The sequence below is a fragment of the Bubalus kerabau genome, chromosome 6 (genome assembly GCF_029407905.1).
Source record: "Bubalus kerabau isolate K-KA32 ecotype Philippines breed swamp buffalo chromosome 6, PCC_UOA_SB_1v2, whole genome shotgun sequence".
NCBI lineage: Eukaryota > Metazoa > Chordata > Mammalia > Artiodactyla > Bovidae > Bubalus > Bubalus kerabau.
In genome coordinates this window covers 56,385,883-56,457,971 of record NC_073629.1, presented here as the reverse complement: position 1 = coordinate 56,457,971, position 72,089 = coordinate 56,385,883, and the positions used below count along the sequence as shown (strand labels likewise).

Below are 72,089 nucleotides of genomic sequence, written 5' to 3'. Positions count from 1 at the left end.
GTCTAGCTGTGTGTTCCAAGAAACAGGGTTGGGCAGTCAAGCAGCAGTCTCTGAGGTATCAAGGAATCTGACTGAGCCAAGTGGAATCCAACAGCTGTAGCTCAAGGAGTGATCAGCTCCAGAATAAATCAACAAACTTACATCTATTAACTCCTTGGGAGACTTCTCCCAGCATTCCCATTCTATCCTCATAACATCTCTGCAAGAAAAGTATTAAAGTTTCCAAAAGGACAATACAGGTCTGAAAGTCTTTAAAAGTGTATTTAAGTCAGATAGCTATTAATAGGAAATGGGAGAGTCAAACTCAGATCTAATTCCACAGAAGATTGCTTTTGCTTTGTTTTTGTTTCTTTATTTTTTGTTTATACCTCTATGGGTAGAGTAAGCCCTCAAAGGTTTTAGCTGCTCCATCTAGCTCTACAATAACTTATATATATAGTCCATCATCAATTGTATAGTCACTTACTTCAACATTTAGTAAGTCATTACTATTTGCTTGATTCTGAACTAGCCCAGTTAACATGTATGACCTCTCAATTCCTTCAACCACCCACCTTGAGGAAGACATTTTTATTTTCCACTGTGAATAAACTTGGCAATAGTCACACAGTGAGTGGGCAGCTGATCCAGATTGCAAAGCTTAGACTCCTCACATTAACACCATTCAGATCCACATGTGCATACACATACTTCCCCAGTGAGACTTCACAGAGGCCAACTTTGTACACAGCACTGTGAGATTCTTTGAGACATGGCTCAATAAAAATCTACTCTCTGCTCTCAATAACTTTACAGATTAGTTGGAGGAGATAAAACACTCATACTTACATGACACTCACTACACATGCTGACATGATGCAAAAATTACCTATAGTTTGTATCTGACTGGAGGACAAAATGAACATTTATTAGAGATGGAAGGGAAACCTTCTTGGACTCAAGAGGACCAGAATGGGTGGACTGAGAGAGACATGGAGGTAGGGAAGAGGAAACAAGACAGAGACCTTCTAAGGTGGGAGAACAGAGGAGCTTAGCAAGGGAAGCTGATAATAGCCAGAGCTGGTCCCACGCATACAAGTCCCGTGGATCACTATCTGATCAATAATGTTGGTTAAAACAAACAAGCAAATACACCAAAAGCTTTTCAAATACAGGTTAACGAGGTCTTGGCTCCATTATTTTTCCTTCCAGGGTGTATGATCTGAATCCTAATTCAAAGTCTCCTCTAAAGGGCTCCAGTTCTTGGTTTGAAATACCTCCCCCTCTCCCCTTTTAATGAATGTGCAAATGTTATAATGCAAAGGTGAACTGAAAAGCTCTTTGTCTTCAGAGACCAAAATATATTGCCCTAATATTAGTTGGTGATATTGCTCTTGCAACAGCTCAACAGCTGTTTTCCTATTAATATATGTGCAGTTTACTTTGTTTAGCCAGGCTTATACCAAGAGATATTATTGGAAGGGAGAGTAGAGACCTCAGGGAGAAAGGAAGAAGAGAGTTCCATAGCTCCAAAAATCTTATTTTAATGTGTGGTCAATTTGCCTTCTGTCCCAGAAATGACATAAACACATTTTTTCAGAGAAAGCTTTACCAATCTTTTGGTGGAAGTACATGGGGGGGTACATTTTATTTACCAAAAAAAAACAAACAAAAATGATCCTAAACACCCACCTTGACTGAGAAGAGCTTAATTGTAGGAAGAAATGTATCACGAGGTATGTAGACAGTTTTAAACCGTAAGGTAGCCTATTTTAAATCAAGTGTTTAAAATAAAATCCTTACCAGGCAAGGTACTATTGTAAGTCCTCACTGCCCACCTCACCTTTGGTTCCAAAGATCCCAGCTAAGAATTGGAAGAGATCCTTTCTCACTGGCAAGATAAAACTTCTATTCTTTCCCAGGCACTTACTCATATTTAATAGATATATTTCTTCAACCATGAGCCAGACACTTTTCTAGGTATAAGTAATATTGCAGTGATCCAAAAGATGTAATAAACATTCTAGGATATGTTACATTCTTCGAGGCACAATAACTCAAAAGAAGGGGGTAGAGTCACGGGAAAGGTGCTCTTTAGAATGGACGGGACAGGGGAATGTTCTATGACAATGTGAAATTTGAGGAAAAGTGGCCTGAATGAAATACATGGGCAAGTCCTCTGGACATTTGAGGGGATGACATCTTAGGCAGAGCTACAGTAAGTTCAAATGGCCTGAGGGAGAAACATACTTGGAGTGTTAGAAGAACAAGGAAAGCAATGTAGCTGGGAAACAGCAAACAGGGAAAAAAGCAGGAAGTGAATCATAGAAAATGGGCCACTGGGTCAATGTAGGTTATTTTTACTTTGAGTGATGTTGAAAATCTTAATGTTTTGAGCAGAGATGTGATAGTATCTAACTTATTTTTTTTAAAGATAGTTCTAGTTGCTGTTTGAGACCAGATGGTGGAAGGGCAAGGATTGTAGCAGGGAAACCACTTAGGAGACTGCGATATAATCCAGGAGAGAAAAGGTGATGGCTTGGACCCAGGGGAAAGGAAATATGAGTGGGATAGAAGTGGCAAAAGAGGTCATTTAATGCATCTATTTGAATTTAGAACTAATAGAATTTTTTTTGGTGGGCTGGATTTAGGGTATGAGAGAAAAAATACAAGTTAAGGATGAATAAGGATTTGGGAACCTGAGTAACTGAAAAATAGACTTATGATTTAATGAGCTGAGGAAGGCAGTGGGATGGGTGGGTAATGTTAACACAAGAACTCTGTTTTCTTGTGTTAAATTTAAGATGGTGATTAGATATATAAGTGGATATGAGAAATGAATGGTTGGATACAGGAACTTGGAGTTCAGGTGACAAGTCAGGGCCTAGATGTAAATATGAGAGTTGCAAGTGTGTAGTATACATTATAAATGCCTGGCAACTAGACAGTGAGTGCAGAATAAAGAAAGAAAGAATTCCAAGAAATGAGCTCTAAGGAATTCCATTACTTAGAGGTTGGGCATATAAAAAATCATCATGCAAAGGAGGTTGAGAAATTGCAGTCAGTAATAACAGGAGGAAAACCAAGACAGAAAGTGTCTTGCAGGCCAAGTGTATATATTATTTCTGGGAGGAAGAAAGATTCAGAGCAGACAAATAGCAGCTATGGCTCCAAGAACCACCATGAAGAGGCAACTTCCCAGATTCAAAAGCCATGATCCAGTGACTTGCTGTGGGGTCTGATTGCCTAACAGAGTTTAGGCTGAAAGTTACTTGATGTTGGGGGTGCACCTCCAGCTTTCTGTCTCTGAATGTTTCAGTTCTTGCTGCTGTCTCAAGGTTGACACCTTCTACTTTCTAATTATTTCCAACTTGAGAAGTTGGAATTTAAAAAGAGATGATTATACATTTTCACTCAATTGAGGCTTCTTCCTACATCATCATCATTATTTAGTCATTGTTGACGTTTTCATTGTCTAATCATTTTTGTAGGATCTATACATTCCCCTGAATTAAGATCTTTGCCTTTATTTCATGTTAACCCTGACAACAATCAGAGAGTTAGAAGGCTTTGTGTCTATTTTAATATATTGGAAAACTGAGACAGGTGGATACAGTGCATACTTGAAAATAATAGAGCTAAGACCTCAGGGTGTCTAAATCCAGGATCCATGCTTTTAATCACTCCTCTACTTCTGATTTAATGACTCTCATGTGCCTGGCTTCAGTTCAGCTCAGTCTCTCAGTCATGTCTGACTCTTTGCGACCCCATGGACTCCAGCATGCCAGGCCCCCTATCCATTACCAACTCCCAGAGTTTACTCAAACTCATGTCCATTGAGTTGGTGATACCATCCAACCATCTCATCATCTGTTGTCCTCTTCTCCTACCTTCAATCTTTCCCAGCATTAGGTTCTTCTCATCAGGTGGCCAAAGTATTGGAGTTTCAGCTTCAGCATCAGTCCTTCCAATGAATATTCAGTACTGATTTCCTTTAGGATGAACTGATTGGATCTCCTCGCAGTCCAAAGGACTTTCAAGAGTCTTCTCCAATACCACAGTTCAGAAGCATCAATTCTTCGGTGCTCAGCTTTCTTTATAGTCCACCTCTCACATCCATACATGACTACTGGAAAAACCATAGGCTTGACTAGATGGACCTTTGGTGGCAAAGTAATGTCTCGGCTTTTTAATATGCTGTCTAGGTTGATCATAGCTTTTCTTCCAAGGAAAAAGTGTCTTTTAATTTCATGGCTATAGTCATGATCTGCAGTGATTTTGGAGCCCAAGAAAATAAAGTCTGTCACTGCTTCCATTGTTTTCCCATCTATTTGCCATGAAGTGATGGGACCGGATGCCATGATCTTCTTTTTTGGAATGTTGAGTTTTAAGCCAGGTTTTTCATGTGCCTGGCTTACTTTCGGTAAAATAAATTTAGTTCACATAAAGAAAAATATGTACCAAGAACTTACCAAAATTCAGAGGGAAAGTATTTGAAAATCTTTCACAAACCCTTACCCCATCCATCTTTCTGAAAAATATTTTGTCAGATTTCAAAATTTGAAAACTCTCTCTTTAGATGTTAGCATACCATGGCTCCACTCCCATTTCCACCACCACTCCCACTCCCAGGAATTTCTCTCCTTAAGGCAGGAGGTTGCTGTGTTATTTTTCTGTTTTGTTTTTGTTGTTGGTTTTTGGTGGAGGACAGGGATGTGAGATAAGCACAACTATGGTTTTCACTATACAAGTTAACATGCATCACCTCGTTTATATCACTTCTCTAAAGTAAGGCTTTCAATTAATTTTTTCTATGAACTTGGTTTTAAGTGAAAATACATTCATTTTGCAAATATGTGAGAGAAGTTGATTTCTGCTACAATTGATAGCTTTGAATGTCTAAAGATTTTAGAGTCTATCATTTCTACTCTTGTTAAATCTTTATCATTTATAGAATATGCATATTGCATTTTATCTGGACTTCACTGATCATTTTTCTCCTACATCACATTAATAGGGCGAATAGTCATACTAGAGTTTTCATCTCAAGATTGAAAATTTAGATAGTTCACCATTTTTGATGGCAGGAATTGAAAAAGTGAGATTTGTGCTTCTTCTCAGCCAATGTAACTGGGCTAAACTCCATTTACCTCTTTATGAGATATCTAGTTCATTTCTCAGCTTAACAAAAACCAGAATAATATTTTAGTAGCCATGGAAATTATATCCCACTATTATTTTTGGTTAATGTGTGTTTTTTGTTCTAGTTGTAGGATTTTTATCTCATAATAAAACTTTCATTAATATTCCAATGACTTTTTCAGAGTCTGTCCCTCAAAAACCAACAAGAGTATGTTAATAATAAGCTCCACCAAGCTTCTCATCATTTCCAACAGCTCAACAAACACATATTCAGAGCTGTCCTCTTAGAATTTCCTTTTCATTATGGCAAATATTTCTGGAAGCTAAATTTTCATTTTAAATTTCACAATAACATAACAGCAGATTTCCAGCACTAGATACAAACTAAAAGCAAGAGTCCAGAGCGGAGACAAGTTCTATTATCTAATCTATGGACACCTCTTTAGCCTCATTTCTCATTCTTCTATCTTCTTTAAATACATCATTTTAATTTTTTCACATCAAAATGATTGATAATCTGACTCTCCAGTCATATTCACCTTCTTTCAATATCTTTCTCACCACTTAGCTCCTCTTCACCTTTCATGTTGGCACCATAAAGTCCCTCTGTCTGCAGTGCCTGCCCTGATGCACATAGTAAGCTCAATCCTTGTCAAGAGATTTTCTAGCACTTTGTAATTCCCCTATCAGAACATTTGTTAAGCTTTTTATTGACTTATATTGTTATATTAGTCTCAGGTGTACAACATGGTGATTCAATATATGTATTTGTTGTTTAGTTGCTCAGTCGTGTCTGACACTTTGCAAGCCCATGGACTGCAACCCACCAGTCTCCTCTGTCCATGGGATTTCTCAGGCAAGAATAATGGAGTGGGTTGCCATTTCCTTTGGCTGTGTAGATAACAACAAACTGTGGAAAATTCTTGAAGAGATGAGACTATCAGACCACCTTACCTATCTTCTGAGAAACCTGTATGCGTGTAAAGGAGCAACAATTAGAACTGGACATGGAACAACTGCTGCTGCTGCTAAGTCACTTCAGTCGTGTCTGACTCTGTGCGACCCCAGAGATGGCAGCCCACTAGGCTCCTCTGTCCCTGGGATTCTCCAGGCAAGAACACTGGAGTGGGTTGCCATTTCCTTCTCCAATGCATGAAAGTGAAAAGTGAAAGTGAAGTCACTCAGTCGTGTCTGACTCCTAGCGACCCCATGGACTGGAGCCTACCAGGCTCCTTCATCCATGGGATTTTCCAGGCAAGAGTACTGGAGTGGGGTGCCATTGCCTTCTCCGAAAACATCATCTATTGACCTATTAAAGCAGTAAATGAAGATTTTAGGTCTTTTACACACATAAGTATACATACAGCTGTTGTTCAGTCACTAAGTCATGTTCAACTTTTTCTGACCCCATGAATTATAGCATACCAGGCTCCTCTGTCCTTCACTATCTCTTGGGGTTTGCTCAATTTCATGTCCATTAAGTCAGTGATGATATCTAACTATCTCATCTACTGCCACCCCCTTCTCCTTTTGCCCTCAATCTTTCAAAATAGCAAAAAAAATGCATAAAGCAGAAATAAAAGCATTGATCCTCTCAGTTCAGTTCAATTCAGTTTCTCAGTCATGTCTGACTCTTTGTGACCCCATGGAGTGCAGCACACCAGGCTTCCCTGTCCATCACCAACTTCCAGAGCTTGCTCAAACTCATGTCCATCAAGTCAGTGATGTCATCCAACCATCTCATCCTTTGTTGTCCCCTTCTTCTCCTGCTTTCAATCTTTCCCAGCATCAGGGTCTTTCCCAATGAGTCAGTTTTTCCCATCAAAGGAGGGCAAAGCCTTAACATTTCATTCAACAGATTGTCTACTAAGTTTTATGTACTTTATCAGTATGTATGGAAAAAATGAAGTGCAACATTAGAGGAGGTGGATAAAGAAAACTTTATAGTGATTGTGTAGTGTGGTTTATAGGAGTTCAGCCTTGGATCTTCCCTGGTAGTCCAGTGGTTAAGACTCTGTGCTTCCACTCAGGGGGCATGGGTTCAGTCAATGGCCAAGGAACTAAGATCCCACCTGCCACCTGGCACAGCCAAAAATAAAAGAGTTCAGTCTTCCTTCCACTGAGTGCTGCATTCAAATCTCAGCTTGGGCACCACCAAGCTGACCTTGGATTAATTGCTTAATTCACTGACCTTGGATTAATTGCCTAATATTATTTGAATTTCAGATCCTTCAGTAAGAAAATGGAGATAAAAATAGACAACTCAAAAAAAAAAAAACAAAATAGACAACTCCTCAGAGAGAGTGTATATACAGTTGCATAGTTCATATGGCACTGTATCTGATACATAAAAGTATTAAATATATATACACAATTCTTATTATTTTACTAAACAATACTGTTACTAAATGATAAAATATGTTTACAGATCTGGCTGTGGATTGCATTTGTAACACTGGTTTTGAGTTTCAGTGGTAAATCCAAAAACAACTAATGGAAAACTTTATGTGGTAAAGACAATAATTGTACGGTAATTTGTTGAATTTACAACCCCAGACAATTAATGAAGGTTAAAATGTGGTATCACATTGGCCAAGCTGCTAAATTCTCTGTTAGGCACCAAGGACAATGAATGTTATCTCTTTATGCTTATCTTTGAGAATTAAAGAAATGCAGATTGAATTATGTATGTTGTAAACTAAAAGGCAACCATTAGTAGAATTAAAAATAAAATGTCTATCTTCCAAATAAGTGTAAAAGTTAAAAAATTAAAATAAAGTCTGTAACAGTGAAACACAGAAAACCAAGGAAGGGGCAGATCAGATAAAGTAAACCCATACAAACAATAAAATAAAAGAATATTCCTAAAACATGGCAAATGCAAGGCTAAATTTATGTTATAAAATATATATAAATATATTGTGCGACCTATTAAAAAAGTAAGGCCTCTCAGATTGATATTTTAAAATTCAATATAATCCTCTAAGAATAAAACAACTTTATAAAATTTGAAATGCAAGATTTATCAAGGACAATCAGAAATTCAGTCTTTTATAATTTCAAGTTTTCTAACAAGTAGGTATTACCTCCTTAATTAGGGAGGAAATGGAGTAGATGAATACATGTTAACACCTCAAAAGAGTGCTTGGCACAAAGTAAGCTCTAAAGTATTGGTTCATGGTACCAGTCATTACTATGGCTATGCCATTTAAGTAATACATCAAAGCCAGAACACTGCAATACAGTCACCTCAATCATGCAGCCTCCCTAGCTTTAGGGTGTAATTGCTCACATTTGTGCAAAGTCCCCAGGGTGAAATTCCTTGTGATTTCAGCTCTTTGTGGTACAGCTCATTCATCATCACCATATCCCTTATTTGTAGACTAATGAGTAGCACATAATGGATATTTACTTACATTATCTTCATTAAAACTGCAATAATGCTATTTAAACTGCTCTGCAGTTTACAACATGGCTTTGTCTCTATTTCCTAATAGAAAAATTAAGCAAATTTCATTAAAAGTCTTTTCTCTTCCTCAACATGTAAAATTAGCTCTTATTTTCTTTTATTTCATTCATTAATTCATTTGTTAATTCCTTACCAGGCATTGTGCCTATATAAAGGTGAGTAAGAGCATGTGTGGAACTTGTCCTCATAAAGCTTATTATCTATGAGGAGACAACAATTAATTTCATGTCTCATCCACAGAACAAAATACAGTTCCATGAGAGCAAATAAGCATATGACCAAGAAGTCTTCCCTTGTTGACAGGGGCAGGTGGGCCAGGGTTTTCACAGAACTATTATAGCCAAGGGTTATTATTAGCATATCTTCTCTGTCATGTCCATAGTTCAATTCATCTTTGTAACTTCCAGAATGCTGATTCACCAGAATAAGTACATTTATATTCCATGGATACTTTGTTCCAATCTCTCAAATTAGCTCTATAATATATTAGTTTATACCTTTTTTTTATTAAACCCTATATGTCTTCTGAAAAACATGCTTTGCATTCATTAGTAAGAACCACATGTAACAGCCACAGCAGGAAAAGAATAGACACACTTAGATGAGCTATTATATATCTAGAGTGTTTTCAAATAGGTTTATGTTTGGGCAGGAGACCCAGCAGTCTTTGCCCCACACACTCTGCTACAGTAATGAATGGATGGTTTTGCATAAAGTCAATTGCCTTGTCAAGTCCCTAGAAATGTTCCCAAGTTTGAAGGGTGTTATCTGGGCATAAAGAAAAAAAACAGTGTAATAGACATTGCTATGCATTTCCCTTTGACTTTTTTCCAATAGCCATAGCAAGTTAAAAAAAAAAAAAAGTTTAGTTAGTTAATATTAGAATGCAGTTCCCTAATAAAAAGGAAGACATTGGAAATAAGATTAAAGTCTCTTTTGAAAACAAGCCCTGTATCATATACCATTAACAGAAGTAATCATTGTCATTGATTTGATGTGTTTCTTCCAGGACAGTTTTCTCTGAATTTACACATACATATGGGGTAATAATTTTTCTGGTTTGGGTTTCTTTTATACACAAGTAATATGTATATATTTTTTGAAATTTTTTTCAATAAAGACTATCTTGTAACTTTTACATGAGGATACAAATAGATCTACCTCATTCATTTTATTGTTGCACAGTATATGAAAGTGAGGGCATATCACAATTTATTAAATCTCCTACTCATGGGCCTTTGTGTGCTAAGACGCATCAGTCGTGTTTGATTCTTTGCAATCCTGTGGACTGTATCCTGCCAGGTTCCTCTGTCCATGGGATTCCCCGGGCAAGAATACTGGAGGGGGTTGCCATGCTCTCCTCCAGGGGATCTTCCCTATCCAAGGATTGAACCTGTGTCTCTCATGTCTCCTGCATTGGCAGGTGGCTTCTTTACCACAGGTGCCACCTTTAGTTTCCCATTTTTTCCCATTACAAACAATGCTGCAGTGAATATTGTTGTGAATATGCTAATAACTTTTCTAGGCTATTGTTACAGATTTTATATTCTTGGGCTCTAAAATCACTGTGGACTGTGACTATAGCCATGAAATTAAAAGATGCTTGCGCCTTAAAAGGAAAGCTATGACAAACCTAGACAGTGTATTAAAAAGCAGACATCACTTTACCAAACAAGGACCGTAGCGTCAAAGTGATGGTTTACCCAGTAGTCATGTATGGATGTATGAGTTGGACCACAAAGAAACCTGGTGAAGTGAACTGTTAGTTACTCAGTGGTGTCTGATTCTTTGCAACCCCATGAACTGAGACTTGCCATATTCTTCTGTCCATGGGATTCTGTCCCTGTCCAAAGAAAGCTGTGCATGGAAGAATTTATGCTTTTGAATTGTGGTGCTGGAGAAGACTCTTTAGAGTCTCTTGGACTGCAAGGAGATAAAACCAGTCAATCCTAAAAGAAATCAACTCTGAATATCATTGGAAGTACTGATGCTAAAGCTGAAGCACCAATACTTTGGCCACCTGATGCAAAGAGCTGACTCATTAGAAAAGATCCTGATGATGGGAAAGATTGAAGGCAAAAGGAGAAGGGGGCAAAAGAGAATTAGATGGTGAGATAACATCACTGACTCAGTGGACATGAAATTGAGCAAACTTTGGAAGATAGTTAAGGACAGGGAAGCCTAGCGTGCCACAGTCCATGGTGTTGCAGAGTCCAACATGACTTAGCGACTGAACAACAACAACATATAGAAGTGAGCTTGTGGAAACTTTGAAAGTGCTGTCTGTCACTTTATAATTATATATGCCACCATAAATGACATTGACAATTTTAAAAATCAAAATGTCATAGGCATCGACCAATTAGAAAAGATATACAAAAGAGGCAGGCAGACACCAGCCAGAAGCATTCAATGTGCCAAACATTTTCCTTCTGCCCAGATGCCTGCTCTGGGATTTAAGCACTGGCATTTAAGAAACATTTTTACCCTCTTAAACATATTTTCTCGTGATCATATTTGGCTATTCGTGCTAGCAATGGTGCTCATTCATGGCCAAAAAATACAAGCCAAAGACTCTGTTTATGTGTGTGTAATGTGCATGCCATGGTTCATTATAGCTGATATAAAAATACATTATAGTTTTAATAAATGTTATAAATCCATTAAAATATCTAAATAAAGAAAATGATAAGTAGTAAAGCACATAACTTTTAAAGAAATATTTTTAAATAATATGACACACACAAATGATTTGGTATCTTTCTCAGTAAATCCTAACTATTTTTTATCCATATCAGTCTTAATATCACCTACAGAATCTGATCAGGTACTTCTTTCTTAATCATTTGGATTTTTAGCTTGGGCCTTTTCTCGAATTTTATATGCTTCTAGTGCTTCAGGTCAGTTTCCCTCAAAAGCTTCTCTAGCTTTGTAAATTGTAACTATGCATTCTTAAGGAACTAATCCTGTGACTACTCAGCTTTCATATTTGCTTAAAAAATGTCAAAAGTTTTAGTAGTCTTCTTCTTAAGGCATTTCTTTCATCCTTTCCATGACATAGAATCACACAAAAAAGGAAAAGAAACACATGGGGTATTTCCTTTGCTGAGATTTCAAAAACTCCTTGTGATTACTTCAAAAGAATCCGAAAGAAGTTCTTTTCTATTTAATTATTAAACAACAATGAAGAATATTTCTTCCATAGTTTTTCTTTTAGAATAACAGGAAGTGGGAATAGCATGGCATGTTGTAGTCAGTGAAGCATATTTCTATGCACCAAATGGAATTCCCTAGCAAAGTAAAACAATACATCTCAAAACACCATTTCCTTTAGCAATACCCTAACAATGATCCCTACCCTTACATGTGATCCCTACCCTTATTCATGGGTATTGTCTTGCCAAAATTTTCATACTGTTAGAAAAAAATTAATTAATTAATCCAATTAGAATTTTCAAAATCGGTTATCTGATGGTAGCCCCCAGAGAGAGGAGTATGGGTCAATCCTATTTTCTATGCCCATTTCCCTCAATCACTCAGAAATATAATTGTTTTGTACCTTCATGATCCAAAAGCAAATCAAAGTTGTATTTCATTCAAAGTGCTCATGGCAGAGGGATCTTGGGAAGTAATTTCCAATCCATGATTTTAGAATCTATTAAACCTCTTGTTCTTATAATTATGTTCACATTTTTTCCATTACTTTACATTGATAGCAGAATAAAGCTGCAATTCTGATTACAAGAATGTTTCAATCTCATTACTTCTTCATATCCACTTTTTTCTCTTTAATTTCTAATTTGAAATATATTAAAATAGTAAAAAAATATTTCAATGATTCTAACACTAATTATTTGACAGGTCTAAGATCCTAATCTTTCAAACATCTTACTTCTTTCAATGAAGCACATGTAATTTTAAACATTAAGAAAAAATTAATTTTAATTTATTCTGTACATGAAGAACATTATATTTAGTTTGATAACACATTTGTCGATTCAAACTGAATTTGAAGGGGAGAAACAGTATACTGTTGGAAACCTAAAATCAAGGTTGCCTATACTAAGTTGTAAGGATGAACCTGACATTTTTATTTAAAACATGAAAAAATTCTACAAATTACGAGATAGGTGTGTTCACTGGTCACACATAACTCTGACCCTCCCTCTGCATTAGGCTGTTGGATACAATGTTGAAAAGGATCCAGACTTGAGAAACTCACAGTATAATAAAATACAAAGTGGCTGACACTAATAGATGTACAAATACTGGTGGGACATTATAGGTAGCAATGATCCCCTCCTCCAAGGGGAACACTGGGAAGAGCTTCACAGGGGTGATATTTTATTAGAATGAGCAGCAGCAGCAATTAGAATAAGCATACACTGAGATACATTTTAAATGAACTCGATATCCAGCTATTAAAATCCACTTTGAGGATTGTTTTTCCTATATAGATAAATTTAGTTTCCCCCTACTATAGTAACGTGCAAGCTGTATTTACAGGAGGTCTTCACAAGGAGCAAATGCAGGACAAGAAAGCTTCTACTTTTTTCTTCTACCTTCCCCTCAACATCTGTTCCCTCTTTGGCAAGAAAAGCTCTCCTTCTAGCTGTGCTACGTTTACAAGATTGTGCTACAAAAAGAAATCATTTTCTCAATTTCCATTTTGTAAATTCAGACTTTTGTGTGTATATGTATGTGTAAGTGCGCAGTTGCTCAACTGCTCAGTCGTGTCCGACTCTGTGACCCAGGCAAGAATACTGGAGTGGGTTCTGGAGTACTCCAGAATACTGGAGTACCAGTGGGTTCCCCTGGTACTCCTCCAGGGGATCTGCCCGATCCAGGGATCAAACTTCCATTAAGGTATTTTTGGATACTAAAAGTGAAAATGAAAGTGAAGCCACTCAGTCGTGTCCCACTCTTTGTGACCCCATGGACACCAGGCTCCTCCGTCCATGGGATTTTCTAGGCAAGAGTACTGGAGTGGTTTGCCATTTCCTTCTCCAGGGAATCTTCCCGGCCCAGGGATCGAACCCAGGTCTCCCGCATTGTAGACAGACGGTTTACCGACTGAGCCACCAGGGAAGTCCAGGGGTCTGCTGCCTCCCTGTCGGGGAATCAAACCCCGGTCTCCCGTGTGACAGGCGGGGATACCACTATACTAACGACGATGGCTTTACATTTATATCAGTGGACTTTGAGTAAAGAAAATTTCCCTCCATAATGTGAGCAGACATCTTCCTGAATGAAACAAAAGTGTGACCTTCTCTGAGCAAGAGGGAATTTTCTAGCAGATTGCCTTTAAACTTCATCTGAAATACTGGCTTTTCCTTATTTTCAAGCAGACTGCCTTTGAAATTGAACTGAAACCCTTTCGGAGTCTTCATGCTACTGTCCACTTCAAACTCCACAACACGCGCGCGCGCACACACACACTATCACATTTTTTTTGATTCATCAAGTCTCCACAATCACATGAAACAATTCCTTAAAAATAACTTCTATTTTATACACATCCTATTGGTTCTGTTTCTTGGGAGAATCATGACCAATGCATACAGTTCTTAGAATTTGTTCTGTTTTAATTGGGAAAGAGTCAGGTAGATAGATAAACTGTTCTGTTGGAGGGAAGGAGCAGCATACTTGGGGAAGGATGTGAAAGTAGAAAGGAAGAATATTTTCAACAAAGCAAGGGAATAAAACTGGTTGGAGAAAACAAATAGAAAATTTTCAGAGCCTGTTACAATCGAGGCTTCTATGAAGAAAAAATAAGACATCTGATTGTTTTTTTCTATAAGTTGACTTTACCATATTGTGGTGTATCCACCTTTCAATCTTTCCATGATCCCATTTTCCATTTATTGATTCCAAATCCTCAGTAAAATCTACTCATTCATAACCTTCAGTAGGTGGCATCTCAGAAAGTTAAGAGATTATATCAGTGTTGAGAAATGTGATTCAACATGGAAACTAGATAGTTATGCAAGTGATAACATGTAGAGAAGTGACTGAGAATTTAGCAGAGTAGCAATGTCTAGGGAAAAGATGAGCCCCAAATTACTCAGGCATATGAGGAAAGGGAGACATTAAGTATTCCATCACCAGTAGGACAACAGCAAGTTGACTCTAGTGAAACTTGCGACTTTCAAATGTTTGACCCATGGATTACATTTCTCATTGTACCACATGCTTACGGAGGCCAATACTTAGAAAGCAATAGAAAAGAAGTGAAGGAGGAAGGGGAGTAAAAAGGTAACAGGTAGAGATTAAAGAAAAGAAAAAGGAAAATAATGTAAAAGAACTACGTTCCAAACCCCACCTTTCAGTTTGTCTCTGATACTTTGGTTCAGTTCAGTTCAGTCACTCAGTCGTTTCTGACTTTTTGTGACCCCACGGACTGCAACGCACCAGGCTTCCCTGTCCATCACCAACTCCCAGAGTTTACTCAAACTCACGTCCATTGAGTCAGTGATGCCATCCAACCATCTCATCCTCTGTTATTCCCTTCTCCTCCCACCTTCAATCTTTCCCAGGATCAGGGTCTTTTCCAATGAGTCAGTTCTTCGCATCAGGTGGCAAAAGTATTGGAGTTTCAGCTTCAACATCAGTCCTTCCAATGAATATTCAGGACTGATTTCCTTTAGGATGGACTGGTTGGATCTCCTTGCAGTCCAAAGGACTCTCAAGGGTCTTCTCCAACACCACAGTTCAAAAGCATCAATTCTTCAGCATTCAGCTTTCTTTATAGTCCAACTCTCACATTCATAAATGACTACTAGAAATAGTCATATATTTTGATAATTTCTATAAAATTAAATATTTTCTGTGAAACTTTTGTAAAATCAAATATTTTCTGTGAAACTTCTGTAAAATCAAATATTTTGGTAACTTCTGTAAAATCAAAGACTTTATACATGTAAAATCAAAGGCTATATGTCACCCAATGTTATACTATCCATCCCAAGCTAGCTCCAAAATTTCTTTTGAGCTACATCTCCCAGTAAATCTTTATGTTAAAACTCCAACCACTGGTTGCCGACCACTGGGACTAGTAAAGATTTATCCCAGTTTTAATCAGCCAAACCCTCACCTTCTAGTGAAGGAGTAAAGCGTGGAGAAGGACTTTGATACAGTGCCTGCAGCTCCAATGCTGGCAGCTGGTAAGGTTAGGCATCTGTCTTCCCCTTTCTGGATTTGGTCTGGGTTGGATAGGGTGCAAATAGAGTCCAGATAGTCTCCATCTACCCATCTAGGAAGATCTTAGTATAATCTTGGAGAGAAAATTCAAGAATGCACTTCGGTATATATTATTTCAATATATATATATATATATGTTATGTGTGTGTATATATATATACACACACACAAATAATTAGTATATATATTATTATGCTTGGCTTTTTACTTTATTGAAAAACCAAGTTATTTCTTCATTCTCTGAGGTTTCTCTTTATTGGTATACTGGAAACTCACATCTATTGCCCCAAATAGGGAAGGTTACAAATTTGAAAAGAAATGTGTGTGAAGGGGAAATACATTGGTCATAACTGAACAGACTCATCCTGTTCCAGCCAGTAATTGACAATTGTGATGATTTAGTTACTGGGATGAAATGCTGTTTCATGCACTAGGGAGAGTTTGATAAACAAAGAAAGAATCAATGTGATTTGGTCCCTGGCCAGATTTTGCCCCTTTGTCCTACCGCTCTTTCTTTCATCACTAAGTTTCCAATATGGGATCGCAACACACCAAGCCTGTTCTCAACTTAGGGCTCTTACACCTTGCTTATCCGCTTGGAATGCTCAAATCTTAACATAGTTGGCTCCTTCTCAATATTTAGTCTCTGATCTGTTGTCACCTTCCTTAGAGCTTTTTCCTGACCCTTCTTAAAATAGCACTCAACATACCCCCAGAACACCCCCAGACACTTTCTATTTTCTGCTTACCATGTGTCATTATGTGACATCCATATGTCTCTATCTATCATCCATCTATCCTTCCATCTATCATCCATCTAATTATCTTTCTTTAAATGTAAAATATCCCAGTTTGAATCTAAATCTCATGAAAGCAAGGACCTTTTCCCCCAGATTTCTAGTCTATCCTTAGCATGTAGAACAGTATCCTACACATAGTACGGATTCACTTATCTTGAATGAATAAGAGTATTTAAAGAGATTTTAAGAACAGTATACATCTACAGTTCTTTGTTTCCAATACATTGGTCAATAACAAATGATTCTTATCTACTCTCAATATTGGACCAGTGAAACTTCTAGCTAAGCTATTTTCATTCACTGTCTAATAAAGTTCTGCCTAAAATGTAATAAATGTATATGTAATTTAAAAATTTGAAACCATTCAGGCTTTTATACTAAATGTGATCAACCCTTTCCCCAAATTAAAATGAATCATTAAGAATTTTTGTAATGTAAATCTCAAAATCCTTTTTCTTTGTTAAATAAAATTGAAAGGAAATGGCTAATTAGTCAATTTGAATGATTTCCAAATAACACACCAGCCTGTGTTTGTCTATACTACCAAGGTGAATTATTCATTAGCATTTATGAGAAGTGCCTGAAGAACACTAGCAGTGGGAGTAAAACAACCTAGAATGGTTTTTAAACGACCTTCCAAGCAACTTGGATTAACACTGGCATTATTCTCCTTGCACAAATCGAGTTAAAATTTTCCATGTGTCAGTTCTCAGAAGAAGGCAGTGAAGGAGTGCTGTCTTGAGAGGAAAATGACCTTCTGCACCTCATACAATTAGATTCTGCTTCTTTCTCTGTATTTGGTGTCCATGTGTATCTATGTGTATCTGGGGTGAGGAGGGAGAGAAAGAGAGAGAAACAGAGAAAAAATTCAGAAAAGAGAAAGAGTCAGAGAGAGAGATAAGAGATGAGAAGGAAGACCAAAGAAAAAAGACAAAGATGAGTCAGAAAGAAATAGGAAGGAAAGAGAAGAGAGATAGGGCATAAAAGAAAGGAAAGAAAGATAAAGAAGAGATATATGAAATTAAATCTAGAAAGCAGAAGGAAGAAAGGGGAGAAACAGGACTCGAGGAGGAAATGTATGATAAAAGGGATAGATTCTGAGGCAGGCTCTCCCTGGAGCTGACACACCAGGTTGCCAGGCTCCCAGGAGTTCTCCCAGGTGTGTAGGGTCATCTGACTTAATACAGATTAAAAGTGTAAATTGCAACACAAAAAGAAAAAAAAAAGAAGTAATTGTCATATTTCTTCTCTCCTGTGAGGTCATACTCTCTGGTTGTAGCTGAGCCTGCTGCTAGGCACACCCCTCTTGTTTAATAAAATTGTATTAACTTTATCCCTGCCCTTGATTTGTGGCTTTCTCACGTTGTGAGGAATAAATAATAAATGATTGTAAAGCACTTGTACATATGAAATGCCACATAAATGCTTAATAATAATCAGCTTAGGCCAGGAAGCCAGGGGGGTTGAATAGAAATCATTGCACACAGCCGTTCTTGTTTATGGGACTAAAATCGTCCTGCGTGCTGTCTCCACTTCAAATCATACCACAGATTCAATTTTCACCCATTCAACAATCCACTTCTCTGCAAACTAAACAACCTTTGTTCCTCCAGTAATGTCATGTGTAACAGTAGAATGTAACTGCCACAGCCCAGCTCTGCCTTTTCATTTCAGCTTGTTTTCTGCAGCAGTTCTTTCCTTGTTACCCTTCCAAATCCCCATGTGCGCTATTTTGAGTCATCATTTCTTACCCCTCAGGGATGCCTGTTCTACTCTGGTTATCTTTGGAAAAATATCTGTTTTCTAGTCTTGGATTTCATTGTGTTTGCTTCTGGGGAATCCAAGGTAGCTAAGATGTTGTTCCTTGATGCTCTTCATTCATGCATTTCTTTAATCATTTATTCACTCAGCACGAAAGGAGTGTTGTGCTAGGCATTGAGGATACAGTGAAAATCAAGAAGGAGAGAGTCTGCATTCTGTAAGAAAGACAGGCAAGGTGAGTCTAGCAGAGTTTGGGAAATGATCCAGTCAGAGTAAGCACAGGGAGCTAAGGGGAGTTAGCATATAAGCAGTACGAAGTAGGAAATTCTGCTAGGGTCTGAGTTGATTTTGCTTTCTCCTTTTGTGTTCAAATGTCTTTAAAAGTTTTTCTGTGTGGTACTTAACATGGCTGAAACTCTCTCGGTTTGACCTGGCTGTGGATAGAAGGAGGCGGTGCAGACCCAGGGAGACAACCTGGACTGCCCTTTCTGCCTTGTCTCAGGGGAGCACAGGCACCCTCCGAGTCACCTCTGTCTGCTTCAATTTCAGGTAGAACTCAACCTTTGAGAGTTGGAAAGACTTGGTCTTTTGCTGATGGGACAATCTACTTTTAACCTGGAGCCTATATTTTCAAAAGAAGATATTGTCTAAACTTGTATTAATATGCTGCTGCTGCTAAGTTGCATCAGTCGTGTCTGACTCTGTGCGACCCCATAGACCCCACCAGGCTCCCCATCCCTGGGATTCTCCAGGCAAGAATACTGGAGTGGGTTGCCATTTCCTTCTCCAATGCATGCCATGCATGCATGCTAAGTCGCTTCAGTCATGTCCGACTCTGTGCGACCCCATGGACAGCAGCCCACCAGGCGCCCCTGTCCACGGTATTCTTCAGGCAAGAATACTGTAGTGGGTTGCCATATACTTAATGACAAAAAAAGGGACATGCCTACTGAAAAAAAATGAAAGTAAAGCAAAAATAAATTAAGTGCAATCAGATCACCCACTGGGACCATTTTTATCATTTAATGTATATCCTATCATTCTTTCCATGCTTATATCATATAAAAAAGTACCTTACACACATATTCCTTAACCCCATAGCATTACATTTCTCATCAATGTGAATTATACTATACTTTGCAGAATATGTATTATTTTATTGCTTATTTTACTTTTTATACAAAATATAAAAAATACAGTTTCATATCAAAAATATACTTAAACATGATTTCTATGACTCCATATTCTATTATGTATGCCAATTATTTCAAACTTTTAGATATACAATTTGCTGAGATAAATTCCTAAAATCGAAATTACTAGGTGATATGCTATGTTAAAGTTTCTGTTACATTGCCAAAATGCATTCCAGAGATCAAACTGGCTCACACTCTCATCTCCCATTGATCAGACCCCTGCCCATGCCCCTTATCCTCTCTTATCCCTGAATACTCCCCTTAGCCAAAATCAAGTGCTCTCAAGGAAGATAGGCTTGAAGCTCAACAATTTTCATTTCTCCTCTACTTTCCCATGTGTTCCCTTGTGGCATGAGGATTAGTGGGCCTTGGGTTTTCAAACAGGTGGAGAAGGCTGTAGTGTGTATAATTGCTTTTGGTGAAACCATCAACGTCCACGTTTAGTTCTTCCTGCTCCACTTCCTCCAATTCAATTAGGCTGTTCTTACCAGAGGGAGAGTTTTCAAAGCATCAGATGAAGTGTTACCTCATGATTAATAATTCATGACAAGAAATGAAGATCGGGAAAGGTAATAATGCCCTCCAAGCTGTTTTTCTCCACCACTCCCTTGTACTCTTTCGCATAAAATGCTGTGTCTCAATCATTAAAGCAAACATACAAAGTTTCACTGCCCCATAAACCAAAGATCCAAAGCAGGGATTCATAAACTTTTTGAAGTTTTAAGCTGCTTCCAGAATCTCATGAAAGCTGCAGACTCTCTCCTGGTGAAAAAAAAAAAAAAAAAACCCGGTGTAGCATGCACAGATATTGTACTTCTAATTCCCATGGGGCAAGCACCCCTGGAAGATCATTCAAAGACTCTCTTGGTAAAAATTTCTGGTCAAACAGCCTGGAAAATAGGACAAGTCCAAAAGGAATGAAAAGTAGGATGGATAAGAAATTTCATGTGCCTTGCCTCTATTTTCTGTGCCCCAATTTTTAATTAAACAAAGAACTTTCCAAGTGTTATTTATTTCAATATTTAGGTGTTTACAAGGGGTCCTGTGAGGTAACTGAAAATTAGAAGAGCAGATTTTGGCAAATATATACCTTACAGGGCAAATCAAATAGGGATGAGGGTAGGGGCATGGTTGATGTTGAAATCTATTTGCAAGAGTACTATAGAGGCTGCAGATTTTTTCTTGCCAAATGCTATCAGCCATAAAATATCCAAGGCAGTGGGTCACACCCACTCCTTCATGCTCTACTACTTGGCATTTCTCTAAGTTCTTCCTCAATTGTCATATCTCCACAGGCCATAACAAGGGACAACAGTCAGCAGCAATTCAATTTCGGCCTCCATCTGCTGGCAATAAGAACATAAGGGGGAAATTAATGTACACTCACACACTTGTCATTATAATAGCCCAAATTTGTTTTTATAGTATGACTTTCTTCCAAGGAAATCAAAAAACAATTTATATTCAAATTCCCAAATAGCAACTCACCTGGTAGATGGTTAAAACAATCATCTCCATTTTCTGAAGGCACAGAAATGCTAAAAAATTGTCAAAGGCCACATAGCACTTTCATGGTGAAATATGCTTATTAGAACAAGTCTCTGGAAATCATTCTAGCATTCCTTAAAATTGACATCTAATATGCAAGCCAGAGTAGGTTATATTAATAGTTAATCATATTATATAAACAGACAGCAAAATATTTCTGTTCTACTAGTTAACCTAGTGTTTCTTCACTCATTTTACTCTGTTTAATTTATTCTCCTTCCCTAAACTCAGGACTCACGATTTTCCATTTATGAGCTCTATGATGCTGTACAAATGACTTAATCTCCCTCTGCCTCCATTTATACCGCTGCAAAATGGAAGTAAAAAGAGACGTCAACTCATACACTTGTCATGAGGATTAAATGAAAAATTCTTAGAAGATCTTCTGTATAGACAGAGTGTCATTAAAATTTGGAAACACAAATACTATAATTTTATGTTTTTTAAATATTGACGAAAAATGAATGGATCGAGTTGATACTGCTATGCAGATGATGTATAGAACAGTCTTATGGACTCTGTGGGAGAGGGAGAGGGTGGAAAGATTTGGGAGAATGGCATTGAAACATGTAAAATATCATATATGAAACGAGTTGCCAGTCCAGGTTCAATGCACGATACTGGATGCTTGGGGCTAGTGCACTGGGACGACCCAGAGGGATGGTATGGGGAGGGAGGAGGGAGGAGGGTTCAGGATGGGGAACACATGTATACCTGTGGCGGATTCATTTTGATATTTGGCAAAACTAACACAATTTTGTAAAGTTTAAAAATAAAATAAAATTTAAAAAAAATTAAAAAAAATAAATAAATTAAAAACAAAAAAACAATGAATAGCAGAACTCTTTAACGCATATCATTTTGAAAGAGCTGCCATTTCCCACAGCACAACTGGAAAGCTGGTTCAAAAATTCAAAGATACAGGCAGTATGTTGGACAAACACTTTTGTGAATTATCATCCATTTCCAACAAGATGAATGAGACTGGCATAGCCATGGCCGTGGCCAGTCCAAAAAGGTCAACTTGCCAAAGATTCAAGGAATTGGAGTTACCAGCAGAATTGTACAAGAGAGTTCCCAGATACATGCCCTTCAATCGTACATAACTTAAGTTCTACAAAGTTTATGGGAACATGATCCTGACCATCATGATAAGGGGCAATGCACTGAATTTATCAGGTCAGACCATTGAACAAAATCATATATTGTAATATAAATAACTACTTTTTATGCATTTCTGCCTATGCTTTCATACTTTTTGGCCATCTATAGTAAGTACTTATTAAATATTTATTAGTGGTATTCATTATTTAAGGAAAGAACAAAGATGTTTCATAATTCACTATGTTTTCATTTTAGATATAATCACATTTTGGCACCAGCAAGTAAAGACAGAGAAATCACTAGCTGGTACTAATGATTCTGCCCCACTCAGTTGGTCTCCTATTGACTTCTTTCTTCATTAGCTTGCTGATACCCCTCAATTCTTTAAGAAAATACAAACAGTGAAATGTGTCTGCACATGTTTCCTATCCCTCTCCCAAGAATCAAAATTGAAATGTGAATCTATCTGCATATTTTTTCTGTTTCCTAATGTTGATTTCCTTCTCATAAAGAGATAAAGTCTTGAAGTTGTCTTAGACTCATGAAAATACTATACCAAGGAGCTGAAAATAATTATACAAATAAAACCAATATCTTTATACACACATAACACTAAAAGCAATTTATTTCTGATCACCTGTGTTATGCTCTCTGGAGAAGATTTAATGACAGATTTCTGATGAGCAATTCCATAAAAGCAATTATGAGCAAATTATACATGGGCCAATTTTGAAAAACCTGCCTTTGCTTATGCTCACCCTCAATAAAGATAAAGAGAACTTTCCAAACAGAAGATATACATATATTATGTAGTAAAAATAATATGTAGCATGCTGTCATGTCAAATGGACCTATTTTACCAGGTATTTTGCATTGATCTTAATTCTCTAGCTTAGGCTTATTCAATCTGACCAAAAAAGGAAGTTCAAGAAATGTTTATTGCTAAAATGCTGATGAACTTCAATGGTAACAGGGGTGATCAAGTATAAAGGGTCAAGTGTCAAAAGGACATCAACAGTGTCATAAAGCAGTCTTTCTACAGGATCTATTAAAGGAAAGTCAAGTCTGAAAAAAACGGAAATATTTAAACTGCCATTTTCAAGCATATCTGAATTTTAGTCTGCCATCTAGCAGAAACTGAGTTTCAGAGACTAGAGAGAGGCTAGTAGCTCAATCAGTAAAGAATCTGCCTGAAGTGCAGGATACCTGGGTTTCATCCCTGGGTCGGGAAGATCCCCTGGAGAAGGAAATGGCAAACCACTCCAGCATTCTTGCCTGCAAAATTCCATGCTCAGAGGGACCTGGTGGCCTACAATCCATGGAGTCACAAGAGTTGGACATAACTTAGCGACTAAACCACTATATATGTATAATCTCTGAAATTTCGTACTTCATATGAATATGAGACTTTAGGGAAATCAGAGTGTCATGGACAGCAACAGTGGCTAAAATACAGGCATGAAGACCAGAGGCTTTTAAATAAATTGATTAGTAACTAGTGTAATAACAGCAAAGACTGTTGTAAATGGATCAGATCAACCAGGAAGCTTTTTGGTAACCATCCACAGGTATTATTCTTAGCCATAACTGTTCACAATTTTATTAGCAACTTGATGAAAGAAACAGAAGGTAGAATTTTTAAATTCAATATAGCACAAAACTGAAAGGGACAGATAATATTTTTTTAAGACAGGAGTTCAGTATAGAGAAAGGATAGGTTGAAATTTGGATGTTAAAAAACAAGAGTAGGAAGGCTTAGAGTTTCAGCGTGATTTCTAGCTTAAAAGATACCCTAAAATTAGTATAATTTAGGAGAAGTAAACAAAGGAATTATTAAAAAGAGTGTGTATAGGGAAAACCATAAGGGATTGTGAAATACCCGAAAGAATAAAAAACTCAACCACCCCTTGTACACCTGAAAGTGTGAGAAGAGGAGCTGATTAAGGGGACACTGATACACAGAAGGATGGATGGAGAAAGTCGTCTAAGTCAGAGGAGATTGGAGGAAAGAAATAAGGGGAATAAATCTTTTGACCTCACTTTTTTCCTTTCCTCCAGTCTCCTAGGGCTCCTCATCCACCAAGCTGAACTAAAAATCAGAGAACAAGTAACTCATTGATGTTATGATTCCTGGGGTAGAACCCAGAAATCTATTTTGTTCACAAATATGGTAATGGTTTGGATACAACCCAAAGTTTGAGAACCATCAGAGTCCAGTGCAACTCTGAGTCTTGCTTTACTGTAAAGATCAGAAAATTTTTTATGCAAAGGGCCAGAGAGTAGACATTTTAGGCTCTTTGGGCAATGTAGTCTCTATTGCAGCTACTCAAGTCTGCCTTTGTAGCACAAAAGCAGCTTAAGCAAATGGGCTTGGCTAGAATTGATCCCAGCAGCTTGGCTTTGACCCACATGCTGTAAAACGTAAATTAAAAGCCTTTTAAATATACTGATAATTACACTTACTATATCATCATTTATTATCAATAGAATACAATCCCTGACAAATTTTCTGTGGTCTCAATAATACGAGAAGTGAAATTTGACAAAAGTCTATCCCAGAAAGTTTCATCTAGGAAACTCATATTCCAGGAAGACAATCTATTATGATACAACAGGGAATATTAGAACTTTTATATATAGTTACTTTTTATTGTATTTGTTTTAAATTTCTATTTTCAAATACTTTAAGATGTACCTAAAGAATTAGTATTTTAGTACATGGGAGTATTTATGAATTAAATAAATTACTCTGTTTATTGGAAAGCAACATTGGCAAAGTAAGGGTCTCTGAAAATCCGCCCTTCCATAAAAGCGATGAGAACACTGATACAATTGTTAAATCATCTTTTTTAAGAACTCCTGGAATTAACCGAAGACTTCCAACAACCCAAGGAGTGTTTATTCAAGAAAACTGGTTGAATCTCAGTAAGAGTACTGAGCCTTGTGGCATTTAAACTTACTCTATTCCCATCTTCTTTTTCCCAGCTTTATAGTAGCCTTAAGAACCATTCACTTTGGAACCATGGTAACTAAAAAACAGCAGTCCAGCAGTCATGGGAGTGGACCAAATGGGTTTGGAACTCTCCTAAAAATCCATCCCCAAAGAAATGTCATTATCTGATCTGTCTTGGAGCTTCATGGTAAAAAACATTCCCAGAGCTTGTTCTTACTCAAACTCACTCAGAGCTCAGTGGATGAGGAAAGTCCATGGGGCATTTGTCTAAAATAGTCAGAGATAATAGTTTAACCTCTGTTTCCTGGGACAGCAATGCCAGTTGGGGTAACTGAGCAGCCAAAAAAATAAAAGGGAAATGAGATTTCCATGGGGGTTTTTGAAGATACCTAATATTTTTCTGGGGACCTAGAAGGCCATCTGCATGTATAGTACAGTGACACATGCCACAGAAAGACTTGATGAGGTTCTACTCTCTATCCATAGCTGACCTTAAGGATCTGTGCAAGTAAGAACTAAAGGCTAAGGTACAAACTACTCCAGCGTTGAAAGCCTACTCCAACACACACACTGGGTCCTTTAACAGAGGTGAGAAACTTACTGGTTCAGGCCATTTAAGAAAATCTCTGTCCAGTCACTATCTGACCAGAAAGATAACTAAGCAGAGAGGAAATTTTAATGGCTACACATAACAAAGAGTAAGGTATTACATAATTTCCCAGGAAATTCACTAAACAAATAAACCACAACAATAAGAACAGTCTGGGGGAGGAGGCAAAGATTTATTCTCAGAGCCACCATGCTAGATTACTTAAAATGTCCAAGTTTCAACAAAAGAATTACATGATATATGAAGAAATAGAAAAGCATGTCCAATAGTCCAAATACTGGACTTACAAGACAAAAACTTTAAATCAGATATCATATACATGCTCAACTGGATGCTTGGGGCTAGTGCACTGGGACGACCCAGAGGGAGGGTATGGGGAGGGAGGAGGGAGGAGAGTTCAGGATGGGGAACACATGTATACCTGTGGCGGATTCATTTTGATATTTGGCAAAACTAATACAATTTTGTAAAGTTTAAAAATAAAATAAAATTAAAAAAATAATAAAAGTTAAAAAAATAGTAAAATAAAATAAATAATTAAAAAAAAAACACAAAAAACTAAAGGAAAGTATGATAAGTCGCACACCAGACTCTTAAGAGTCTCTTGGACTGCAAAGAGATCAAACCAGTCAATCCTAAAGGAAATCAATCCTGAATATTCATTAGAAGGAATGATGGTGAAGTTGAAGCTCCAATACTTTGGCCACCTGATGTGAAGAGTTGACTCATTAGAAAAGACCCTGATGCTGGGAAAGACTGAAGGCAGGAGGAGAATGGGACAATGGCAGATGAGATGGTTGGATGGCACCACCGACTCAATGGACAAGAGTTTGAGCAAGCTCCAGGTGATGGTGAATGACAGGGAAGCCTGGTGTGCTGCAGTCCTTGGGGTCAGAAAGAGTCAGATATGACTGAGTCAACAACAACAGAACAGAAAATATGAACAAAAAATTAAAATTATGAAATGAAACCAAACAGAAATGCTGGAGCTTAAAAGTCTGATTGTTAAAATGAAACATTCATTAGAGTGGAATAAGAGCAGATAAGAACTGACAGAAGAAAAATAAGTATGCTTGAAGATAGGTCAAATGAAATTATCCACTTTAAGGCATAGAAAAAATAATTAAAGGAAAATTACCAGAAACTCAGAAGCCTGATAGATACTCTGATGTGAAAGTTCCAGAAGAAAAAGAGAGAATCAGAAAGGGCAGAAATAATATTTGAAGAAAGAATAGCTGAAAACTCCCCAAATTTGATGAACCTATACTTACAAGAATCCTGAAACACTACTAGTAGGATCAACAAAGGGAGATCCATATCTAGAGACATCATAGCCAAACTGTCAAAAGACAAGGAGAGCACCTTGAAGGAGCAATAGGGAGAGAAAACAAACTCAACATGCACAAGTAATTTTCAATGAGAGTGACAACTGACTTAGCAAAAACCAAGAAAACCAGAATGTCGTAAGGAGGTGATAAACTCAAAGGACTGAAATAAGACTATAAACAACAACAACAACAAAACTATTGGTCAAAAATAAAGGTAAAATTAAAACATTGCAAGTAAACAAAATAAGAAAAATTAATTGCTAGGGAGCCTGCCTTAGAAATACTAAAGGGAATCCTTCAGCTTGAAATAAAAGGACCCTTCAGTTCAGTTAGTTCCTCAGTCATCTCCGACTCTTTGCAAACCCACAAAGCGCAGCATGCCAGGCCTCCCTGTCCATCACCAACTCCCAGAGTCCACCCAAACCCATGTCCATTGAGTCGGTGATGCCATCCAACCATCACATCCTCTGTCGTCCCCTTCTCCTCCAGCCCACAATCTTTCCCAGCATCAGGGTCTTTTCCAATGAGTCAGCTCTTCGCATCAGGTGGCCAAAGTATTGGAGTTTCAGTTTCAACATCAGTCCTTCCAATGAACACCCAGGACTGATCTCCTTTAGGATGGACTGACTGGATCTCCTTGCAGTCCAAGGCACTCTCAAGAGCCTTCTCCAACACCACAGTTCAAAAGCTTCAATTCTTTGGCACTCAGCTTTCTTTATAGTCCAACTCTCACATCCATACATGACCACTGGAAAAACCATAGCCTTCACTAGACGGACCTTTGTTGACAAATGTCTATGCTTTTCAATATGCTGTCTAGGTTGGTCATAAGTTTCCTTCCAAGGAGTGAGTGTCTTTTAATTTCATGGTTGCAGTCACCATCTGCAGTGATTTTGGAGCCCAGAAAAATACTAGACATTAGTTTTAATCCACAAGGATTCATAAAGAGTACCAGTGATGGTAACTCAGTCCAGTTCAGTTCAATCACTCAGTCATGTCAAACTCTTTGCAACCCCATGGACTGCAGCATGCCAGGCTTCTCTGTGCATCACCATCTCCCAGAGCTTGCTCAAACTCATGTCCATTGAGTCAGTGATGCCATACAACCATTTCATCCTCTGTTGTCCCCTTCTCCTCCTGCCTTCAATCTTTCCCAGCATCAAGGTCTTTTCCAGTGAGTCAGTTCTTCTCATCAGGGGGCCAAAGTATTGGAGTTTCAGCTTCAGCATCAGTCTTCCCAATGAATATTCAGGACTGATTTCCTTTAGGATGGACTGGTTGGATCTCCTTGCAGTCCAAGGGACTCTCAAGAGTCTGCTCTAACATCACAGTTCAGAAGCATCAATCCTTCAGCATTCAGCTTTCTTTATAGTCCAACTCTCACATCCATATATGACTACTGGAAAAACCATAGCCTTGACTGGACAGACCTTTGTTGGTAAAGTAATATCTCTGCCTTTTAAAATGCTGTGTAGATTGGTCATAGCATTTCTTCCAAAGAGCAAGTAACTTTTAATTTCACGGCTGCAGTCACCATCTGCAGTGATTTTGGAGCCCAAGAAAATAAAGTCTGTCACTGTTTTCATTGTTTCCCCATCTATTTGCCATGAAGTGATGGAACCCAATGCAATGATCTTAGTTTTCTAAATGTTGAGTTTTAAGCCAGCTTTTTCACTCTCCTCTTTCACTTTCATCAAGAGGCTCTTTAGTGGTTGTAACTACACAGGTAAATATGGAAGACAGTACAAATATATTTTTGTTGGTAACTAATTCCTCTATCTCAGTTGAAAAACAACTGCATAAAGCAGTATTTATAAGGCTATTTTGATGGACTCGAAATGTATAAGGACATAATTTGTATGTCAATAATAGCATAAAAGAGTGGAAAAGCAATGGGGCTTTGTTAGAACAAGTTGTTTTGTACACTATTCAAGTTAAGTTGGTACTAATAAGAACTAGATTGTTATAAACAAGATGTCAGTTGTGCTCCCTAGTGAAGTTACTAAGAAAATGACTTTAAAAATCCTTAATATTCATAAAACAAACAGCAAAATAATTACATACTAGGAAATATGTAGTTAATACAAAAGAAGGCAGTGATGAAAATAAAGGGAATAATATATGTATGGAAATCAAATAGCAAAATGGCAAACCTAAATCTTCATTCATCAACCCTAGTTCATTGCTAGTGGAAATATGTCAATGTAATCCCTTTAAAAAATTTATCTCAAAAAATTGAACATACACTTACTTTATGACGCAGTCATCCCACTCCTAGATGTATATCAAGAGAAATTACACACGTCCACACAAAAACTTGTACAGGATGTTCACAATAGCCAAAAACTGGGAAAAAAAACTGAAGTGCTCACCAGCTGATGGACAGGTAGACAAAATGTGGCATATCTATAAAATTGAATGTTATTTTAAAGAAATAAGAGCTGAATATTTTTCAAAATATGATAAAGACACAAATTTAAAGATTTAAGAACCTCAGTAATTCCCAATCAGGAAATATATGAGAGAATCATATTTAGATGTATTAAAACAAAGCTGCACAAAACCAAATAAAAAGAGAAAAATAAACTGAAAACAGCCAAAGAAAAATGAAGCATTCCATACAGAGAGAAAAAATAGATTGTTATACCATTTATTTACCAGAAACTTTGGGACCCAGAAGAGAATAAGGAGATACCATTAAGGTGATGAAAGCAAAATATCAAACAAACAAAATCTTTCAACAACCAGGAATTCTATATCTAGCAACAATATCTTTCTAGATTGTAGGGAAAATATATTTTTGGATTAAAAATATATATTAGAGAATTTGTTGCCAGCAGACATAAATTAAAAGAATTGCCAAAGGCAGGTCTGAGACTAGAGAAAATTAAGCCAGTTGGAAACTTGTATCCTCAGGAAGAATAAAGACTATTGAAAATGGCAAATATGAAGATAAATGACTAATCTCTTTTCCTCTAAATTTCTTTAAAATTCATATGATGATTTAAAACAAAAATTACAGCATTATCTCATGGAGTTTATAATGTATACAGAAATAAAATTTTATGTCCATGAGAACATAAAGTGAGAGATATTATATGATCCTATACACAACTGCAACGTTCTGCAGTTTACATAAAATGGCATGATATTAGCTCTAGATTCACTGTGAAAATGTAAAGATGTATTTTGAATACCTAAAGCTGACACCACCCTTATGGCAGAAAGTGAAGAGGAACTCAAAAGCCTCTTGATGAAAGTGAAAGAGGAGAGCAAAAGAGTTGGCTTAAAGCTCAACATTCAGAAAATGAAGATCATGGCATCTGGTCCCATCACTTGATGGGAAATAGATGGGGAAACAGTGGAAACAGTGTCAGATTTTATTTTTTTGGGCTCCAAAATCACTGCAGATGGCGATTGCAGCCATGAAATAAAAAAATGCTTACTCCTTGGAAGAAAAGTTATGACCAACCTAGACAGCATATTCAAAAGCAGAGACATTACTTTGTCAGCAAAGGTCCGTCTAGTCAAGGCTATGGTTTTTCCAGTGGTCATGTATGGATGTGAGGGTTGGACTGTGAAGAAGCTGAGCACCAAAGAATTGATGCTTTTGAACTGTGGTGTTGGAGAAGACTCTTGAGAGTCCCTTGGACTGCACGGAGATCCAACCAGTCCATTCTGAAGGAGATCAGCCCTGGGATTCCTTTGGAGGGAATGATACTGAAGCTGAAACTCCAGTACTTTGGCCAGCTCATGCGAAGAGTTGACTCATTGGAAAAGACTCTGATGCTGGGAGGGATTGGGGGCAGGAGGAGAAGGGGATGACAGAGGATGAGATGGCTGGATGGCATCACTGACTCGATGGACGTGAGTCTGAGTGAACTCTGGGAGTTGGTGATGGACAGGGAGGCCTGGCGTGCTGTGATTCATGGGGTCGCAAAGAGTCGGAGACGACTGGGCGACTGAACTGAACTCAACTGAAAGCAATTACTAAAAATAATGCAAGTAGATATAAATAAAAACCAATAGATAAATTAAATTGCAATTTTCAAAATATTTAAAAATCCAAAAAAGACAGAAACATAGGAACAGAGGAAATTAAAGGCAAAGTAAGTAAAAAAAGGGAAATTATCATGATAATGGCAGATTTTAATGAAATAAAAGACAGACAAGCAATACAAAAATCAGTAGGCTAAAACTTGGTTTTCTTTAAAAGATCAACAAAATAACAAGCCTCTAGTTAGACTGATCAAAAATAAATAAAGAAAACAGGTTACCAATAACAGGAACAAAAGTGTTGCTATCATTGCTTATAATACAGACATTAAAAGGACATTAAAACAATATTATGATCAACTTCGTATCACAAACTTATTGACAATGTAGATGAAATAGATAAATCCTGGGGGCAGAGAGGAACAGCTAACAAAAACTGACTTTAAATTAAATTGAAAATTGTAAATGTCCTACTATTAATAAAGTCAAATCAATCATCAAAAGACTTGCACAAAGAAAACTCCAGGCCCAGATGATTTCATTTGTGAATTCTATCAAAATATAAGGAAAATAGTACTAAATTTATACAAAGGCTTACAGAAATTAGAGGAAGAAGGGATATTTGCTAACTTACTTTATGAGTGCAGCATAATCTTGATACTGATCTCTCACAAAAAATATTAACAAAAAATTATAGATGAACATCTCTCATGGACATAGATGCAAAAACATTCTATTTAAATCTTCAAAAATACTTAATAAAATATTATTGAACCAAATTATAGTTTTATTCAAAATAGCCCAATCAGATGTCCATAAATGGAAGCATAAATCAACTGTGACATATTTATGCAATGAAATATAACTCACCAAAAAAAAAAGGAACAAACTATTAAAATACATGATATGGGTGAATATCAGAAGCATCATGATGAGTAAAAGAAGTCTTATGATATTTGTCTTTCTCTGACTTACTTATAAGTTATATTATATTATATACTTACTTATAAGTTATATTATAATCTCTAGCTACAAATGGTAAATATCATACATGTTACTTATGTGTAAAATCTAAAAGAAAAATGATATGAATGATGTATTTATAAAATAGAAGCAAACTCATAGACATAGAAAACAAAAGTATGGTTACCAAAGGGGAAAGGGAAGCAAAAGGATAAATTAGGAGCTTAGGATTAACAGATACATGATACTTTATATAAAACAGACAAGAAACAAGGTCATACTATGTAGCAGAGGGAACAACATTCCATAACTTTTACTAACTTATAAAGAAAAAGAATACGAAAGAGCATATATCTATAGCTCCATATAGGTATGTATGTAACTGAATCACTCTGCTGTACTAGCACCACATTGTAAATCAACTATGAAAGTGTGAGAGTATTAGTCACTCAGTGGTGTCTGACTCTGTGACCCTATGGCCTGTCACTCGCCAGGCTCCTCAGTCTGTGGAATTTTCCAGGCAGGAATACTGGGGTGGGTAGCCATTCTCTTCTCTGGGAGATCTTCCCAACCCAGGGATTGAACCTGATCCTGAAGTAAATCAACTATACTTCCGTTTAAAAATAAACAAACAAATAAATATTTACTGCTAATTTTGAAGTCAGTCAAATTCACAGAATTATGAGAGAGCAACCATCATTGAAAAAAAGAGTTGAAGCTAAAAAGTCTAAATGGTGTATTGAAATCCACAAAATAAAAATATCAAATATAAATGGGGTTCCATTCCGAACAGAATTTTCCGAGGAGCATAAAAAATAACTCAAAGTAGCATTACAGAGGCTAGACCAGGATAATTATTTATATATCAACCTGTCTCCCACTGATTAGGAGATGCACTTGGAAACATTAACATCGTGATACCTCTGGTTTCACAGGCTGGTTGCTCCTTCAGTTCAGTTCAGTTCAGTCGCTCAGTCGTGTCTGACTCTTTGCGACCCCATGAATCACAGCACGCCAGGCCTCCCTGTCCATCACCAACTCCCGGAGTTCACTCAGACTCATGTCCATTGAGTCGGTGATGCCATCCAGCCATCTCATCCTCTGTCGTCCCCTTCTCCTCCTGCCCCCAATCCCTCCCAGCATCAGAGTCTTTTCCAAGGAGTCAACTCTTCGCATGAGGTGGCCAAAGTACTGGAGTTTCAGCTTCAGCATCATTCCTTCCAAAGAAATCCCAGGGCTGATCTCCTTCAGAATGGACTGGTTGGATCTCCGTGCAGTCCAAGGGACTCTCAAGAGGCTTCTCCAACACCACAGTTCAAAAGCATCAATTCTTCAGCACTCAGCCCTCTTCACAGTCCAACTCTCACATCCATACGTGACCACAGGAAAAACCATAGCCTTGACTAGACGGACCTTTGTTGGCAAAGTAATGTCTCTGCTTTTGAATATGCTATCTAGGTTGGTCATAACTTTCCTTCCAAGGAGTAAGTGTCTTTTAATTTCATGGCTGCAGTCACCATCTGCAGTGATTTTGGAGCCCAAAAAAATAAAATCTGACACTGTTTCCACTGTTTCCCCATCTATTTCCCATCAAGTGATGGAACCAGATGCCATGATCTTCGTTTTCTGAATGTTGAGCTTTAAGCCAACTTTTTCACTCTCCACCTTGACTTTCATCAAGAGGCTTTTTAGTTCCTCTTCACTTTCTGCCATAGGGTGGTGTCATCTGCATATCTGAAGTTATTGATATATCTCCTGGCAATCTTGATTCCAGCTTGTGCTTCTTCCAGCCCAGTGTTTCTCATGATGTACACTGCATATAAGTTAAATAAGCAGGGTGACAATATACAGCCTTGATGTACTCCTTTTCCTATTTGGAACCAGTCTCTTGTTCCATGTCCAGTTCTAACTGTTGCTTCCTGACCTGCATACAGATTTCTCAAGAAGCAGGTCAGGTGGTCTGGTATGCCCGTCTCTTTCAGAATTTTCCACAGTTTCTTGTGATCCACACAGTCAAAGGCTTTGGCATAGTCAATAAAGCAGAAATAGATGTTTTTCTGGAACTCTCTTGCTTTTTCTATGATCCAGCGAATGTTGGCAGTTTGATCTCTGGTTCTTCTGCCTTTTCTAAAACCAGCTTGAACATCTGGAAGTTCACGGTTCACATATTGCTGAAGCCTGGCTTGGAGAATTTTGAGCATTACTTTACTAGCATGTGAGATGAGTGCAATTGTGCGGTAGTTTGAGCATTCTTTGGCACTGCCTTTCTTTGGGATTGGAATGAAAACTGACATTTTCCAGTCCAGTGGCCACTGCTGAGTTTTCCAAATTTGCTGGCATATTGAGTGCAGCACTTTTACAGCATCATCTTTCAGGATTTGAAACAGCTCAACTGGAATTCCATCACCTCCTCTAGCTTTGTTCGTAGTGATGCTTTCTAAGGCCCACTTGACTTCACATTCCAGGATGTCTGGCTCTAGGTCAGTGATCACACCATCGTGATTATCTGGGACATGAAGAACTTTTTTGTACAGTTCTGTGTATTCTTGCCACCTCTTCTTGATAGAAGCCCAGCCAGAAATGAAAGACCTAGAGATACTAGGCTCTCTAGTGTCTGAACAAGACACTGTCAGCATGAGATGGGTGGAAGGCTCAAGAAAATGTCTATTCTAACCATGGCCGAAATCAGAGGTGAGACAAAAATGATTTTACTCAGGACATGAAGATGAGTCTGATGTTTCTTTGATAGATCTTCCAAGATCTGTAAGCTTTGCAATTCATGATTAATTTCCTTCCATCCTCCTACCTCTCCCAATTGCCCAGAACTTCTTTTGAAAATAGTGACTTACGTTTCTGCTTACATGGAAGAGCAGTTTAAAAAATATTGTTAGTGAAGGAAATAATAATATTAAGAATAAACCAATGTATATGTGTAATTTTCATCTTTTTTACCCCAGGAGCAAAGGATACTAGTTCTTTTAAAATATATGTACAAGAATTCATATGCTAAAAAATTCTCATCATTAAAAAATAAAAACTATAAGAAAAAAATGAAACTAGGACTTCTTCATGTAGTTTAAATTCTCACTTCTATGTTACACTATAACTTTCATATTCTTGAGTTTTTGCTGTCTGGCATACCTACTAGGCCAGACATTTGCTTATTTGCTCTCAACCCTTATTCTCTCTTCTGTGCTTTTCTGTATATCGAAAGTTAGAAGTCTGCAAGGTACGTTTCTCATTTCTCCTTGACTGCTTTCTTTCTGATGAGTTCTGCTAATAGAAGGTACTAATGAGAAATAAGAAGAAAGCAGAACAAGCAAAGGTTCCTCCTTTGGCTCCAAAACTGTGGCAGTAGCTGGCAATTGCTGGCAATTCTGTAGTAGCAGCAGGAATAGGTTGATTGATTCTAGATCAAAGAAGAGTGGGCATAGGTGGTCACTTTTCCTTGGTGTTAGCTTTGTTCCTCCAACTCTTTTTCCTTTTCTTTTTTGCTATCTTAACCTTTCCAGTATTCATCAACATGTCTTTATATAAAATTTTCTCTCTTGGAAGTGACCATCATTAAAAATCTACAAATAACAAAGGCTGGAGAAGGTGTGGAGAAAAGGGAACTCTCCCACACTGTTGGTGGGAATGCAATTTGGTAAAACCACTTGGAGAATAGTATGAAGGTTATTCAAAAGACTAAAAATAGAGTTGCCATATAGTACAGTAATCTAACTCCTGGACATATATCCAGAAAAACCTATAATTTGAAAAGATCCATGCATCCCTGTATTCATAGCATCACTATTTACAAACAGCCTATATGACCAATGACAGATGAATGGATAAAGGTGTTGTACATATATCCAATGGAATATTGCTCATCAATAAATAGAATGAAATAATGCCACTTGCAGCTACATGGATGGACCTAGAGATTATCATACTAAGCAAAGTAAGTGAGAAGGAGAAAGATAAATACTGTATGATATCACTTATATGTGGAATCTGACATATGACACAAACGAACTTATCTATGAAACAGACTCAGGCATAGAGAATAGACTTATGGCTGCCAAGGGGGCGGTGCAGTGTGGGAGGAATGGATTGGGAGTTTAGGACTAGCAGATGCAGACTATTATATATAGAATGGATAAACAACAAAGTCCTATTGTATACCACATAGAACTATAGTCAATGCTGCTGCTAAGTCTCTTCAGTCATGTCTGACTCTCTGCAACCCCATAGACGGCAGCCCACCAGGCTCCACTGTCCCTGGGATTCTCCAGGCAAGAACACTGGAGTGGGTTGCCATTTCCTTCTCCAATAATAAACCATGACCAAAAAAAAAAATTCTCTCTATTGGATGTCTGTATAGTGAATTTTGTTTCCCAAATTCTGAATAATAATATATTTTTTGAATAATTCTTAGTTCAAATTAGCATGACTTTATTACATTGCAAATAGGGCTTCTGTAGTAGTTCAGTCAGTAAAGAATCTGCCTGCAATGCAAGAGACCCAGGTTCTATTCCTGAGTCAGGAAGATTCTCTGGAGAAGGGAATGGCAAAGTGAAAGTGGCTCAGTCGTGTCTGACTCTTTGTAACCTTAAGGACTATACAGTCCATGGAATTCACCAGGCCAGAATACTAGAGTGGGTAGCCTTCCCCTTCTCCAGGGGATTTTCCCAACCCAGGGATCAAACCCAGGTCTCCCGCATTGCAGGCAGATTCTTGACCATCTGAGATATCAGGGGAGGTAACCCACTCCAGTATTCTTGCCTGGAGAATTCTATGGACAGAGAAGCCCGGCAGGCTACTGTCCATGGGGTCACAAGAGTCAGACACGACTGAGTGACTAACACACACACACACAATGTCTTCTGTACATTTCGTTTACTTTTTTGTACCATGCAACCTAAGACTTTGTCTACTCACTCTGCTTCTGTTCCTCCTCTCCTTTCACAAGTAGCAGATCCACTTCTCAGTAAAGACTCTCACTATCTTGTCCGGCTCCTTCCAATTTATCTTTACAGGCACACAGGAAATAGCCATAATGATGCCCTAGAACTGATAATTCGGTTTGCTGTTGCTTATCTGACAGCCTTAACACACACTGATGGGAAGTGCGGTTTAGACAGATTACTCCAGTGGTTGGTTGGAACCTGAAATTGAACAGAAATATGTGGAAGCAGGAAGAACAATATAGAAATCTTCCTTAAAAATGTATTTTAAATAGTAGTTCACCAAATTTAGAAATTGTTAAGAGGGCTTTTATTTCCATACTTTAAAAAGTAAATTTATTTTAAAAATACGTACAAAACTAGTGCACATTCATAACAGAGCAATCAGGATAATGAACAGAATAAAAGATACTGACAGCATGTGAAGGGATTGAAGAAGAAAACAACACGAAGGATCTTAAGAGTGGTATACAAAGTGGGAACTTGGCTTCTTGTACTAAGATCAACACATACAGGCTACAAGGACACAAATTTCACCTCGATCAAAAGCTTTTACAATAGATTTACAAAGCAAATAGCCCCTTTGTGGGGTATTCAAAAAAGGACTTGACCACTTGAATCACAGGCCGGATGGCTGGAGTCTAATAATTTTGAGATTGTTCTAATGCTGTTAGTTGAATTCACAACAACTTCAGTAAAATGTAAGAATGCACTTCCTATCATTTAATTTCCTTTTTCTTAAGATCATTCTTATGTTCATGGTGATGTCAACAGAACATGCCTGCAAGAAAGCACCCCCTCTGAAAATGCCTGTTTACTGTGTCTCAGTGAGGGCATAAATCCATATCTCAGTGGAGAAGAACATATGGTGCCCAAAGAAAGGAAGAAAATATATTGGTTTTAAAACAACTAATTAAAGCTGGTGACTGGACCAGAAATACCTTCCACCTTTATACTAAAACATTTCAAATTAGTTTCTAATTGACACAAAGTAGAAAACTTAAAAATAGTCCTGTTTCTCTAGGTGTTACTTTTGTCATTGTTGCTATGAAAATGATGGGCTGGAAGATACGGCATAACCTAGCTACATAGTATTAATGTATATTTAAAGTTTAGTGCCTCTGTCCTATTTACCTAAGTCATAGGTCTCCTCTTATATTCCTCAAAATATATGAAGTTAAAAGTAAATACTTATTAATACAAACTCAAGTTCCTCTAAAGAAGATATAAATGTAGCCTAATTAGTCAATGAGTTGATATTTATTAAAAGCCCACAGTATGGCAAGATTGTGGACAAATATGAGGTCTTCCAGGTGGTTCATTGGTAAAGAATCTGCCTGCCAATGCAAGAGACTGAGGAGACATGGGTTTGCCCCCTGGGTTGGGAAGAATCCTTGGAGGAGGAAATGGCAACCCACTCCAGTATTCTTGCCTGGAGAGTCCTGTGGACAGAGGAGCCTGGCGGGCTACAGTCCACTGGGTCACAAAGAATCAGACACAACTGAGTGACTAAGCACATTTGATAATTTATCTCAGGCAATGGTATCACCTTCTATAGTTACCTAACCTAGCTCATCAGCTCTTCAGACCTACTACCACTTTCCCAATATACAGTTTCATTGCTTTCTTTCTGGATTATTAAAATAGACTTCTCTCAGGAGTCCTATTCCTCAACTATTACCCTGCCAATCCACCATCCACATTATTACCAAAATTATTTAATTATCTCATTTCTGCATTTGAAAGCCTTCAATGTCTTCTCAGAGCCTCATAACAAAAATAAATTTTCACAAAGCCCACTTTTAAAATGTTTGGACTGTATTATTTCTATCCTTTCCACCTTTGACAGATTGTGGATTTATGCCCCTCAGTAAATTTTTACTAAATGAGGAGCACTTCCCAGACAACAACCTAGTTAAATAAACACATGTCTATGGCCATGTGGTAATTTTCCTAAATTACTGAACTGATTTTTATATCTGTGCCAGTTATGTATTTAAATACATATACAAAAAGAAAAAAAAAGATAAGGTAATGATGAGTGCCAAACATCACTGAAAGTGTATCAGAAATAAATTACTTTTAATAATTATCTCCATTTTAAAATCTTTATGCTTCACTTTAGAAGCTTAAAAAAACCAATAATGATAGCAAAATTATCAATAATCCCACTATTTAGAGATAATTAATGCTGATATTTCAGGTTCTTTCTTTCCCTTTTTTTAAAATGCAAGAATAAACTATTTAAAATCAAAATTCTATGGCATACAGAGTTTGTCACTTAGGTAGCATGAATATTCTTTCATATCATTAAACTTTTGAGGAAAATGTTCTTTTAATAACTATACAACTTATTTGGCTATTATCCTATCTTAAACATCAATTAATTAATCCTTAACTATATTTCTAAGTATTTCCTTAATATAAATTTCTAAAAATGTGATTGCTGGGCTGGAAGGAAAGATTAGTTTTAATGTTCTCAAATAGTGATGAATTTTTCCAGAAAGTATGCTAACCATGTAAGAAAATGTTCATCTTACCAACAACCTGCCAGCATTGTGCATTATCTTTTTAAGAGATTATTTTGCTATTTGAAACTAGGTTTAAAGTTTATTACTAAGATAATTTAACATGTTTTCTTATAGTAGCCATTTGTTTCCGTTCTGTTGTAAATTGCCCATTCATGTACGTGGCCCATTTTTTTCATAGAGGTATGAAATAACACATATTTTGCCAGCAGGTTTCAACACACATGGGAAAAAGATATATTCATGGAATGTACCTTTGAAGCTGCATTCAAAAGATCTCAGGCAGAGGTTGGTGGTGAATAAAGCAATTGCTTTTGCTTAATGACACAGGTTGGGAAAGAGTTTGTAGAGCATGTTTTTCTTGAAAATAAAATATCTGTGGCTCACAATGTAGGTGTACATACAAATCAGCTTCAAAAGTGCTTTCATAGAAGGAGCTGCTGGAAACATAGTATAAATATCTGCCTTTTGTATCACAACATTTCTTTAGAAGGGCATGTATAATAGTTCTTTCAAACCTAAATTTAGGAGTTGATAAGTAAAATATGAGAGGAGCTAGAAACTTCAGAGTCATCCTTGACATGTCCCCTATCCAACTGCTAACAAATTCCTATTCATTTTTCCTGCATGTCAGTCCAATAGAGCCCCCTAGATCCATCCCCTTTGCCACTGTCTTAATTCAATCCTGTCACATCTCCCAGAAACGTTGTAACAGCCTCTGAGCATCTAAAATCACTCCCAATTAGTATTTAGTCTTGGAGTTCTCTCAGAGATAAATCAATAGTTGAGTCACATTTTTTTCCTTTAAAAAAGTAGCAAAATCTCATATGAGAAAATGTAGATGTTAAAAAAGCAAAAAGGAAGTAGTATATGTAGTTCCAGCTAACTGTCAGAGATAAAAACTAAACTTCTGCATATAGTCTTTCATTCTTTCCACATACACAAAATTGGACTCATCCTATGCATGTGCAGAATCTCTTATAGAGAAATCTATTCATTGTGACTATCTTCTTCAGTTTAGAGTGTTTTTCTGTAACATAATTTTAAGTGGATGCATGGTATGCCATTGTATGGACATTCAAGGCACTTTCAGTATTTCGCTATTATAAGAAATGTCACAGTAAATATTTTTGTAATTAAATATTTACTTTTGTAAACATTTTTGTAATTAAATATTTACTTTCAGTTCTTAAGCACACTAATTTTTCTTCCATCCACTGTTGCTGTGGAGAAATCTGATGCCAATCTTACTCTTCTTTCCTTGTAGATGAGCTGCTCTTTCTTTCTGGAAGATAGTAAAGTCCACCACTTCTCTTTGCTAGTCCCTGTGGGAGGCTTTCCTTATTTTTCTTGTTTGGTGCTCTACCAGCCCTTGTCATTCTAAGGTCTTGAAATTTTCAAAAATCTGTTACATTTTCCTTATTTCTTTAACTATTTCATTCCATTTTTCTCCCCTGGGCTTTCTGGTATTCACATAATGTCACTTCTAGTTCTAGATGCTGTGACTCTTAGCTTTTCTGTCTTCTACTTCCTCATCCTACCTCCTGCTGACTGGGTGTGTGCTGTGTGTTGTGCGCTTAGTCGCTCAGTCGTGTCAGACTCTTGTGACCTCATAGACTGTAGCCTGCCAGGCTCCTTTGTCCATGGGATTCTCCAGGCAAGAATACTGGAGTGAGTTGCCATTTCCTTCTCCAGGGAATCTTCCTGACCCAGGGATCGAACCCAGGTCTCCTGCATAGCAGTCAGACTCTTTACCAACTGAGCTACAAGCGAAGCCCAGAGTTTCTCATTCTGATCTTTTAACTTATTCCTCGTTCTGTTTCCCAAAATGTGTTTTAATCATACTTATTTTAGAATATTCATCCATCTCTTCTAAAAGTTTACTCTTAGAAGATGTATGTTGCCCAGTCTGGTGTGTGTTCTGTAAGAAAGTTAACTGCCATAGTATGCTTGCTATCTCAGTCCATGAGTCCATGTTCTCTTGTGAGTGCCTGCTGCTCTCTGTCTGGTAAAATGTGCAGTGGAAGAGCCCAAGGACCAAAGACAGATAAGCAAGCATAAGGAAAAATAAGAATGAGTCCAGGGCAGAGACGTGAGTCAGTATACAATCATTGTTGACCACTCCGTTTTGTTGCAAGCCCACCAGGTAACTCCTCTGGGAAAGTTTTGTTGCCAAGCAACAGTGTCAGGAGGCAAACTCTGCATAGTGACCCCCAACTCTGGGTTCAGAAGGCCAGGGCAAACCAGTGGGCACCTGAGGACAACTGATGGGCAGGAACCTGTTCACCCCAATTATTCATACCTTCAGGGATTTTTGCTATGCTACTTTGATCCGATCCCTCAGACCCAAATACTGAGAGTGTAGGTCTCTAGAAAAATAGCAGGCATTAATGATCCCAAGATAATGGAAGGAAAGGTGAGAACAAAAATTAAACCTTTCTAGCCAGGTTCACATATTTATTGCCATAACCAGTTATATCTTGTGTCTCCATTTACTGTCTCTTTGTGCATCCAGTGCTACCACACATTCAAAAGTCAACCATCCACTGTGGTCTCATTGGTTTTTCACAGTTTTGTGATATTGTTTGTCCCAGAGTCTCTCATTTTTTCTTAATGTTTCTAGGATTGATTAGAGGCAGGGATCCAACGGTCCTTCTAGTTTGCTATCTTGGTGAGAACCAGAAACTCATATCACAACTTTATTCTTATTTCATGGCAATTCTCTTAAAATAAATTCCTGCAAACAGAAATGCTATAGAATAGTGTACCTAAAAATTTAAGACTTTGGTTATGTTTACCAAATTCTCCAGAGTTATAAGAAGGAAAATATATGTTTTGGATCATTTACATCCAAACTCACTTAATCTCTGTCCTCATAAACAAGCTGTTATGAATCCATATATGTCCATATCTACATCTTGACACATGATGAACTCTCCTCTTTTCTACATGCATCTTGGTTTCTTAGAATGGTGCTGTGTTTATTCTTCACTGGACTGTAACTCAAATATCACCTATTATGTGGATCCCTCCTCTTACTCCCCAAAGTTAATCTCTCCATTTTTCTGTTACTATATAGTATTTTGTTCATGCCTCCATTATAACATAGTGTATTTTAATTATTTACTCTTGTACCTAAAAAAAAGTAAATGGCTGTCTGAGGAGGCCTTACAAATAGCTGTGAAAAGAAGAGAAATGAAAAGCAAAGGAGAAAAGAAAAGATATACCCATTTGAATGCAGAGTTCCAAAGAATAGCAAGGAGAGATAAGAAAGCCTTCCTCAGCGATCAATGCAAAAAAATAGAGGAAAACAATAGAATGAGAAAGACTAAAGACCTCTTCCAGAAAATTAGAGATACCAAGGGAACATTTCATGCAAAAATAGGCTCAATAAAGGACAGAAATTTTATGGACCTAATAAAAGCAGAAGATATTAAGAAGAGATGGCAAGAATACACAGAAGAACTGTACAAAAAAGATCTTCACAACCCAGATAATCATGAAGGTGTGATCACTCACACTCACCTAGAGCCAGACATCCTGGAATGTGAAGTCAGGTGGGCCTTAGGAAGCATCACTATGAACAAAGACAGTGGAGGTGATGGAATTCCAGTTGAGTTATTTCAAATCCTACAAGATGATGCTGTGAAAGTGCTGCACTCAATATGCCAGCAAATTGGGAAAACTCATCAGTGGCCACAGGACTGGAAAAGGTCAGTTTTCATTCCAATCCCAAAGAAAGGCAATGCCAAAGAATGCTCAAACTACTGCACAATTGCACTCATCTTACACGCTAGTAAGTAATGCTCAAAATTCTCCAAGCCAGGCTTCAGCAATATGTGAACCGTGAACTTCCAGATGTTCAAGCTGGTTTTAGAAAAGGCAGAAGAACCAGAGATCAAATTGCCAACATCTGCTGGATCATCAAAAAAGCAAGAGAGTTCCAGAAAAAACATCTATTTCTGCTTTATTGACTATGCCAAAGCCTTTGACTGTGTGGATCACAATAAACTGTGGAAAATTCTAAAGGAGATGGGCATACCAGACCACCTGACCTGCCTCATGAGAAACCTGTATGCAGGTCAGGAAGCAATAGTTAGAACTGGACATGGAACAACAGACTGGTTCCAAATAGGAAAAGGAGTACGTCAAGGCTGTATATTGTCACCCTGCTTATTTAATTTATATGCAGAGTACATCATGAGAAATGCTGGGCTGGAGGAAGCACAAGCTGGAATCAAGATTGCCAGGAGAAATATCAATAACCTCAGATATGCAGATGACACCACCCTTATGGCAGAAAGTGAAGAAGAACTAAAGAGCCGCTTGATGAAATTGAAAGAGAAGAGTGAAAAAGTTGGTTTAGATTTCAACATTCAGAAAACTAAGATCATGGAATCCAGTCCCATCACTTCATGGGAAATAGATGGGGAAACAGTGGACACAGTGGCTGACTTTATTTTTCTGGGCTCCAAAATCATTGCAGATGGTGATTGCAGCCATGAAATTAAAAGACGCTTACTCTTTGGAAGGAAAGTTATGACCAAAGTAGGCATCATATTAAAAAGCAGAGATGTTATTTTCCCAAAAAAGATCAGTCTAGTCAAGGCTATGGTTTTTCCAGTGGTCATGTGTGGATGTGAGAGTTGGACTATAAAGAAAGCTGAGCTCCAAAGAATTGATGCTTTTGAACTGTGGTGTTGGAGAAGACTCTTGAAAGTCCCTTGGACTGCAAGGAGATCCAACCAGTCCATCCTATAGGAGATCAGCCCTGGGTGTTCATTGGAATGACTGATGTTGAAGCTGAAACTCCAAACTTTGGCCACCTGATGTGAAGAGCTGACTCATTTGAAAAGACCCTAATGCTGGGAAGGATTGAAGGCAGGAGGAGAAAGGGACAACAGAGGATGAGATGGTTGGATGGCATCACCGACACAATGGACATGGGTTTGGGTGGACTCCGGGAGTTGGTGATGGACATGGAGGCCTGGTGTGCAGCGGTACATGGTGTCGTAGAGTCAGACACGACTGAGAGACTAAACTGAACTGAACTGAACTTGTACCTAAATGGGCACCTAGATTGTGACGTTCTTTTGGATAAAGAATTTATCTTAATCATCTTATTATTGCCAGAGGCTTGTGACTGTCACTGAAAGGTGATCAGTCAATGTTTGCAGAAACAATGAATGAATTTTCAACCAACAGAAACTGAACTAAAAGTACACAACACTGTATAAGTACTTTGATTCCATACATCTTCAAAACCACTTGTACTATTATTTCCACTTTGTAGATGAGAAAACCAAAGCTTAGTGAGGGTAGGTAGCTTCCTAGGGTAGAGCTGAAATTTGAATTCCCATCTAATTTCAGAGTTTAAGGGCAAAGTAGCAATGCAAAAATCCAAGAGTGGAAGAAGATCTGGGGCTAACAGGTTTCTACTCATGAGGTTAAATTGAGACCTAGCCACTAGGGTCTTATGGTTCCTGCTTGTTCTGTGCTTGGATAAGTGTGGGTGAAGAAAATCAGGAAGATCATTTAATAAGAAAGTTCATTTTTTTTTTTTGTAAAGTTACTATTTCTAACTCAATGCAATCCAGCATTTGAGACACATTGCCTTCACCATTCAAAATAAACCTTAAACTAGAAGGATTAAATTATGTCAACTGAGAAATAGTCTAAATAGTTTCTTTGTATAATAACCTTGCTAAGATACTATTAAAAGAACAGATTTGAAAACATTCATCTGCCAGCAACATGACATAATTCATATCTTTGTAAAACAGTTCCATTTCAGAATGTTCCTAAATTTGCATAGTCTTTTACTAGTATTTCCTGATAGGGGAATGGAGTAGGAAGAGAATATAAGTATCGTAAGAGGCAAATAAACAAATATTGAGATACTGAGCTAAGCTATGAGGATATGCTGTTTAATTTCTAGAATTACCTTAAGAAGTTTCAAGCATATAATTAATGGCATATATGATGAACTAGCTTAGAGATTTTTACCATCCTCATGAAAAACTCTACAGATGCAAACAAGGAGCACATGTTGAATTGCATCATTTTGATGCCTCCTGTAGATACATATGGTTGAAAGATGACTGTATGATACCAAGTAGTCCTACAAGATCGAGTTTTCAGCTGTCTTCATCATCTACCACCTGGCAGTCAACCAGGCAGAGGAGGTGGAATGGATCACCTATGCCCCCGATCCGCTCTGACATGCTCTTGTTATTTCAGGCATGGAGACACAGTCCAAGGTAAATGTCACTGATATGTATTCCCCTAAAGCTGAATAAAAACAAAGGCAGAGCTTATTGATTTTTTAAAATTAATTTCTTTCTGCCAGACTTCATTTAGGCCCATTGCCTACTTTCCTTGAGAACACCTGGGCAAGCAGAAATTTCCACTGCTGATTTAGAACATGGGAAAATCAAACTATAAAGAGCAAAGTTTTTGTCATTTAATACAAGGGAAAAGTGATCTTCAAGAGGTGTGTGGTGATAAATTGCTAAAAGGAGTTAGCACACATCCAGGAAAGTGCCCCAGAGGTACAAGAATGACACCACATTCTGATGTTATCCTTTCTGAAGGTAGAGATTCTTACTGTTGAAAGTTTCTTTATTTTGCTGGCATATTTCCATATCTATCCTGCATTACAGTTGGTCATTTTATTAATTATGTTTTTGCAGCACTTTAGCAAAGTGTATGTCAGGATTCCCAAACATGAGAGGTGGGAATTTCTATCATCTTAGACTTCCTTGTCAAAAAGAGAGTATAATTTAAGATTAAGCCCTGAAGGAATGGGCTTCTCAGGTGGCACTCGTGGTAAAGAATCTACCTGCAAATGCAGGAGACACATGTTCGATCCCTGGATCAGGAAGATCCCCTGGAGGAGGGCATGGTAACCCAGTCTAGTGTTCTTGCCTGGAGAATCCCATGGATAGAGGAGCCTGGAAGGCTACAGTCCCTAGGGTTGCAAAGAGTGGGACACAACTGAAGCAACTTAGCATGCACACAGCTGAAGGAATGTGACCCAGTGAGCTCTCTTACTGTTGAAAGACTCACATAAGAATAAAACATTTAAGATTTTATGAAAATATTTAGTTGAGGTGTTTTAACTTAGAAGCACAATGGTCTACAGACCCTCAATGCTCTAGACATGAAGTGAATCTCGACAAGAAAGACCAGTGTGAAGGGTCACTGAAGAGAGAAAATAGATGAAATGGAAGAGCCACTGCCACGATTTCCTTCTTTACAAGTGTTGTAACGTTAACCTTTGGAGCCTGCTCTCTTCCTCGTGCTGAAAGGAACATCTGCTTATTAGAAGCAATGAAAATGAAATGTAACAGGTGCTGATGGTATCACTTTTGAACATGGGAAGAGGTGATATAGGTCTGCTCAGGAACTAATGGCCCTGAGATGCTACAGTTCTAACTCCTGGGTCATGACCCTGAGACTGAAAAATAAACTGAATTATATGTGACTTGATAGACAGCCTGATGACTTATGCCCTGCATATCATAACACTGAGTATGTAACTTTATTGAAATCAAGACATTTTATTACTAAAGCTTTGGATTTCTTTCTCTTTCTTAAACACACACACACTGTTTTCAGTAACTGAGATACAAAATTCAGGCCCATCTTACAATACCTTAAAGTTGACCCTGGCCTGATTGCTACACAGACATCCCTACTGCAGTACAGACGTGTGGTAGACTAGAATTGTTTTGTGCTGGGAAGCAGATAAATGACATGGATTGAAATTATGGTAAATTTAAATTGATGGCCTAATTAGTATTATCTCTTTTTGTATTCATTGTAAGAAAAATTATCCAGGAGGAACTCATTTTGCATTAATGTTGATATAAAGTGTAATTCTCCAGGATTTTCATTGTAATTTGGCATTAATTAATGCATCATTATTTTAAAGTGTTAATTAAATTGTTACAGAAAAGGACATCTGCAGTGGCTCAGAAAGAAAATCACATGAACAATTAGTTTTGTATAGGTCTGTGGTGCAGAATCCAAGATCACATGCATGGCAGCAGCCTAGAGGCCAAGGTAGGTGGCAGACAGAAAGAGCCCTGCTCTTCCCCGCTCAGTGCGCTGACAGTACCTGCCCACTTCTGTTACCTTGGCCACTATGTTCACTCTCTAGATGAACACTCTCTAGACCACTGGATATTTGTTCCATGCTTAGGATAGAAAGCACTTCAGGACTATGGGATTTTCCTTCATTTTTTTTCTGGGAGCTTAGCAGAAATAACTGACCATTCTCATGTCAGTAAAAAGAATAACAGTCTCCTTTTTTAGTTCCTTTTTTTTTTTTTTTTCAATATTGTCTGAAGATTTCAGAAATAGGCTGCTGTTGAAGGTTAGGTTAATATTTCTTCTGATAATAAACTCCATACAAAACTGTGACAAATCAAAGGGGAGATAATCTGTGGTAATTCCTTACGCAGTGGACCATCATTGTGAAGGCATCTGGAAGTCATTGAATGCTATCCTGGCTTAAGATATATCATTCCAAGGAAATTCCACCATGATTTCATATATCAAGGAATTGTGGCAATCAGATAGCAATGCGGGTTGGCAGTTCAATGGAACTTGGGACTCGGAGGGAGTATATCAAGTAGGCCTCAGATACTCCGCATCACGGTCTCATAGGACACAGAAATTTGGAGAATCTTACTGTCAGCAATGTTATACTATATTTATCCCTGTAGGACTTTACTGAATGAGCGTTCTTTGTCAAGAGTTGTAAACTAAGATTCCCAGAGGAAGAGTGTAAAAGAATAGTATAACATCATACCATGTAAAACTATGAACCCCTTAAGTTGGTTACATAGGTTTTTTCTGGATACCAACTTAACGCTAAGGTTACAACATACCCGTTAGCAGCCACAATGAGAGTCTCTAATATCTTAGGTTCTGCAAACTTTTCCTAACAGATAACCCTGTTTTATGAACCTATGAGGCAAAGCCCAAATTTCTACTACCAAGTTGAAGTAAAATCTTTCTTCTTTGCATTAAATGATAAATTGGACCAAAAAAGATGAGAGTCACTCCATACTGTTTTGATGCTTCTCCTAAATGATTGGTCATTCACTTCCTTCCTCATGAAGATGCATACTTGCTGCAGATGAAGATTTCTTCATCTTTTGTCCAGCTTGCAGCCTGGTGCCAGGATTGTTCAATGAACAGTCAATTGATTTATTCATGTAACTCATGGATAATTGCCTTCCTAAAAGAGTTGATCACAAAGTTTCTACAAGTTCAATAGATTCTACTTGAGAGTGATTGGTTTTACACAAGTATTTCCAAATCTTTAAGGCCCCAAAGTTCTTCATTGTCTATACTAATTGCTAGAAAAGGCTATGAGATGAAACAGCCTGAAAATCAAATCTAATCGCAACTAAAGAGGACAATTTGGTTAGTGGAAAAAATCTCTCCTGGCAGAGAAATAAGTATTTTTGAAAAATATATAGTAGGAGGAAGAAAAGGGTAGAAGCCAGTTGCTAGTGCAGAACTGGAAGAACCCATTTGTTGCCTGTGGCAATGTTACACAACCCTTAGGTCAGGATTCACTCTGTCCCTGAGATTAAATTACTTTAAAAGGAGTCCTCATCTCTCAGTGAGGATTCCTCCCAGTCTCCCCAGAGATTTTGGAAGTTAGGGTGTTGACAAAACATTTCTAGTTACCTTTGGTTTTGTATTTTTGCTTTGACCAAAGACCAAATTATCTCAGTTTATCAATTATCACTATGTGCTTTTATGAAATAGTTTACTTCAGTTTGGACTCCCCACTTCCCAAAATGTTGATTTGGGAGCAAGCAGAGGCATTCACAACAACAAAGCAAAATTGTCCAACTTGAATATGACACATGTCTGCACTCAAGGTTGTTTCCCATCCTTGGGAGAAAACAATTTTCAGTCATCATCTTCTCTTGTTCACCCTCCTCTTGCTTCCTAGATCTCAAACTTGTGCCCTCTCTCCTTTCTACAGTGAACTTCATCCCTGAAAGACTGCTAACTTCTTTTGCAAAACACTTTAGACTCCTCTTTGTTTCATTGTCTATTTTCATGCCATGCCCTGAGGCTCTACTCTCCTAACTGAAATGGGTCTGTCAAATCAGTTTTGCCAAACAAAGGACTTTTGAGTCTTTCTTAGGAAACAGAAGTTGCGTTCACTTGAGTTTTTAATAACTTTTTATGTTTTGTTGAGCTTATCATCTCATAATTTCAACAGTTACCTTGGGCTCTTTAGAAAATTCTGGTTTCTTGTTAACCATGCTTCAGTCCCACATATCAGATGCCAATTCCTTTCAGGCAACGAACATGTGTCTAGTTTCCTTCATAGGTGTTTGTAAATGCCAAGTAGACTCTCCTGCCCACTTTGGGCACTAAATAAAGACAAATTCTGCTGAGAAGCAAAAACTGACAGAATTTCAAAGAGATGACAAGTGTTTCAAAGAGATGAAAGTGTTTCCAGGCCCAAGGTTTGGATGTGAGAAAGGAATTGTGCAGAGGATTTTACTACCATCCCAGAAATAAGAAAAATCCAGAAAGAACACAAAACTAACTTTCATTTTTAAAGCATAAGATGCTCTACATTTCTTGCTCTAAATTAAGTGCTGTGGCATTCAGTTAAAACCACCTTGTGTCCAATAATATACTTCCTGGCCTGCCCCAAGGTCTTCAGGAAGCATTTTATCTTTCATATAATTGCCAGGGTGAATCCCTAGTTATAACATACTCTACAGCATATAAAATAATTGTTGCAACTGAACCGATCACATAAATATTAGTGATTGAAGAGATTGGTTGGGATAAATCAATGTGGGTGACATATTTAATAAACTTTGTATAAACATTATTTGCAACAGCTATAAATAAAATTGTCTTTAGGAATTTTACATATTGCACATCTCTCTATTCAAGGAGAGGCATAGGCATGATTTTTAGCTGCACGAAATGACAAGCAATGCCTTTTCTAACCTGCCCAAATCAGACCAGGCAAGTTGAGTCAGGGAGCGTGCCCACACCTGGCTTGGCCTGTGCTGGGGCTTGCTCTGGTGTCCGAGCTCTCCACATGGCTCACTTGCCAGTGGGAATGAGAATCAGTCAGAGGAGAAAGTCAAGCCAACATTCTGCTTCTTTTCTTTTTTTCCCCAAAGAAAAAACCACACCATAAATAAAGCATGATTGAGATGGCATTTTACATTCACACAGATTTTGGCATAAATAAATAAAAGGGATTTTGTTCAAATTCTGTCATCCTTACGTGCCATTTTAAAATTATCTTTCCCTACCAGTTCAGCATATTCAACTACACTCTGGGAGTCATCTTGGCTCCCTCCAGTGGCTGACTTAGCGACTGAAACCAACAGGGGTATTTCTCGAGGCCGTACAGCCTAGTGGTTCAAGGCGGAAGCACTTAACTTCTGAGATAAAGAGTTCAAATCCCTCTGGGAATTCCGCCTCGCTCTTACCATGCATTACCTTTTCTGGAAAGGTTTGAGGTGTGGATTTTAATTGATCTACCTCATAATCTCCCATCCAAATTGATATATTTCACTGTTTCCATTTTATGAATGAGAACAACCCATTAGAAGGCAGTGGGAGGACTGGGGATGCTAAAAGGTCATGGCGATGCCTCATGTCTGAGCTCAGGACCAGGGAGTTTCCGTAACAGCCTTCTCTAGACTCAGATCCTATCATATTTTCTGCCTTATTATTGTTAGATTCCAAGGGATGACAAAGTGCAGAAATATTTAGGTTCCTTTTTTCAAAGAGGTCAGACATAATACAGTGTGTCTTCAGCTTTAAGCTTAATGAAATGTCACATACACATTTGGAAATTCAGGTATGAACTATGGGTCTTACATTGTTTGAAATTTACAACTTTCACATTTATTTTTATTAGTAATATTTTAGTCGCTCAATATATTTCCCTGGCATTAATGGAAAAAACATGGTGTCTTCAAGCAGCCAAAATAATCTCTCTAAACTCCCACTGAGTTTAAGCAAAGGCCTTGCAATTTAATGACTGAAGTTACAGCTATAGACTTGCAGTGTGGTGGGTTCAAATCCTATTAAATTAGACTCTAATTAAAATTCATCTGAGCTATTTTTTCATCGTGTAATCTTTTTAAAATTCTTAATGACTCACTTTAACCTCATTTTACTCAAGGAAAACAAAGGGGAAATTAAAAAAAATAAAGCAAGGCAGGAAAAAAAGCAGATGAATTAGAGGATGATATGATGCCTTTTTAAAACACAGCCTGAGAACTGGGTGTGCAGTGCAGACATCAAGAGGAGACTTAATTAGGGCTCAACCGCTCAGTTCATAGTTCTTGAGTCTTTATAAAAGCCAAGAGCAAAGCTAAATCATGTGTAATTTGCCATTATTTCCCCAGCTAGCTCTCTCTGAAATGTTATTTTTCACTTACTTGTTCCTTTTTTTCTCATCTGGAGAGCATGGTATCAGACCTTGTATATACAGTGTGCCACTTGCCTGCTGTCAGAGAGAGAAGTGACAACACTTGTCACTACCAATCTCTTCATGTCTGGTCTCATCTGAGCAATACACAGCCTGATTCCCAGGTGTTTGTTGAAACTCCGAGTTATGTAACATGTCTTTGCTGTGCTCAGAACTGAAAAAGAAGCACCGCAGGGGGAATAAATTCTTATCTTTCTAAGAACTCTGAATGTGCATAATAGTGATTTTAGCCCAATTCCACGTTACTGAAGGGACAACTGGCAGAAAGAGAAAGGAGGCATTGTAAAGCTAAAGAGGAAACTGATAGATTCAGGGATGGTCAAGTAGCAATGATGGCAAGGATCTACAAACTTAAAAAATTAAAGAAATGTGAGTATACAGTTGAAGAATTTAACCATTACTAACAGCAATATATACATTAAAAAAAAAATTATCCTTTCTGTTTACTACCCAGTTTATATATTGCCAAGGGCAACAACTTTTTTTAATGTTTTTAACTATGTCTACTGCTACCCAGCTATATTGTGATTTATCAAAGTAAAACATCATCTGTTGACCTATTAAAGCAGTAAATGAAGATTTTAGGTCTTTTACACACATAAATATACATACAGCTGTTGTTCAGTGACTAAGTCATGTTCAACTTTTTGTGACACCATGAATTATAGCATACAAGGCTCCTCTGTCCTTTACTATCTCTTGGGGTTTGCTCAATTTCATGTCCATTAAGTCAGTGATGATATCTAACTATCTCATCCACTGCCACCCCCTTCTCCTTTTGCCCTCAATCTTTCCCACCATCAGGGTCCTTTCCAATGAGTCAGCTCTTCGCATCAGGTGGCCAAAGTATTGGAGCTTCAGCTTCAGCATCATTCCTTCCAGTGAATATTCAGGATTGATTTTCATTAAGATTGACTGGTTTGATGTGTTTGCACTCTAAGAGATTCCCACAAGTCTTCTCCAGCACCACACTTAGAAATCATCAATTCTTCAGTGCTCAGCCTTCTCTCACATCCATGCATGACTACTGGAAAAACCATAGCATTTACTATACAAACCTTTTTTGGGAAAATGATATCTCTGCTTTTTAATACATTGCCTAGGTTTGTCATAACTATCCTTCCAAGATGCAAGTTCAGTTTCAGTTCAGTCTCTCAGTCATGTCCAACTCCCTGCAACCCCATGGACTGCAGCATCCCAGGCTTTCCTCTTCATCACCATCTCCCAGAGCTTGCTCAAACTCATGTCCACTGAGTCAGTGACACCATCCAATCACCTCATCCTCTGTTATCTCCTTCTCCTCCTACCTTCAATCTTTCCCATCATCAGGGTCTTTTCAAATGAGTCAGTTCTTCGTGTTAAGTGGCCAAAGTATTGGAGTTTCAGCTTCAAAATCAGTCCTTCCAATGAATATTCAGTACTGATTTCCTTTACGATGGACTAGTTGCAGTCCAAGGGACTCTCAAGAGTCTTCTCCAATACCACAGTTCAAAAGCATCAATTCTTCAGCGCTCAGCCTTCTTCACAGTCCAACTCTCACATCCATACATGACTACTGGAAAAACCATAGCTTTGACTAGACAGACCTTTGTTGGCAAAGTAATGTCTCTGTTTTTTAATATATTGTCTAGGTTTTGGTCATAACTTTTCTGCCAGGGAGCAAGTGTCTTTTAATTTCATGGCTCAGTCACCATCTGCAGTGATATTGGAGCCCAAGAAAATAAAGTCTGTCATTGCTTCCATTGTTTCCCCATCTATTTGCCACAAAGTGATGGGACTGGATACCATGATCTTAATTTTCTGAATGTTGAGTTTTAAGCCAGCTTTTTCACTCTCCTCTTTCACTTTCATCAAGAGGCTCCTTAGTTCTTCTTCACTCTCTGCCATAAGGGTGGTGTCATCTGCATATCTGACATTATTGATATTTCTCCTAGCAATGTTTTTTTTTTTAATTTATTTTTTATTAAAGGATAATTGCAATACAGAATTTTGTTGTATTCTGTCAAAGCCCAACATGAATCAGCCTTAGGAATACATATATCCCCTTCCTTTTGAAACTCCCTCCCATCTCCCTCTGCATCCTACCCCTCTAGGTTGATACAGAGCCCCTGTTTGAGTTTCCTGAGTCATACAGCAAATTCCTGTTGGCTATCTATTTTACATATGGTAATGTAAGTTTCCATGTTACTCTTTCCATACATCTCACTCTCTCCTCCCCTCTTCCCATGTCGTTAAGTCTATTCTCTATATCTGTATCTCCACTGTTGCCCTGTAAATAAATTTTTCAGTACCATTTTTCTAGATTCCATATATATGCATTAGAGTATGCTATTTATCTTACTCTTTCTGACTTACTTCATTCTGTATAATAGGTTCTAGGTTCATCTGCCTCTTTAGAACTGATGCAACTGTGTTCCTTTTTATAGCTGAGTACTATTCTGTTGTGTATTTGTACCACAGCTTCTATATCTATTCATCTGTCGATGGACATCTAGGTTGCTTCCATGTTCCAGCTATTGTAAATAGTGCTGCATTGAACATTGGGATACATGTGTCTTTTGAAATTTTGGTTTCCTCAGGGCATATGCCTAAGAGTGGGATTGCTGGGTCACATGGTGGTTTTATTCCTAGGTTTTTAAGGGATCTACATATCATCTTCCATAGTGGCGGCATCAATTTACATTCCTACCAACAGCGCAAGAGCGTTTCCTTTTCTCCATAACCTCTCCAGCATTTATTGTTTGTAGACTTTTTGATGATGGCCATTCTGACTGGTGTGAGGTGATATCTCATTGTAGTTTTGACTTGCATTTCTCTAATAATGAGCGATGTTGATCATCTTTTCAAGTGCTTGTTAGCCATCTGTATGTCTTCTTTGGAGAAATGTCTGTTTAGGTGTTTTCCCACTTTTTTGATTGGGTTGTTTTTTTTCTGGTATTGAGTTGTATGAGCTGCTTGTATATTTTGGAAATTAATCCTTTGTCAGCCATTTCATTTGCTACTATTTTCTCCCATTCTAAGGTTTGTCTTTTCACCTTGCTTATAGTTTCTTTTGCTGTGCAAAATCTTTTAAGTTTAATCAGGTCCCATTTGTTTACTTTTGTTTTTATTTCCGTTACTTTAGGAGGTAGGCCATAAAGGATCTCGCTTTGATTTATTTCATCTAGTGTTCTGCCTATGTTTTCTTCTAAGAAATTTATAGTTTCTGGTGTTAGCTTTAGGTCTTTAATCCATTTTGAGTTTATTTTTTTGTATGGTGTTCTTTTACATGTAGCTGTCCTACCTAAACAGTAAGACCTAAACAGACCTTACATGGCATCCAGTCCCATCACTTCATGGCAAACAGATGGGGAAACAATGGAAACAGTGGCTGACTTTATTTTTCTGGGCTCCAAAATCACTGCAGATGGTGATTGCAGCCATGAAATTAAAAGACACTTGTTCCTTGGAAGGAAAGTTATGACCAACCTAGATAGCATATTAAAAAGCAGAGACATTACTTTGTCAACAAAGGTCCATCTAGTCAAGACTATGGTTTTTCCAGTGGTCATGTTTGGATATGAGAGTTGGACTGTGAAGAGAGCTGAGCACTGAAGAATTGATGCTTTTGAACTGTGGTGTTGGAGAAGACTTTTGAGAGTCCCTTGGACTGCAAGGAGATCCAACCAGTCCATTCTGAAGGAGATCAGTCCTGGGTGTTCACTGGTAGGACTGATTTTGAAGCTGAAACTCCAATACTTTGGCCACCTGATGCGAAGAGCTGACTCATTTGAAAAGACCCTGATGCTGGGAAAGATTGAGGGTGGGTGAAGAAGGGGACAACAGAGGATGAGATGGTTGGAGGGCATCACCGACTCAATGGACATGAGTTTGGGTCAACTCCAGGAGTTGGTGATGGACAGGAAGGCCTGGCGTGCTGCGATTCATGGGGTCCCAAAGAGTCGGACACGACTTAGTGACTAAACTGAACTGAAGTCCATTTTAGTTCACTGATTCCTAAAATGTCAGTGTTCACTCTTGCCATCTCCTGTTTGACCACTTGCAATTTGCCTTGATTTATAGACCCAACATCCCAGTTTCCTATGCAATATTGTTCTTTACACCATCAGACTTTACTTCCATCACCAGTCACATCCAAAGCTAGGTGTTGTTTTTGCTTTGACTCCATCTCTTCATTCTTTCTGGAGTTTTTTCTCCAGTGATGTCCGGTGGCATATTGGGCACCTATCAACCTGGGGAGTTCGTCATTCAGTGTTCTATCTTTTGCCTTTTCATTCTGTTCATGCGGTTCTCAAGGCAAGAATACTGAAGTGGTTTGCCATTCCCTTCTCCAGTAAACCATGTTTTGTCATAACTCTCCATCATGACCCATCCATCTTGGGCAGCTTACATGGCATGGCTCATAGTTTCATTGAGTTAGACAAGGCGGTGGTCCATATGATCAGTTTGGTTAGTTTTCTGTGATTGTGGTTTTCATTCTGTCTGCCCTCTGATGGAGAAGGATAAGAAGCTTATGGAAGCTTCCTGATGTGAGAGCCTATTCAAGAGTAAACTGGGTGTTATTCTTATGGGTGGGGCCATGCTCAGTAAATCTTTAATCCAATTTTCTGTTGATAGGCGCAGCTGTGTTCCCCCCTGTTGTTTGACCTGAGAGAACACAGCCCTGCCAATGGCTGCAGTCACCATCCACGGTGATTTTGGAGCCCAAGAAAAGAAAATCTGTCACTGCTTCCACTTTTTCCTCTTACATTGGCCATGGAGTGATGGGACAGGATGCCATGATCTTGGTTTTTTAATGTTGAGTTTTAAGCCAGCTTTTTCACTGTCTTCAAGTGGCTCTTTAGTTCCTCTTCACTTTCTCCCAATAGAGTGGTGTCTGAGTGTCAGAGATTGTTGCTATTTCTCCTAGCAATCTTGATTCCAACTTGTGATTCATCCATCCCAGCATTTTGCTGGGATGTTCTCTGCATGTAAGTTAAATAAGCAGAGTGAAAATATACAACATTGTCATACTCCTTTCCCAATTTGGAGCCAGTCCACAGTGGAAATATAAAGAATTTCCACTTTATATTCTTTAGTTTTTTTTGTTTTTAATCCCTGAATTCTTTTAAAATAACTTCCTTGTTTTTATTTTCTCTGTTCTCTCTTTCCAGAATGCCTATTAAGTCTATGTTAGACCTCATTTTTGGGTCATAAGGTGTTCCAAAACATTTCATCTGTTCATCTCTTTCTATTATCATTCTTTCTGGGATATTTTCTGACTGTATCTTATAACACTTTTATTCAAATTTGGCTATCATACATTAATTTTAAAAACACTATATTTTTTTCAAATTGTTCCATTTTCTATTGTTAATTCATTAGTGAAAGATATTCATTCTTTCCATTGTCCAGATTTCTTATCAGTTCTGTTCTTTATTTGTTTCTCTATATTACAGTATCTAATCATTCTTCTCTGTTCATAGTTAGGCATTAAAGAGTTGATGGGAAACCAATACATTAATGCAGCAGTCAACTAATGAGTGCCTCTAGCACAAGAGTGACCGGCTGGCTTTTTCACTGGGACATCTAACTATTCTCATCTGTAGGTCTGTACTGGTTTAATTTCACTAGAGAAGCATCCTCCAATTCCCCCTCTGCTGCTAGCATTTTGGACTTGAACATACTGTTAAGTTGCTTCAGTTGTGTCCGACTCTGTGCAACCCCATAGACGGCAGCCCACCAGGCTCCACTGTCCCTGGGATTCTCCAGGCAAGAACACTGGAGTGGGTTGCCATTTCCTTCTCCAATGCATGAAAGTGAAAAGTGAAAGTGAAGCTGCTCAGTCGTGTCCGACTCTTAGCGACCCCATGGACTGCAGCCTATCAGGCTTCTCCATCCATGGGATTTTCCAGGCAAGAGTACCGGAGTGGGGTGTCATTGCCTTCTCCTTGAACATACTAGTGGAGCTCATATGCGGGTGGTCTCATGATTCTATGAGATTTTCACTTCATCCCCAAATCTGCATTTCCTGCCAGATTCCAGTTTACCTCTGTGCCTGGGATCCTCGATCTTCTCAATGGGTATTTTTTGTTTTAATGGTTTTGAGTTTTTTAAAAAGTTCTGATATTGTTGTGGCTGTTGTTTTACATCATGTATAGGTGCTTGCAGTAGAACTGGTGAAAAGACAGTTATCATTTATTCATTCTTCACTTAACAAATAATGCCAACTCACTTTCTGTGGGCAACAACAGGTTTGTCTGTTTACCCTCTCTTCCTTTCTCAACCAGTTTCGGTAATCATGTGATATTAAAGACAGAAACCTTTTAAATTTGGTTTCTATAGTCTAAAGCAACACAGTCTAATTAAAAGCATGGGATTTGGAACCATAAAGACCTGTGGTTGACTTATATTTATCACTTGTGTGAAGTTAAAAAACTTTCCTGGATCCCAAAATTCTCATCATTAAAGTAAGCTAAGTTCTCTGAGATTCTTTGTCAACTATGACATGGAAATAAAAAATTTTTATACATGTCAGAATTATATGAGTTATTACATATAAATTGTCTAGCACATAAAATTGCCCCAATTCCCCTTTTCCTTGGAAATTTAATGGGTTAGTATATCAGTTAGGATTAGGTTTAGTTGTATAAGAAGAAAAGTCTAAGACAACTGTGCTTTAAAGGATATGTAGGTGGCCAGTCCTATTTATGATAGGAACTTGGGTTCTTCTAGCTTTTTGTTCCAACACTTAAAAAATGAGAGTGATAATAATATTGTCATCATTAGGATCCTAGGAGGAATAAACATGTAGGAAATATTTAGCACAGTATTTGTATACAAAAAAGTACAATTAAAAAAAGAAAAATTCAGTCAGGTTAGTCATAACCAATTATTTGACAAAGAATCTCAAAATATAGGATGTTTATCACAAGACATGAAGAGTGCACCACCAAAAGTCTGAAAGTAAATTATGAATCACCTACAATTGTTTAGAGTGAAAATAAACCACTTGGCAAATTGTACTTCTAATAACAAATACCCTGCTGTTCCATTTTAGGGCATGCAACACCACTCTCCTGGGGTTTCCCAGGTAACTTAATGGTAAAGAATCTGCCTGACAATGCAGCAGATGCAAGAGACATGGGTTTGATCCCTGGATCAGGAAGACCCTGTGGAGGAGGAAATGGCAACCCACTCCAGTATTCCTGCCAAAAAAAAAAAAAAAAATTCCATGGATAGAAGAGCCTGGTAAGCTGCAGTCCAGGGGGCCCCAAAGAGTTGGACATGGTTGAGCACAACATCACTGTCCTTGGCTTATTTCCTCCTTTTTGGCACATCGTGTCACATATTCTCAGTCTATCAACTGGATACAAATGGCAATCACCATCAACAGCATCACTCCACAAACTCCATACAAGGTCATCTGTTCAGACAATTTCATTCATCCTATCTACATTAATGCCAGTTAACATGGCTTCTGCCTCATTCTTAAAAGACATTTAGTTTCTGTTTAAATTGGTAATAACCCCAGTAAATTCTAGATCTAACTTTTGTAAGCGTTTTATTGTTCTTTTAGTTTCTTCCCCCTAGGGCCTGGCAGAAATATTAAAATTCCTTCTAAGACAAAATTATGATAATGAATAAAAATGTTTTTACCTTTCCCACTAAATCTTCTCTAATAATTATCTGGAATGCTATAATTATTGTCTTCTAAATAGTAACTGAAAGAATTTGTTAAAAATCTCTTAGACTACTTTTTTTCATTTTTGCTTATTGTTCTAGAAATTCTTTTTTCCCCAAATCTTTCCAGAACCAATAGGAGCCAAATAATTCATTCATGAGCACCAGTTCTTCATTGTACTACATGTAAATTGCAAAAAGTAAGATTTCTTCATCTGATGCATGAATTGTGTCAATTAACAAAATAGAATATCCTCCCACAATCATGGCTTATTCCTTCACAATCTCAACCAAAGAGAGCAGGCCCAAACAACTTCTGAAGTCCACTTAGACTTTCAGCAGAGAGCAGTCTACTTTCTGCTAGATTCTGTACTCAATGCTCCAAATGATGAACAGATAGTGAAACTGTTGTGGAAGATGGGGTTAGTTCAGGATTGGGTATCATTAGAAACTATACCCAAATGAATCACAGGCCAAGTCTATTTTATTGTACTAAAACTTCCTCTTTGCACTAGTGATTATGAAAATATGATTCCTAAAACACAAAACTTAAGAAAAAATGCACATTGGGCAGCACCAGCAAGGCCAGCTAATTCATCAAAAGCCAGATAAAAAAGTCCACATTTCCACTTTGCTAGTAAGCTTATCTGCTTTATCTGATGCCAACAACTTAATCCTCTGAACAGATGATATACTGAATAAAGGAATCTTTTCAGATTCATGGATTACTTCATTTCTCATCTTTTCAATGTATCATTTGCTACAAGGCTTCATTCTATCATTTTAGAGTCAGCAAATAGATTATTGTGCCAAGTCAGTATTCTGAAGGTGCTGAGATAAAAACTGCATTCTCCTCCTGAGAATCCTATCAGGACAATGGTTATATTTTGGAATCAATTTACCATGTATCCTGGGGTTTCCAGAAGTTCTATTACACAGAAAACTGAATACAGGATCCTTCGGTAAAGTTTTAACTTTCCATTCTTTGTCAACAATTGTTATATAATAAAGAGACAATAGACTTGTAATTGGGGAGGAGGAAAATAACTCAATTTAAACAATTATGTACTTCTGGGAAATTCAATTCTGTAATCACAAAACTTTTGATACAATGGCTCACAATAGAACTCATTTCTCTTGGTTTATTTTTCAATAGGAATCTATAAGACTATAATAACAGTCACATTCCACATTGGAAATTCATTTTCTGTAGACTTGAATTTGCTGGTGACTGATTGTGGAAGCTGATCAACCTTTACAAAGCTTACTAAGTTCATTTTTCTCACCTTTGCACCAGATTGAAGGAATCATCACAAGGTCTCCAGAAGGTCCTCACAAAATCTCCATGCTTAAGAGGAAGGGGAGAACTTGTTATTTTACTCTCCGCACAGAGAAGAACTGCACAGTGATCACAAGGGGAGGCTGGTGTTGATACAGTCATGGGTGCTGTGTGAGTGGAACAAGGCTGCCATCTGCACAATGATGAGCCTTTTTCTCTTGTGATGTGCAGATCTCACTCAGAAGATGCTGTGCATCTGTTGTACAGACTAATTGTAGAAGCTAAGCTTCTTCTATTGGGAGCGTGAAGACTGACAGTATGAGCTGTCTGAGTGAGGGGTGTTGAAGATCTGAATGCCTTGTGAAAGGAGCTGGTAGGTTTAAATTGTTTTACATGTCATTGTTTAGTGCAAGGCCCTTCCACATGTTAGGAGAGCAATAATGTCCCCTCCCTTTGGAGAAGGCAATGGCACCCCACTCCAGTACTCTTGCCTGGAAAATCCCATGGATGGAGGAGCCTGGTAGGCTGCAGTCCATGGGGTCGCTAAGAGTCAGACACGACTGAGCAACTTCACTTTCACTTTTTCACTTTCATGCATTGGAGAAGGAAATGGCAACCCACTCCAGTGTTCTTGCCTGGAGAATCCCAGGGGCAGGAGAGCCTGGTGGGCTGACGTCTATGTGGTCACGCAGAGTCGGACATGACTGAAGTGACTTAGCAGCAGCAGCAGCAATGTCCCCTCCCTTAAAATTCTTTTCATGTGAGAACGGACCAGATGATCTCTACAGACTCCTCCCTATACCATAAGTCTACAGTCAAAGTTTGTGGTTCTAGGCCTCACATGTAAAAACAGAATGGTTGTGTGATGGGCTCTCTGCTCTCAGAAAGCTTAAGATCTATTGATGGAATGAAAGTTTAGGTAAGAAATATACATCAAGAGCAATAAACTGCACCAGAAATAAGGACCCAAGTATATGGCACAGGGATGTTTGTCAGTGTGGTTCACTGTTGTATGTTCAGTATCTCAAAGTACCTGGTAAGTTGTAGGGGACCAACAATTAGTTTCAAATAAGTGAATAATTCTATACAAAATATACTTCAGTCAAGAACAGAATTTTCAAAGCTAAATAGATTTACCCTCAAAAGCAACATATCATATAATTTCACTTATATAACATTCTTGAAATGACAACAAAGTGTAAGTGGAGAACTGATGAGAGACAGCCAGGAGCTGGTAAGCATAGATAGGAAAGTGGCTGTGGCTGTATGAGTGCAGCACAAGGGATCCTGTGATGGAACGTCTGTGTATCTTAATTGCGGTGATTATCACATGAATCTGCATGTGTGATGCAGTTGCCTGGAATGAAATACACACATGCACACTCACACATGCTTGTGCAGGCATGCAGACACACAGATATGAAAGCTTGTGAAACTGGTGAATTTTAAATAAAGCTGGTGAAGTGTTTCAGTATCAACATCCCATTTGTGATTCTATACTATAAATAACAGGAAAACTGGGTGAAGAGTATAGAAGATATCTCTCCACTAGGTCTTACAGTCACATGTGAGTCTATAATTATTGCAAATTAAAGAGTTTAGAAAAAATAGCAAAAGCCTGAATCAGTTCATTGCAGTAGAGTTCCCAGAGATGTAGGACTGAGCTGGCATTTGGATAGGAAGAGAAGGGAGGGCACAGGTGATGTGGGGAATGGGCTGAAAAGTAGTCTTATGAGAATCTCCAAGGACAGTGGTCCATGGATGATAGCATGCAAGAGGCTAGCTGCATGGTTTGGCAATTTGGGTAGAGAAAGGATGAATTTTAGTCGAACCCCCTTCAATCTGTAGGTCAGTTCCCACACTCCCATTTTCATAAGGGCAGCAAAACCTCTGAATGAAGGGCTCCTCATTTGTATCATGGAGAGCATGGTATGAGCATGAAAGGAGCTAATGTACACAGAAGCCTGGCTCAGATTTTGGCATACAGTACGTATTTAGCAATTATAGATTCCTTTTCCTGCCCTTGGACACAATCCTACAGGTAAACCAAGGGATCCTGAGTCAAGCCCAGGGCAATTTCTTGAACATTCCTACCACTTCTCCCTGTTGGGAAAGCTGAGGAGGGTAGTGACAGGAGCAGAGACCTGTCACTCGTGAGCTAGGCTTAGCTTCAGCCTAAGTCCAGTCTGAGGAGAGAAGGTGAGTGAGGGTTGGGAAGTGTCCCGATTCTGCACTGAAAGGAGTGTTGATCTGAAAGAAAGGATCAGAGACAAAGTAGGGTGGCGGGTCACAGCCAGAGCCAGCAGTTGGGTCACCAGGGTCTCCTGGCTTTACTGCCTCTGCTTATGCTGGAGAAGGCAAAGAAATCAAGCCAGGATGTCTTGTAAAGAATCCACCTGCTGCTTCACGAAATATAAGAGAGGCAGTTTCGATCCCCTAGCCAGGAAGATTCCCTGGAGCAGGAAACGGTAACCCATTTCAGTATTCTTGGTTGGGAAATTCCATGGACAGAGGAGCCTGACAGGCGATAGTCCTTGGGATCGCAGAGTCAGACACAACTGAAGCGACTTAGAATACATGTCTTCTGGGCAGTGAAAGCACGCTCCTGGCTGAGCCAGGGTAGGGTGTCGCTGCTCAGGCCGTGTGCAGGGTCAGCCAGGATCCAAACTGCTGGAGAAAGCAGCTGGCCTAGTGAGAAGACTCCCCTTGGGCAACAACTGCAGCAGCCGTGGGAACAAAACAGAAAACTTTTAAAATAAAATGTTTGCTCACATACCAAAAATTGTTTAAAAATCTACATTTAAAATTAGTACCAATTTGGAGACAGATGAAAGATCTAAAATAATAACTTTCTAAGGAGTGTTTCTCCCTCATTTCCTCTAATTTCAAAATTCAAAATGATTACCATTTGGAAATCTTGGTTTGCATGTGTGTCTCCTTGTGAGTGTCTGAGTGTATGTGTGTGTGTGTGTGTGTGTGTGTGTGTTTTGTCTGCAGTGAGTATTAGTACATTTTCTGCTATTTTCTTCCAGAGAAGAAAAACAGATTGGAGAGACGAAACCCTAGGCTGACAATATACAGTTGTGTAAATACAACATGTAATGATGCAAGCATTTACCAACAGGCATTAGCTGCAGCAGTACGAATTCCACGGCTGAGCGGTGCAAAATATATTTGGAGCTATGGCTGTAGAGCACACTACTGATGTAGGAGGAGCACGTTTATTGAGATGTACAGTGAAACCTGAGGAGCTGATCACACACAGGAAAGGAATCTAAATTGATCTCCAAATTTCTGCTGCTTTCAGGTAATAAAAACCTAAAACTCTGGACTCTAAACAAAATCTCTGTCAAAATGGACATTTAGTTTAAGATCCAGTCAGAAACGTCAGGCTGGGAGAATAAGTCAACATACTATGTTACGGTGGTAGTGTTTTTGGTATTGTTTTCATTGTGATTTTTCATATAGGTCTATTTTTGCTGCTATTGATACATCAGGCAGCCAATCATGAAAAACAACGTCCATGTCACTGAAATGGCCTCCAGGCATCCAGTATATCTATGTTGGGGTTAAACATCTGTGTGAAGATGTGACAGCACACCCTATAAAAGATATTATTGAGTCATATAGACTTTCTGTAATAACCAAACAGTAAAGAATATAGCTTTTTAAAGGTCTCCCCATGGCTGATCTCATGACTCAAAGATAAGACACTGTGCTGCAAGGTAAGTAATAAAATCTGGTGGATACTCTGGGCGAGCTTGTGACAAATCATATCAAAGTATTATTAAAGAAAGAACTTGAGACCCAAGACTATTATTGATTCTTGACAGAATTTCTTATAAATAAAGTGTTGCAATCAGGTCCTGGACTCACCAAGGTCCTGGTAGAATTCTTCCTATTATAGGGGAGGCAGCAAAATAGTAATGTTCCATTACTGAGAGCCGAATGCCTCTGTGTGCAGCACCGCAAGGATGGGTCATGGTCAAAAGAGAGCCAGTAAGAAGACAATTTCCAAAGGCGTTTTAAGGCCCCTTTTACTGATCTCTTTTTGAAATGGGAAAAGCTGCTTCCAAGCTTCCATGGGAAACAGTCTGTGCCCTGACTGTGTTAGCAGAATGAATCGGTGACCCTTCCCAGCACTAAGGACACACCCCATTAGTGTCCATATTCTTACAGGGAAGAGCCTGATACAGTCAACTGAAATGACAGGGTGATAAATATAAAACCACTATCATCAATAAGACTGGAATGTAAAAGCACTTAGTTTCAGCCTAAGTAACTCACAAAAGTTTGGTTTCAAGAACCAATGCGTCATCCATCACTGCTCTACCTTCTGTTGACAAAGTAATTGTAAGATATCTAGAATGGAGGTTCAATACAAGCTGACATTTTTGAAAGGAGGAATTGTGTGCTGTACTTACTCATTAAATGTATTTTTCCTCCACTAAAGATGTTTCCTTTTTTAGTTTATGTATGAATAACTTTAACTAAAGTTCCCTTGACACCCTGACTTTGCTCTGAATAGCACCTATGTTCATTAACATAAAACCTGAAAGAAAATAATTTTAATGTAGTTTTTTTAACACTTCAAAAGCCTCTAACAAATTGATTGAGCACAATTATGCATTCTAAAGGGAGTTATAAAGAGATCACAGAAGGTTGAAAAGTTTTAGCTAAAAAAAAAAAACCTTGGGGTGAAAAAGAAAAGAAAAATAGGCAGTTAATGTGAAACTTGGATGCACACTGAATAAAAGTGAACTTATACATTTTAGACGTTTTTAAAATTTCCTATAAATGCAGTGTTCACAGAGAAGAATAAACAAGAACCCATAGCAAGATGAAGCTCAGATAGTTCGACAGAATGAGGTGTACTTTTTGTTAGTGTATGGACTTTGGATTCAGACATACCTGATTTTAATTTCTGCTCTGCCACTTATTATCTGCATGATAATGAGAAAGTCACTGTTATTTTTAAGACTTGGTTTTCTTATATTTATGTGAGAATTAAATAATACAATTTTAAAGCATTTAACATTCTGTTTCATACATGGTAAAGTGTCTGGCTGCAATGCGGGAGACCTGGGTTCGATCCCTGGGTTGGGAAGATCTCCTGGAGAAGGAAATGGCAACCCACTTCAGTACTCTTGCCTGGAGAATCCCATGGATGGAGGAGCCTGGTGGGCCACAGTCCATGGGGTCGCAGAGAGTCAGACATGACTGAGTGACTTCACTTTCACTTTCACACATACAAAGCATTTAACAATTTAGTCCTCCCATACCTCATTCCAAGTAAATTGTGAAATGACCAGTTCTTCCTTTCTTAAATCATACAGAATTTTTTTTTTTGGAAGAATAAATTATCCCACTTAAAGTTCCAGGATAGAAATAGGAAAAACTTTCTGTTATGATGGGTGCATCAACTTAGGCTGAAATTTCTACCCCTGTTCAAGTGCGAGGGTGATCATTCTTAAAACTTCTTTGTTCTATATATTGTTCTCAATTCTATTGCTTTTTGCAAAGTTCAGTTAAATCCTACTTTCTCCAAGGAGTCATTCCAGATTCTTCCAGGCAGATTTCCATCCCTCTAGAGGCATAATGATTATGCCAATGCCTTTGACTATGTGGATCACAATAAACTGTGGAAAATTCTGAAAGAGATGGGAATACCAGACCACCTGACCTGCCTCTTGAGAAATCTGTATGCAGGTCAGGAAGCAATAGTTAGAACTGGACATGGAACAACAGACTGGTTCCAAATAGGAAAAGGAGTACGTCAAGGCTGTATATTGTCACCCTGCTTATTTAACTTATATGCAGAGTACATCATGAGAAACGCTAGACTGGAAGAAACACAAGCTGGAATCAAGATTGCTGGGAGAAATATCAATAACCTCAGATATGCAGATGACACCACCCTTATGGCAGAAAGTGAAGAGGAACTCAAAAGCCTCTTGATGAAAGTGAAAGTGGAGAGTGAAAAAGTTGGCTTAAAGCTCAACATTCAGAAAACAAAGATCATGGCATCCGGTCCCATCACTTGATGGGAAATAGATGGGGAAACAGTGGAAACAGTGTCAGACTTTATTTTTTTGGGCTCCAAAATCACTGCAGCTGGTGACTGCAGCCATGAAATTAAAAGATGCTTACTCCTTGGAAGGAAAGTTATGACCAACCTAGATAGCATATTCAAAAGCAGAGACATTACTTTGCCAACAAAGGTCCGTCTAGTCAAGGCTATGGTTTTTCCTGTGGTCATGTATGGATGTGAGAGTTGGACTGTGAAGAAGGCTGAGCGCTGAAGAATTGATGCTTTTGAACTGTGGCGTTGGAGAAGACTCTTGAGAGTCCCTTGGACTGCAAGGAGATCCAACCAGTCCATTCTGAAGGAGATCAGCCCTGGGATTTCTTTGGAAGGAATGATGCTGAAGCTGAAACTCCAGTACTTTGGCCACCTCATGCAAAGAGTTGACTCATTGGAAAAGACTCTGATGCTGGGAGGGATTGGGGGCAGGAGGAGAAGGGGACGACAGTGGATGAGGTGGCTGGATGGCATCACTGACTTGATGGATGTGAGTCTGGGTGAACTCCGGGAGTTGGTGATGGACAGAGAGGCCTGGCATGCTGTGATTCATGGGGTCGCGAAGAGTCGGACACCACTGAGCAACTGAACTGAACTGAGAGGCATATTGTTTAATTTAATCTCCACTATATTGTGAGTTCTTGAAGATCAGTGTCTTATTTGCCTTTGGACTCTTCTGTACCTAGCCACTGGCTTTTTCTGATGGAGAACACTCAAAAAAAAAAAGTGTATTGACTGTAGATCAATTATACTTCAATAAAAATAAATAAATACATAAATAAATGTACACTGAATGTCTATTGGCTTGCTGTCTTATAAAACCAGACTAAGAATAAAGCCTCAGAATCTGGAAGAAAATTCTTAAGCAGCTGAACCATGGAACTAAACCCTTTTTTCATTTTGCAAATATGATCACTGTGACCACCATGCAGAGTTGCTGAAAGTCAATCAAAACCACTTACTAAGCCCCAAAGCTTTATGAATAAGGAATATACAAGAGAAATAAAGGGCTACACACAAATCTTTGGGAAACTTGCTATCTCACTGAGAAAATATACATGAGGGGGATGTTAAAAACACACCACTACCATATGCAGGTTGTAAATCCTAGACTGCCAGGCAATAAACTTCAGCGGATATGTTCCTGGTAGCCTCAAGCCATTGTATACAAGTTATAGTGCAGAGAGTGTATCAGTAAAACTCAACTGGACCTGTTGCTCTGCATGAGGCTAGATTTATACTTAGCTAGAATGCCCAGGCAACCAGTACAAGTCTGCTCTCTTTGTTTCAAGTGACAGCACTTCCTAGTGGTTAAGAACCTATGCTCTGGAGACAGTTAGCCTTGGTCAACATCAGTGTGAAAGTGTGAACTTAGACAAGTCACTCAATCTCTCTGTGTTGTACTCTCCTCATCTGCAAAATGAGAGTGAAAAATAGGATCTTCCTCATAGCAATTGCGAGGGTGGGGGTGGGGGTGGGGAAGGAGGTTAAATTAGTAAATTCAAGGGGAGCACTCAGAACAGTACCTGTCCCAAAGTGAGAACTCAAGAAACACTATCATTAATTGTTTCCTAGAAAGCAGCATATTTTGGCAAGAACACCATTTACTAAGGCTCTTGACTTCTTGGCAAAATTCATTCTCCCAAATTTATGAGCTCACCTTATGCTGTATTGCTGGTTGGATTTTCCCTGTACTCCAAAGTACACTGACCTCGTGAATTAAAGCTGCAAGGACTTAAAGGAGAACAAGGCCTCAGGGCCTGGGAGTGGTATCTAAAGCAACTTTTACTTAGAAATTTGTGAGAATTATGAAATGGGAATGCTGAAAGGATTTGAGTTCACAGAGGATGTCAGCCATTTACCTGAGAGCATAGGGCAGGGAACTGCAGACCTTAGGTGTGTGTTGCTCTTGGTATAGCAACAGTAGGGTCAGAAACCAAGTCTGACTTCAAACTCGTTAGTCTTTCTTTCATTAGACACTTCTCCCTATGAAACAGTTCTGAATGTAGGAGAAAATTGCTTTGCCAGGAATCAAACTTAGTACCTACCTTTCACCCTGCACACAGTTAGAGCCATCAGTAAATTACCTCTAGAATCTAGAGAACATTTAGTATTAACTAGAATTCAGTCTATGTGTCATTTGCACTAAAGAGAGAAACTCTGATTCTTCATCATGATACTTTCTTTGTCCCAGTGCAAAATTTAAAAGACAAAAATTAAGTATACTCTTTTGCTGTTTAGATACTCCACTTCTGCTTTCTGCAGCAGCAATTGGGTCCCTGGAGCACTTGAACCCATTTATTTCCCATCTGTTTCTTGCTTTCCTAAAGCCATTTTATTGGACCCCAGAAGGCTTTGCTTCTCTCAATTAGAGAGGAGAGAACACTCAAAGACATACAGGAAGCACTAGAGACTTTGCAGGTAGGCAAGGAGGATAAATAGGTTCAAGAGTCCAGCAATGTAGATATCTGATCCTGTTGCATGTTGACACATGTTGACCTGGCCTACTTTTATCTGCAAGATTGCAGTTCAAGAAGACCTGAACCTAGGAGTCCATTTTGGGGGTGGGGGGGGGGGAAGCTGACTTTGCCATTCAGGGAGTGATGCTTTGGGTGCTTTTAAGAAATAGAATAGACACACATATTGGTGGGAGGGTGGCTTTTCATGCATAAGATTAAAATGTAAAGAAGAGTTTTAAAATGCCGCAGGGCGGCAGAATACTCAGAAGTGTTGATGAATCAATTTTCTCCCTGAGGATGGCCTCAGGCTTTTCCCTCTGAAGCAAGAACATCTAAAGCCCATCATTTTGTACCACTGACTGCCTGCTCCTAGGGAGATTCCCCTGTGAAACTCTGGAAGGTGTTTCCCCAGAGCCATGCCAGGTTTAATGACTCCTGTTTGGATCCAATTAGGACTGGCTTGGGAAACTGGGAGAATACAAAATCAGCAGGGGTGGGAAGATGCAGTAGAAAGCAAAGGCAACTCATTCATAGCTTTTCAGAGGGCAAAGGGGATTCATTCATAGCTTTTCAAGTATCTGAAAACAGCACTCACTCCTGACTTCTCTTACTCCAAATTGTTATGAGAGCCAATTATTCCACCTATTAAGGTTTTAATGTGGCATCAATAAGTTAAAACAGGTTTAACAACTAAGAATTATAGTTGGTATAAAATGTTCGAATTTGGGCTAATAACATATAGTAAGTTATTAGACAGATGAGATTTAAAATGACTAAGGTAAGAAATTGGGTTTATAATGGACACATTAATAGACCACTAAACTGACTTTAGTAGCAGGCACAGTCAAGACACAAAATATATAACAACTCCATCTATCTTGAGCTTCCTCATCATGTCACCTAGTAGAATTCTGAACATATTAGCACACTGATAAATGCTTATTACATATTACCCATGCATGCTGTCATTTGAATTAAACAACAGGAACAGGCATCTGCTACTTTGTCAGACTGGGTCATCTTTCCTTACTTTCATTACTTCTCTAGATTGTTTAAGGAACCACAGACTTTCTTCAAACTTCAGAAAAGCCCTTTTGTGACCAGAATGACCACAGTTCTGACTAGATAAATATTCAAAGCAATTTAAGAAAAAGACATCCAGGATAGCTTCTGTTAAACTGAACTATCTCATGGCTTAGAGACTAGCCCTAATTTACCATTGCTACCTGTCAGGCTAAGGACCATTATCATTCATTTACTCACTAAATATTTTTTTAAGCAACTACTTTAAGCTGGGCACAGTTATAGTTACTGAAAATACAATGACAAAATGTATCTGGATCTGTTTCTTCATGGGGCTTAAGGTTTTGCAGGAGAGATAATCATTAAACAAATAACAATAAAAAATAACCTGATTATAACATACTTACCCTGTGGGACCTTAAGAAGGGGAAAAGAGCCCAATAATTCTTATCTGAGGAATGACAATCAGAAGTCTGAATCATACATAGGATTTATTCAAGTAAAAAAAAAAAAATGGAAGAAAGGGATGTATACAAAATGCCAGAAGTATAAAAGAGCTCTTCTACTCACCAAAAGAAAGGAGTAAGATTAAGAGACTGCTTCTTGGAGAGTACGGTAAAGATTTAGGGCTTTGTTTCAGGAGCAATGGGAAGTCATTGAAAAGATTTAAGCAGAGGAGCCATGTGGTTAAATTCCAGCTTTTGAAAAACACTGTCATTACTGCTATATAGAAAATAGATTGAAGGGAGGGATCAAGAGAGACAGTTCGAAGTGTAATTAGGAAGTGATTTCAGTGAACCATGTCGTGTATGAGATGATCAAGGTCTAAGTCAGGATCAGAATGCTGACAGAGGAAACAAGGAGCCCTGGAAGGAATCAAGATCCATTTTGAAAGTCAGATCAATAAGACTTGTGATGTACAGGATATAGGGATGGAGAGAGAGGAAGTTGTCAAGAGTGAGTCCCAGATTTCTGGCATGAGGAACTGAAGGAATAGAGATGCTATTTAACCACCTGAGCTTATGGTAGAGGCATAAATTCATAGGGAAATTCCATTAAAAGTACATCAATCCCTTGTCTATTCCAATAGCTTAATTTTCTGGAAACCTTATTGATGGAGAACTTAGTTAAATTAGAGATAACACTTCCATGGGAACCAAAATAGATATCATAAAATTCATGAGATAAAATTATGAACCTTAATATAGAAAAATCCCTTAACCTCTCAGTCAAAACCTTTTACTCTTTCTTTAAGCATAATATATTGGACTTTCTCATATAGCACATAGGTGGCCATAGAAATGATACAAGCAATATACAGAAACAAGCAAATGACACCACAAAGCAAGTAGAAACATCCATAAGAACATAGAAATAAAATGAGAGTATATAATTTGTGATGTGAAATGGCATATATGGGGAGTTTTCATTGTTTTGATTATATTTGACCAAGAAAGACACTCTTTCTCTCAAATTTCCCTATATATTAATACCTCAACGCATTAAAATAATTTCTATTATTGCTTTTATTTCTCCCTTTTCTTTCTGTT

At 38.1% G+C, this 72,089-nt stretch overlaps 1 long non-coding RNA gene across 1 annotated transcript; it reads right to left on the bottom strand.

Moving 5' to 3' along the window:
- Positions 1-20,540: 20,540 nt before the first annotated feature.
- LOC129656157 (uncharacterized) lies at positions 20,541-68,768 on the bottom strand. The gene is made up of 3 exons (XR_008716236.1): positions 68,718-68,768; positions 60,983-61,044; positions 20,541-20,893 (listed from the first exon to the last, which is right to left on the bottom strand). It is a non-coding gene; the product is annotated as an uncharacterized LOC129656157 (long non-coding RNA).
- Between the last annotated feature and the right edge of the window lie 3,321 nt (positions 68,769-72,089).